Source organism: Oryzias latipes (assembly GCF_053564925.1).
Source record: "Oryzias latipes strain Hd-rR chromosome 1 unlocalized genomic scaffold, Olatipes_Hd-rR_3.1 chr1_Y".
In the NCBI taxonomy this organism is placed as follows: Eukaryota; Metazoa; Chordata; class Actinopteri; order Beloniformes; family Adrianichthyidae; genus Oryzias; species Oryzias latipes.
This window is the reverse complement of record NW_027616335.1, coordinates 3,875,408-3,931,175: the sequence shown is the minus strand read 5'-3', so window position 1 is coordinate 3,931,175 and position 55,768 is coordinate 3,875,408. Positions and strand designations below refer to the sequence as shown.

General features: G+C 38.4%; 2 protein-coding genes and 1 long non-coding RNA gene across 4 annotated transcripts; all 3 read left to right on the top strand.

Annotated features, from left to right (window-relative positions):
* Positions 1 to 460: 460 nt before the first annotated feature.
* LOC144990294 (uncharacterized) lies at positions 461 to 19,733 on the top strand. Of its 2 annotated transcripts, XM_078943457.1 has the most exons (18): positions 461 to 732; positions 1,240 to 1,323; positions 1,405 to 1,483; positions 2,175 to 5,332; positions 5,431 to 5,512; positions 5,700 to 7,690; positions 7,883 to 8,045; positions 8,376 to 8,460; positions 12,080 to 12,139; positions 12,218 to 12,277; positions 12,482 to 12,575; positions 12,709 to 12,889; positions 13,597 to 13,646; positions 13,762 to 13,832; positions 14,020 to 14,121; positions 14,190 to 14,376; positions 15,023 to 15,128; positions 17,857 to 19,733. In XM_078943457.1, the coding sequence occupies exons 8-18, from the start codon at positions 8,410 to 8,412 to the stop codon at positions 17,966 to 17,968; spliced, it is 1,074 nt and encodes a 357-aa protein (XP_078799583.1). In that variant the 5' UTR covers positions 461 to 732; positions 1,240 to 1,323; positions 1,405 to 1,483; positions 2,175 to 5,332; positions 5,431 to 5,512; positions 5,700 to 7,690; positions 7,883 to 8,045; positions 8,376 to 8,409; the 3' UTR covers positions 17,969 to 19,733. The 2 variants fall into 2 exon arrangements, 1 of the variants encoding a protein (XP_078799583.1); XR_013654293.1 differs by lacking the exons at positions 12,080 to 12,139; positions 12,218 to 12,277; positions 12,482 to 12,575; ... (5 more) ...; positions 15,023 to 15,128; positions 17,857 to 19,733 and adding an exon at positions 10,479 to 10,681 and having other exon boundaries at positions 471 to 732.
* A 1,786-nt stretch (positions 19,734 to 21,519) lies between these two features.
* Positions 21,520 to 31,741, top strand: LOC144990224 (general vesicular transport factor p115-like). The gene is made up of 9 exons (XM_078943260.1): positions 21,520 to 21,639; positions 22,404 to 22,514; positions 22,702 to 22,820; positions 22,903 to 23,084; positions 23,157 to 23,278; positions 23,372 to 23,510; positions 24,774 to 24,928; positions 25,203 to 25,265; positions 31,718 to 31,741. The coding sequence occupies exons 1-9, from the start codon at positions 21,520 to 21,522 to the stop codon at positions 31,739 to 31,741; spliced, it is 1,035 nt and encodes a 344-aa protein (XP_078799386.1).
* Positions 31,742 to 45,496: 13,755 nt separating this feature from the next.
* LOC144990297 (uncharacterized) lies at positions 45,497 to 48,811 on the top strand. Its single transcript, XR_013654297.1, has 2 exons — positions 45,497 to 47,930; positions 48,363 to 48,811. It is a non-coding gene; the product is annotated as an uncharacterized LOC144990297 (long non-coding RNA).
* The last annotated feature ends 6,957 nt before the right edge of the window (positions 48,812 to 55,768 follow it).

The following is a 55,768-nucleotide window of genomic DNA, read 5'->3' as shown; positions in this document are numbered from 1 at the left end:
GTAAATCATGTTCCTATTATTATTACAAAAACCTTCATCATAGTTTCTAAAAAGTAAGCTTGTTTTAATAACTGTTTTGCTGTGCTTTCTCATGTGCACGATTGTTAACACTAAATGATTATTTTATCAGTCTCCCACAAAGGAATACCAGGATATCTATCTATCTATGATATGGCTGTCAGGCTCTTTCTTACACAGCCTACGGGCATTAAAGACAGGAAAATCCACAAAGAAAAAGTAAAAGAAAGAATTTGAGTAATGTGGCTTAAATTCATTGAGAGGCATCACACTTTTAAATGTTGCTAATTTTCATGGGAGCTGTGTGGAAGTTAATGACAATATGAACAACACATATTTTCAGAACCTGAAAGGATTCGTTTTACTCAAATAGTTTTGAGAAATAAATGAGTAATTTTCCTACATTACCCATAATGCCTATCGCCCGGAAGAGTCCTCTTCTTCTACGTTTTTTTCCGTCCTCTTGTTTAGAAACATGGCGGCGTCCGAGCAGTCGACGTTTCCAGACACAAACATCCCTGAATATGAATACATTGGCGTTAACACCAATCCGTTTCTCATCGGTTCTGTGCGAGACGAATGGATGACAAGACTGAGGCCCAAGGATTATTCATACCAACAAGAAGACAAAGACACATTTGAAGCTAACTTTGCAGAAGCGATGGGGATCAGTCAGTGAGTCACTGAGGAGGCTGAGCTCAGATCTGTCTGCAGGTAGACACAGCTACCTAGGAACGTTTTTTAAGTGTGTTTTTTTGTAAATAAATATTTTTTTTCATATAAATAAGTATTAAACTTGTAACTCTTAAAATAAACCAAGTTGCAGCAGTTAAAGAAAGCGAGTTGCGTTGATGCGCTTAAGCTAACAAACAGGAAGTGAATTACAAAAATGTCCTTTCAACTTAAAATTCATATTTTTAACATAATTTGACTCCATATCAAGCAACTAAATATTTAAGTTATTCATTTAAAAACACTTGTGCATTCACTTTTGGATGAATACAGACAATTATTTGTAACACATTGTGAGTAATATAAAAAAATACAATTACAAATCGTTTTAAATAATTTTATAATCTTTGCCTTCCGTTGGAATTTTCTCAACAATCCAACAGGAAGTAGCTTGACTTCTATCAAAAAGCTAATAATAAGCTTGAGTTCATTCTCTTACTTTTGACGACTTTATCCCAATCAGATGTCACACTTATCTTTTTTTTCCAGCCTGGATTCCCTTCGTTGCCATGCTGAAGATGAGCTGCCTGATACAGAAGTTGTTCCTCCAGACTCAACACTGAAAGCTCTGATGTAAAAACATCTCACTAATAGTTCTACTGTTTTAAGCTCCAATGCTGCTTGATGAAGTATCTGTTCTCTTTCCTCTAACAGACAAAGAAAAACAAGGCAAGATCACAAAGCTTCACTAAAGGTCAACAAGAACCGACATGATCTCTATGCTGATGAGCTGGTGAGTTACTTTAAAGTCATTCAAGCTAACTCGATGTTAGGGGATGAGAAAATTCACTTTTGTCCTTCTCTGTACTCCGATTCCCTTAAATATGGGTACGGTTGTTGATTGACTTGCATGTGAAATCAATCTTAACCCCCATTTTTATCTGCCTCTACACAAGCCTGAGATCCTGCCAGTGTCTGCTGTGAAGGAAGGCAGACTGCTGGACCGTCCTCCAGTGTAGCAAATGTCAGACTTTCTATCAGTGATATGGTCAATTTGGTAGTTTTTTTTTGAGGGGGGAGAATAGGTAAAGAATGCCAGATGGCAACCTATGCAAGGGTAAGTCATACGTCGCTAGCAACAAAAACATTTGGAACGAAAACACCTATTTAGCATTAGAAAAACCACCATAAAGCTGAGAACGCAGCATTTGCAGCCAGTGATCAGACTACGACTACAGCAGGAAGAAGCAGAGGTACAGTCAGCGTCTCTTGATCTTATGGCAGTGATGTGAGCAAAGCTACAATGAGGAGACTTGGAGTGTTTGTGGAATACAAGTCCTTTTTAAAAACCTGCAGAAATTGGAATCAGCAGATCAGCCTTGTTCTAGGGTGAAGACATGTTTAAATAAAATGTTAGTCCCATTTGTGCAAAGTGTGTTATTTGAGAAGAGTAACCTAAGACTCTTTTGTCTGTGTGAAACCAGGAGCGTCTAATTGTTGGCCGGACACCAAAAACAGAGAGTGACCGGATTCCTGAAGGGGAAATCATTCTGACCATCAACGTCTACTACCCTGCTGTTTTTGAGAAGGTACATTTTAGTCGTCTCTGACTTACAGTCTGACAAGAAAAAACACATTTTGTTTGGATTCCTGAATTGCTACCCCTAGGAAACCTAATCAGGAAACACAGCATTAATTTTCATTGTTATGCCGACGATACGCAGTTGTATTTATCCATGAAGCCTGACCAGAATGACCAGATAGAGAAACTGAACGCCTGCATCAGTGACATCAAGACCTGGATGACAATTAATTACCTCCTCTTGAACCCAGAAAAAACTGAGGTCATTATACTTGGTCCTAAAAACCTCAGAGATGCTCTGTCTGCTCAGATAGTCTCCCTGGATGGCATAAGTATAGCCCCCAATTCCACAGTTAGAAACCTTGGGGTTTTACTTGACCAGGATTTATCATTTAAGGCTCACATATCTCAGACGTGTAGAACTGCCTTTTTTCACCTGCGTAATATTGCTAAGATCAGAAATATACTTTCTAAGAGTGATGCTGAAAAACTCATCCATGCATTTGTTACGTCGAGGCTGGATTACTGTAACTCCTTGTTAGCAGCGTGTCCTAAGAGTTCCTTAAGAAGTCTCCAGCTTGTTCAGAACGCAGCAGCTAGATTGTTAGCAGGAACTAGCAGAAGAGATCACATCACTCCTGTGTTAGTTTCGCTCCATTGGCTCCAAGTTGATTCCAGAATCAAGTTCAAGATCCTCCTGTTAACCTATAAGGCAGGGGTCGGGAACCTTTTTGGCCAAGAGAGCCATAAAACGCCACATATTTTTAAATGTAATTTAAAAAGAGCCATACAATAATGTAGCGTCCCTTTCCCACACTGAGGCACGGAGACTTAACCTCTTTTAAGGTTCTTTATTCTGGTTACTGTAGACCACAACAAACGCCGTACAATTAATTCAGCAACTCCTGAATCTCTCCTGTCGACACCAGACGAGAGCGCTTCTCCCAACTTTATATTCCCCTGCTCCCGCTCCAGCCCTCCCATTTCCTTATTCGGCCCATAGCTGAACCCCATTGGTCCAAACTACCTAACAACAGGCTGAGCGACAGAACTGAGAGCCAATCAGATCTCTGCTTGATGCGTTTCATGAACTCCAGAACTTATAACGCGGCCCAACAGCAACCCAGTCCAACTCGGACCGCAACGATATGTTTGAAACTAAATATACAAGTGAATGTCTGCATTTGATGTAATTTCAACACTTTTAAAGTACAATAAGTCTGTGGATTATTTTTAATAACATTGTTATGCTATTGCTAATAAATGATGAGTATTTCTCGTGGTAGTTTTGCTGATGGTCTAGTCTGGTTGATACGTGGTGAGTTTCTGCTTCATGCAGGCATTGAGACTTTAAACGTGATCTTATGTCTGACTGTTCTTTAGATGTGAGGCAGACGCTCACATGCAGACGTGGAGACAAACACACACTCACACACTGCAGTGAGTGACGGGCAGCGGGTTTTACGTTTTTACAATCCCTGCGCGATTCACCTGCTGCCTGTCCCCACAACACCTCAGCCCCACCCTCTGCTTTCTCCCTCACACATCCCGTCCCCGCAACTGCGCGCTCTTTCTCAGAGACGGGAGCGCGCACTTTTAGGCACGGCAATTCACAGGTTTCCAGCTGGTATAAACTCTGTGAAATTATAGATAATAGTAAACTGATGGTGCTGGCGCAGATTTTTCTCTCCAAGCACCGCTACTACTGCGCGCCTCTGGCATCGCATCGCGCCCGAGAAGGACTGGACTAATGATAAAAAAAAGCATAATTAAAGATTTGTCTGCGAGCCACATGTGACCATCAAAAGAGCCATATATGGCTCGCGAGCCATAGGTTCCCGACCCCTGCTATAAGGCCTTACATGGAATGGCCCCGTCCTATATTAAGGACCTCATAGTCCCTTACCATCCAATGAGAACACTTCGCTCGCAAAATGCAGGACTGCTTGTGGTTCCTAGAATTAGTAAAAGTACGGTTGGAGGTAGAGCGTTTAGCCACCACGCCCCTGTCTTATGGAATAAACTCCCAGCTCATGTAAGAGAGGCCGACTCAGTTTCTACATTCAAAGTTAGACTGAAAACATTCCTATTTGGACAGGCTTATTGTTAGACTAGTTAGTATTCAGAGATTATTTAACTTAATGTTAGTTTGTTTAAATTAAACTTAATAATAACTATTTCTTTTAAAAGGCTGCTAGAAGTTGAAGCTATGGTGCACTGGGGTTCTGTCCTCTTTCCTTTTTTACTTCTACCCTTCCTCTCCTCTATTCTTGATCATAATTTATCATTTAGTTCTCCATGCCTCTGTTTGGTGCAGTGCAATTCATGTATTGTCCCTCTTTTCCTCTCCCCTCCTGGGGAGTGGGAGTGCTTCCAGACTCCAGTTGGCTCATCCGTGCTCCAGGTCCTGACCGTTTACCTCGCCTTTGCTCCTGCTCCTACACCTGGCTGTGGTTCCTGTCTCCGGCTCGACTCGCGCCTTTGACTGTCCCCACAACCACGGCTGGATGAAGCTCGTCTGCTGGACTTTTATATACGTAGTTGTAGATTTAGATAAGTTAATTCTTCTCTAAGAGTTCTGGTAAATCGCCTGTCCGTCCTGGGGGAGGATCCCTCCTTAATGTGGGCACCCCTGAGGTTTCTTCGTTTTTTCCGGAATCCGTTTTTTTGGGAGTTTTTCCTTACCGCGAAGGGGGGTCTAAGGGCAGGGATGCCAGCATAGCTTAGTCAGTTTGTTAGTTCATTTTAGTATTTTTCTATTGAACTCTTTGTATTCGTGATCCTTTTGATTTCATGTTTTACTTCGAAGCCCATCGAGACGACTGTTGTTGTGATTTTGGGCTATACAAATAAAATTGAATTGAATTGAATTGAACTGAAAAGCAGTTCAACCATTAGTCCATCTTCCACAGTTTAATTACATCAGATGACTCTGCTGATGAACCACATTGAACCCAAAACCTCACCGAGCTCAGAGACGCTATCTGCTGCATCAGCGACTTGCAAGTGTGCGGCGACTTCAGCAGGACACCAGACATGGCTCCAGATTTCCTCTGCAAGGTGACTCGGATCTGACTTTACACCAAACTGCTGCGGTGATTGTGATACTTGAAAAGAAGCTTAACCTGAAGGTAATACTTTGACATATTCTGTTTCAGGATCATTTCAAGTCCGCCTTTTTTTCTTTGAGGGAGTTTTCTACAATGACATGAGATTCCCAGAGTGCCAAGACATCAGCGTGTATGTGTTGTCGTCACACATAAAGAAAAAAATCAAACTTTTTTTTACTTTATTTTAAAATGAATTAAAATCAATAAAGTCTGTTAGTAGAAACGCTCCCAAAAATGTTTAAACAAACTTCATAATGCAGAAGTACATCATATTTAAAGCAGTTCTGTTGGTGAACTTTCTATTTATTGTGGTGCAGAACTACTATAAATTGGGCCAAATCCCATAACTTCCCACCATTCACACAAGCCAAGATGGAGGACACGCTGCTCCAGGATCTGAAGCTGAAGGTGGGTTTCCCGATGTACTGCCATCAGGGGATCTGTGAACATCTGGTCATCATCACAGACGTCCGGTCGGTGCTTCCAGTGCTGCTCAGCAGCCGCTTTCACTTCAAGAAGGCTCCACCTCTTTTCATTAGTAGAAGTGGCATTTCACTGCAGCTCCAGCTGATGCCAATAAAGTTGGATATGAAGATATTTCAGAATAAGAGCTTTTCTGTTGAATTTTGAAAGTAAGAATTTATGATTTATTAATCAAAGTTTTGTTCTAGTTACTTGAAAACAGTAAAAAATTAAAAAAATCCCAATTTTATATAAATATTTTTCATACAATTTATCTAAAATGTAATAATTTTCTATTTTAAATTTGTAAATCAAATAGCTTTAGTTCTTTGACAGTGACACTGAGACTCAGCACCAAACCAAAGGTAGAAACACATGAACCACAGTGTGTGAAGGACTGAGGTACTCAATGATTAACAAAAATACAAACGAATTTGTCAAATGATGTGTAAACACGTTCTATCTGCAATTAATTTGTGGAAACTTTTCACTTGAAACCCGGCACAATACTTCTGGGTTACACCAAATTGATCACGCACATGAACCAGTTGGGTAAATCTATTGTTTTTTTTTATTTTTTATCTTCTTATTCCTTTTATTTTGGGCAAATCTGTTGTTGACTTTCTGACTTACTGTTGACTTATTATTGATATATTATTATTATTTATTACTATTGACTTACATTTGATTTTATTATTATTATTTACTATTAATTCATTATTATTATTATTATTGACTTATTATATATGTATGTTGTCATTATGTATTGTTATTTACTTACTATTGAATTATTGTAGGGCTTTTCTAAATCATTTAAATTACATGTCAAAGAGGTCTAAAACTTCTACATGATGAAAAATTATTTTTAAAAATTCTCTGTAATAATTATTTTCTTTGTTAGAAGTCCTGCAACTATGTATTTTTCATTAAAGTTTGAGTTTATAAGGCTGACTGCTTTCTTATCTCTTAATTACCCACAACAAATGAGGTGTGTGTGTGTGTATATATATATATATATATATATATATATATATATATATATATATATATGTATGTGTGTGTGTGTGTGTGTGTGTGTGTATGTATGTATGTATGTGCAGTGTTTTTCGAACTATTTTGAGACAAGGCACACTTTATCAAAATACAAAAATCCTGCGGGACACCAGTTTTCAAAAATTGAAAAAGGAGAAACTCTATATTCTGTAATCTCACATGCATTTTGTGATAATTGTGGCAGCTGTTTCTTTTTAAAAGATTTAACAAAAGTTGAGTTAGTTTTCCGTAATAATTTTCAACTAAACTATTTGAAATGTTACCCCGGTAGATGTAATCTTTCAGATACAGTTACAAAGCAGTCATATCCGTGCAGATGGGATGTTCCGAATCAACGGCACGCGGGTATTTTGTCAGTTATATATAAAATACCAACGGCTGAAAAAACGATTCAGAGTCAGACTGACATCCCAGATAAACTAACAGTTGGTGAGCTATATTTTTCTGTTTCATTGATTACAATTTTTTGTGTGTGGAAACTATGCTTAGATAGATTGTTAGATGGAAAATAGAAATAGTTAAGATATATGGTTCACAAATAGTAACTTCTATATCAAGCGGATTTGTTAACAGCCGTGGCCCGTACCGACCGAACCGTATGGAACCGAACTCTGAAGTGAATCCAACCAAATTATTGAGATTTTTAGCTTATTGTTACACCCCTAATAAATATAGATAGATATAATTTTGCTGGATGTGACATCCATAGTTACAATTAATAACGACAATGCTAACAACACATTTGTTTTCTTTTCAAACTAACGGACGCAAATCACAGGAGAAAACCATCCAGGTGAGGTACTATTTGTTTTATTATTACAATTTGTTGTGTGTGGAAACAAAGTATAGTTAGATAAATTGTTTGTTAGATAAATATGCTTTCAGTGTTTTTTTCTTTGCCCATTGTACAATAAAATGTAAGCCACCACTCAGCTTGTAGGTACTTCAACGTTAACCGTTTCATGTATTTTTGCCGAATTAACAGAAAGAAAATGGAGAATAAAAATCCCCCCCCACCACCACCACCCCCCCAGGAAGATAACCCCCCACCCCCACCCCCTCAGAGGAACCCCCAACCTGCCCCCCTAATCTGGCATTCAGCGGTAAATCGAGCCAGGCGGGACCGCAGAGTCGCCGGGGAGAATCAGGTGAGTTGAAAGTGTTTGCTCTAAAACATGTCATCTTTCTCACATACGACACTACTCATTTCTCCACCATTTTTTTTCAAAGAAGCACAATTTATAGTTACAAATACTCTTTTAAAATTGATTTCAAATGAAAACAGACACATTTTAGCCTTTTTAGAGTTTTCATCATTAAACTTTTCCCGTCTATTACACTGACCTATGTAGAAATGCTTTGTGTAGGCCCAACGTTTAAAATTTCACGTCATTTTCTTATTTAAACAATTTTATACACGCAGATTGTCTGAAGTTTTTCCTTGTGAAGTCAAATATTGTTTTTTATTCTGTCGTCAGTTTCTCCTAAGGAGGCTCCTCCCGCTGGCGAGAAATGAGGAGGAGAGGCAACGCCTCCGCCAGGTTTACGGGCCTAACTAAAATGGTAAGTTTGATGACTGCAAATCCCCTCTTTGCATTTTCGTTTTAATAATGAAACAGAATAAGCGGTTTTAAGTATAAAATGAAAAAGCATTTTGAAATATTGCTTTTTCTTTTTAATTTTGAGTCAAAAAATGCAGCTACATTTTGAAAATGAAAAAGCATTTCTGTTAATCTATTTTAATTGTCAAATTAGACATTTCTAAATGAATTTTGGTACACATTTACCAGGGACCTTTTTTAAAATGAAATGTCAAATACCATTTTATTTATCATTTTAATTAAGTGACAGAAAAATCTGGGTTGAGGAAGGAAATGATAAAGCATTTTGAAATATTGCTTTTTCACTTTATTTTTGAGTCAAAAAATGCAGCTTCATTTTGAAAATTAAAAAGCATTTCTGTTAATCTATTTTAATTGTCAAATTATACATTTCTAAATGAATTATGCTACACATTTACCAGAGAATGTCTTGAAAATGAAATGTCAAATACCATTTTCATTTTCATTTTAATTAAGTGACAGAATAAGCTGTGTTGAATAAAGAAAAGAAAAAGCATTTTGAAATATTGCTTTTTCATTTTATTTTTGCGTCAAAAAATGCAGCTTCATTTTGAAAATTAAAAAGCATTTCTGGTTTTGACTTTGCTTTTTATTTATGCTACATAATCGCTTCCATGGTTTCTATATGGGAAACCTTTTATCACTCTTCTTCTCTCCTCGTCGCACCCGCCTGCGCGCGCCCGCGGCTGTCACTGTCTCAGAGAAGCACGCGGCACGTGCGCTGTTTCAGAAACACACATGTCCTCATTCTACAAGAGTTTGTGTCTTGCGAGGAAATACGACAAATTTACTGCGTTTTAATTATTCATTTCCATTGTATTCATTTCCATTGCAAGCTGCGTGCATTCTTGAGTGCGCGACACGGCCGCCCGCCGGAGGATTTTGTGTTGGGGGGGGGGGGGGGGGGGGGGATTACTGTTCTCAGTCACTCTGTAACACCAAACATGAACACACGCTGTTAGATTTGCGTGAATATCACTACATTTTCTTGTTGGGAACTATTTTGTTTGCAGCAAAGTTACGTGTTTGAATAAACAACGGCGGAGCCTCCTGCCCCGCGTTCTTCATGGGTGTCAGGCTTCACGACTACCGGAGAGGTGACAAAGTGTCTGCAGTCTGTTTATTACTGGGCAATATCTAATATTCTGGGAAGATGTCTGTACCAGAGAGCACAGGCGAAGCCTCACATGCAGCCAGAGGGCAGAAGAATCAACACGCACCCCCCAACACACGTGTGCGCGCTTCTTCCTCCTAGTCCTACACAAGACGCAGCGCGCAGACACAGTCACAGTTCTACTCCCAATTCCTAAATCTGCAAGGGAAGCAATAAACCAGGCCAATTTTAACTTCATCTGAAAAAACAAAACTCATTATATTAAAAAAGGAACAATAATTCAGGATTACAGTGAAGGTGGACTTAATAGTCTTTGAAAGTTTGGATGGTATGATTAAGATAAACTGACTTAGGTCTTTCTGCAAAATGAAAGAAATATTTGGTTTCTTATTTGTTCCAACATTTTCTCTCATCTAGGGGCCACTGAGTTCCTTCTAAAATGTGATTTTGATTACGGAAAACTTCCTATTAAACTTTCTACTTCTCATCAGCAGGTGTTACTGTACGGCAAACTCATATTCAAACATAACTTTAGTCCACATAACACTCCCATATGGAGCTGTCGGTATAATTTATGTAGGAACAAATCAACATTTTTACAAAAATTAGATCGATAATGGTATTTGGTCATTATTACATATTATGAATGATAATGGAAACATAATCTCATTGGAAACTTTTTTCCTGTAAGTTTGAATTGAATGATAGAAATCAATACAATGGAAATGCTTTGTGTGAAGCCCCAAAAAAATTCTAGTCATTTTCTTATTTAAACAATTTTATACACGCAGATTGTTTCCAGTTTTTCCTTGTGAAGTCATTTGTTGATTTTATTCTGTCATCAGGCTCTCCTTCGAAGGCTCCTGGCCTTAGCGACAACCGACAAGGAGAGGCGCCGCCTGATTTGAATACACGGCCCCCTTTTCTGAAAAAAATTGGACAAAAAAATCTTCGTTGTTGAATAAAAAAAAAATTTTGTTGTTGAAATTAAAATTTTTATTTTTGAAAAAACAAAAAAAAAAAATAAATTGGAAAAAAAACAACCTCAGCAACGCTTCTTGTTCTCTTCTTTTTATTCCTTGTACACATGCAAAAGTATTGAAATTCTTTTATTATATTAGCTCATTTAAAGAAAGAAACATTTTATTTAAGTCATACAAAATGGTGGATGTTCTCGTTCCAACTGGATACTTTAAGCCTGTAAAAGTTCACAACCAGCTTCAGCAGGTGGGGGTTCCACTGGACAAGTATTAAGGAAAATTTGTTTTAATTTTAAAGGATCACCAAATATGTGCACAAATTCATAAAGTAAACCTAACTGACCAGCCAAGGTGACAACATCTTTAAAAACCTAGGTTAGTGGGACTTTCGGTGCTGCTGAATGGAGTAGACGCGTGTGTCCAAACTTTGAGGTGCTTGGTGCTGACATCCTGGACTCAGACCGTGCACAGCTCTCACTAGCTGCTAAGCCGGGGCCCTCCGGTATGTATGCATGCATGCATGCACCGGTATGCACGCATGCACCGGTATGCACGCATGCACCGGTATGCATCCCCCACTTTCAGACCAGCGAGCTGGTGGTGTGGACGGCTTGCAGACTTGGGGGCAATCTCTCTGACAAGGGCTCTCCTATCCATATCTTCGAGGCTTACTGCCCCGGAGGTTTTGTAGCAGCGCACCCAGTAACGAGATGTCATGAGGAAGCTTTACCAGCTTTAGCCTGCCCTGAGGTACCAGCTAAGCTATTTGTTGTGATTGTTCAAGTGGCTGAGTTTTACGTCTTTTTATATCACCAACACTCGAGACACACTTTGTAGCTTCACACAGGTTCCCCTTTTATTAATCTCCCCTTCATGAACATATCGACACACAAAGGTTCCTACCCATTTGTGTCACCTGATATTATACCCCCCTTTCTTAAACGAAGAACGTCAGGGTAACATAACTAAAAGATTTCTCATCAGTAACATTGCACTGCTCCACAGTAAAGTGTTCATTCACATAACTAACATAACAAAGTAAAACCCTTAAACTGCATGCATATCACTGTAAAACCAACAAGTTCTATCTACGAGGAGTCAGATTACTCAGATCCTCAACCTGAGTGCGGGGATTATTCAACGAGCGTGAGCATCACAAACCCAGTTAGTATAAATGAGACATTTGCAAAGTTCTACTGGCCTCTTTATGCATCTGAGTGTCCACACTCCCCAGATCCAACGCCCGATAAAAATAACTTTCCACGTGTCGATGATGAGGATGCTGAAATTCTAGGGAAACCCATCACTATGGCAGAAGTCTCTGAGGCCCTTGCTGGTTAGCTGGATTGAGTCTTCCCAGTTTCTGCTTGACTGAGCTCACCTGATCCAGGTGACCAGTTATAAATGCAGCGGGGTTAGCTGCAAAGCAGACGGTAAGAAGACAATTTAATCATCTCCATTTTCAGGGATCATCTCAGAAAGAATCAACAGATGTTTCAAAAGCCAAGAGAGGAAGAAAGAAAAAGGTTGGTCATGAACATTTCTACATTTTGTCTATGAAAGAGTTGGAAATCTTTCTAAAGAGAACGTTAACTACTTTCCAGAGTGACTCAGAACAAGAAAATGAAAAAGATGAAGCCCCTGCAAGTATGTCAGTCCATCTGGTAAGTGTGATGTGCAATGCTGACATCTTCCCGGTGTTAAAAAGGCCCATTGAAGTGCACAGCAGAATAGTTTAGATCTGCTGCAGGAGAATGGAATAACAAAGACTAAAAACTCAAAGCAGATTTCAATGAAAATGTCTCAGAATTATTGCAATTATCCATAAAGTGGAAGTATTTTCTGAATGTGTTTCTTGGTGTTTTTAGGTGGAGATCCTCTTAAACGACGAGGCAGGAAGCCCAAAAGTGAGAAGTTGCATTTGCTTCAGCAACAAGACCATCACGGATCAGGAAGTGAAATGTCAGTACCTCCCAAAAAAGAAGTGCTGCATTTCCAACATACTTCCATATCTAATGTTCAAATGATGCAGACAAATACAAGTGTACAACTGCTGTCCTTCTATTGGTAAGTAAAGCTTTGCATCTTTTCTTAGGGAAACAGCAGAACCAGAGAAAAAGAGGAAGAGGGCATCGGAGGACAAGACCCACCGTGAAGAAGAAAGGAGGAAGAAGAGGGAAGGTAGTAAAGGCAAGGAGTTGGAATGCAAAGAGCCGGAAGCCAAGAAGAAGAGGCAGACCAAAGACGACGGCTCGTCTGGCTCTGACGATGATGAGGCAACTCAGCATGATCACACACACGATGACTTATGCTCATCACATGAAGACATTCTCAGTTAATATTCTCCTGCCATCCATTTTATTTTTATCTTAGGAAAACAAAGGTAATAATAAAAAACAACAAAACTCCGAAATGGACAAAGACCGGCGTCGGCAGGAAGCTGATGAAGGGAAAGAGTAACTATGTGAAGAATATTCAGTGAAATCTAAAAGCCCCCGTGTTTTTACTTTTACTTTGTAGTTCAAGCAGAAGTAGTTAGTTCACAATGACTGATAATTCATTTCTTTATGACAGTTATTGATAGTTCCACTTGGACTTAGTTACTAAACTGCTTGATGCAAAAGCAACCAGGTCTTTAGTTGAATAGCGTTCTAATTCAATCAAATTTGATTTAATATTGTGATTTGCTCTATTTTTTATAGTTTTTTTCCTTTTAGGTAAGAGTAAAAATCAGTTGTTTGTAAAACTAGAATGTAAATTCTGCATTCTGTATCTGTGCTAGAACTAGGATTACATAAAGGTCACAAATGGCTATTTCATACAATTCAAAGACTTGGATGAGGCTGCAGAGGTGACAGTTATTGAAAAAGCAGAAATGAGAAATGAAACATACATTTTCTCCAATAATGAGACAACTAGTGTCTTATCTTTTGCACTTCCACCTATAAACTCTAGATTATGAGAGATTCTTTTTGATTTTCAGACCAAACAAAGACGGCGCAAAGAAAACTGAGGCAGGGGTCAAGAAAAAAGGTGTGCAGGAGTTTAATCTTTTTGGCATTTCAGTTCAGAACCTAAGCGTCTGTCGTCTGAAGTCAGTAAATTTGTTTTTTCTAAGTAATTTGTCTGGTTTCTTTTGTCTACTCAGAGATGTCTACTGACATGAAGATCCAGAGGCTCCACACGCAGATCAAAATATCCCTGAAAATAGACAACCCGGTAATCTGTTGAATCTATATCACATGCTAAAACTCCTTTGATCTTTTCAAACCAGAGTGTTACCCTGGAATGAAGGACAGCATCTTGTGCTGTTTCCTTACAGCTTAACCACATTTCCTTTTCTTCATGTTGACCTGAAATGCACTTTCATTGGTCTGATGTTGGTTCCTGCCTTTCCCCCTACCAGGATGTAAAGAAATGCTTGGATGCTTTAGATGAGATCAGCTTTCTTCAGGTCACGACTCAGCATCTTCAGAAACACGGTGATCTCATTTCCACACTCAAAAAGGTAAACCTCTAAAGAAAATGTTTTAAATCTCATCCCACTGCTGACAAAAAACAGGATTTGTGTTTTAGATCCGCCGATTCAAAGCTAGCCAAGACATAATGGACAAAGCCACCATGCTGTATAACAAGTTCAAGAGCATGTTCCTGGTTGGAGAAGGGGACTGTGTGCTCAGCCAAGAGCTCAACAAGTCTTTAGCTGAACAGCGGCAATACGAGGAAGCAAAGAAAGCTGAGCAAGTCAAAGAAAACGCCGCAGGTACAAAATATAGATTTACTGTTTTCTTTTTGTTACATTCAAATACTTCTGTGAGTTTAGAAATATCAATCTGAATCTCACTTTCTTCTTTGTTGTTGCTGTCTGATTATAACAGTAGGACAGGAACATTTCTCAATTAGAGAAAAATATAAGTTTTATAATTAACAAAACAATGCAGAAAACCAAAGTAAAAAAATTGTGACATTTCATCAAACAAATGTTTTTTTAGAAGTTTATTTTGGATATTGGATACAAATGTTTTTCTAGAAAAAAGCATGTTCTTTAGTGACAAATCAAGAATGAGCAGTAAGTCACATCTAAACCAGCCAAAGACCAGAAACCTTAAAGCGCCTCATGCAGTTTCCTGTCCTCTTCCAGGGGAGATCAGAAGGTCTCTGTAGTTTGCCGGCAGAGGCGGTTCAAAGATTTCCAGCCACATCCTTGCTGGAATTCAGTTTTTCCAACACAGGTCCATAGTTTAGTCAAAGGTCTTTGTTTTTGGGTTCAAAGTTTAGCTAATTGGTGTAAAATCCTTCAATTGAATGGAAGTCTGGAGTGCTGCATGTGTTATCACATGCTTTTCTTTCTGTGGTAGTTAGAATTGTGAAATGACATTTCATCAAGACTGAAGTGGTGATTGTTTCAGACTCTACTGACAAGATGACCAACGGTGAGATGAGTCCTGCAGAAAAGAAGGAAGAGATGGAGCAGGAGAAGTTCCTGGAAGACTCCTCAGCAGCAGAAAACCACAGGTGTTTGATGGAAAACTTCAGTGTTAAATAAATGGATCCTAAATGTTAAAGGACATTTGTTTTAGGCTTATCCTGTTATATTAGTGCCTACACTTTATTACCAAAAGTATTGGCTCAGCCATCCAAATGATCAGAATCAGTTATTAATCACTTTGTCCAGCCACAGGTGCATAAAATCAAACACTTTGGCATGCAGACTGTTTTTACAAACATCTGTGAAAGAATGGGCCGCTCTCAGGAGCTCTGTGTATTCCAGAGTGGAACTGTCATAGGACTCCACCTGTGCAACAAATCCCAGTGAGAAATTTTGGTGGAGGAGGAATTATGGTGTGGGCCTGTTTTTCAGGACTACTTAGACTACTTTCCTTCCTCTTCATTGTTTTATGTCGGAACGGGACGTTTCATCTGGAGGAGGGGGCGTATGTGACACTCTTTACTTCCGCATTGGTGTTTGGATGACAGGTTCATGACGTAAGGTGACAAGGGTGTGTGAATGAAAAGGAGAATAAAGGCTACACCCAAACACAATGAGTTATATCGCCAGAGGAGACCACGTGGCTCCTCATGGGAGGAGAGCACCGTCATCTTGGAGTTACTGCTGCAGTGCATGCATGGGAACATTGCTCCACCACCTTCAGCCAGGCTTCCCAAGTGGGCGTTTCTCCTCTAGCTCAGTGTTTTTCATCCTTTTTTGAGCCAAGGCACACTTTATCCTTGACAAAAATCCCTTGACACACCAGCATCCAAAAATTAAAAAAGGAGAAACTCTATGGTCTGTATTGATCTAATGTCCCTCCACAATCTCACTTGCATTTTTGTGATAATTGTGGCAGAAAAAACTGGAAGTTGCAGCTGTTTTTTTCTAAAAGATGTAATAAAAGTTAAGTTGGTTTTCAGTAATAATTTTCAACTAAATTATTTGAAATTTTACCCTCTTCCCCGTTCGAACGGCAAAAAACTGAGGGTTCGAACAGGGAAGTGAAACCTGAAGGAAGATCCGCCTTCCACGGTCAGAAAGGTCATTTCAGTTCATGTTCAACTGCTGTTAGGTGACGGAGGTGACAGTGCGTATGTCCACAGAATCAGCATGCCTAAGGCAGACATGAGGTTCCCCCCAGCCCCCCATCTCCTTACGCTCTTTGGATTTGTTGTCATCATCAATGAAGGGAAAAGAGAATTGGATAAGTCGAATGTTGCGTGTCGACATTGTTACACAAAGATAGCGAATGCCACATTAATTTTTTTTCAGGCCAGTGTTAAGTTTTTGATTTCTGGCAGCTAATAGGTTTTCTTATTTTATGAAGCAGATCACCTGAATAAGTCAGTTTTATTCATTTTTATATAAAACCAATAAATGCATTTTGCAAGTAATTTTTTACTGCCTTTTTTGTACTGAAAAAAAAAAACAAAAATAGATAGAAAAAAACTTTATTAATCTCCCAAGGGAGAAATTCAGGTGTCCGACAGCAAAACACAGACAATAAATAACAATAAAATAATAGTTCATAAATAGTAGTTCATATCAGATTTGTTAAACAGCCGTACCGAACTAATTACACCCAAATTTGTATACATACATACATACATACATACATACATACATACATACATACATACATACATACATACATACATACATACATACATACATACATACATACATACATACATACATACATACATACATACATACATACATACATACATACATACATACATACATACATACATACAATCTATATTAACAGGCTATCATTCTAACGGCAGAAAGATGATAAATTTGTTATTCTGGGAAATGTATATAACTCTGCAGCAAAAACAAAATCACGTTTTCAGACTTTACAAGCTCTGTTAAGGAACTTAACCAAAGATATCCTAACAGTAATTTAATCATTGGAGGTGATTTCAATATGGTGGAAGATGAATACCTTGACAGATTTCCTTCAGCATTTCAAAACCATCATTATAATCCTCTTCTTCATTTATGTAGAGATTTCAATGTTTCTGATGTCTGGCGCTGTGATAATCCTGATGTTCAAGCGTTCCCCTGGTTTAAACCAGACGGATCTGCTAAATCTAGGTTGTATATGGTTGACACGAAAATCAACAGAATTTTACATCAATAGCTAAAACTTCAGCTGCACCATTAACAGACCATTCTATGATCAAGCTCATTATTCAATCTCGCAACAATCCTAAAAGCAAAGGTTACTGGAAGTTCAACGCTAGTCTATTAGAGGAGGAATTTTATTCTCAGGCGATTATAAATGAAATCCAAAGGATAACTAACGACTGACAGTTCACCACTCAGAGGGAGAAATGGGAATTTTTCAAATTCAAAGCAAGACAGATTTCAAAAACTCATAGCAAAAGATTGAGCAGAGATGGTAAACAAAAAGAAATGGAAATGATCAGAGATATGAACTCTATTTGTTGTAAATCTCTATTGAGTGAAGGTGAGAAACAGAGAGTTGCATTCCTGCAAACCTCTCTGGATAATATGAACATCTCTAAAGCCAAAGGTGCTTTTATTAGATCCATAGCTAAATGGGTTGAAGAGGGAGAGAAAAGTTCAGCTTACTTTTGTAGACTGGAAAAAAGGGGACAAGAGAGAAATGCTGTTATCAGATTGCTAATTAATGGCAGAGAAAGTACAAATATGGAAAACATGAAGAGAGAAATTTTCCAGTTTTCCAGTGGGTTGTACTCTTCTTCTTATTCATTTCAGGATGCTGATCGCTTCTTCAACCACATCAAGGGTTTGGCTCCTAAAGTGGATGAAAATTTTAAACAAGTGTGTGAAGCAGAAATCACTATGGAAGAAGCAGAAAAAGCCATGAGAAGTTTAGCTGTAGATAAATCTCCAGGATCTGATGGGCTTATCATGAACCTTTACAGACATTTTTGGGAACACTTGAAAGAGCAGTTTTTGTTGGTCATAAGTTGAGTTGAACATCCTTTTACCATGAAGCAGGGTGTCAGTACCCTGATTCCTAAACCTGGGAAAGACGCCAGACTAATTGATCATTTGAGATCAATATCCCTCCTCAACAGTGATTATAAAATTCTAACCAACATTTATGCATCTAGATTAAAAACAGGACTGAATCAGATCATCTCAGACACACAATCAGGGTTTTTAAAAGGACGTTCAATTCACAATAATAGTTCTTGATTTGATTGACTATAATCAATAAATTGAAGATGATGGCTTCATTTTATTTTTAAATTTCTTTAAAGCCTTTGACACGGTTGAAAATGTTATCAATACTTATAAAAAAGCTCTGGTTTCTGTAAACTCAATGTCCCGGGAGAACAGTTAGCCATCACTCAGCTGGCAGACGACACGGCCACATTCAAGAAAGACAGTCATCAAATACCAGAGATCATTCAGACTGTGGATTTCTTCTCTAAAGCATCTGGTTAAAACTAAATCTCAGCAAATATGAATTGTTGCCAGTTCACTATTCTGATCAGTCAGTTCTTCATAACACAGCTGTTAGGACTGTTGTGAAATATCTTGGTGTTCATATTACCAAAGATAGTCAAATAATGGAGGAAATGAACTTATGGAAAACTTTAGAGGAATGTAATGTCAATTTAAACATGTGGTCACATTTCTATTTTGGGCAGAGTGTTTCTCACTAAATTAGAATGTTTATCCAGATTCATTTATCCAGCATATTCACTCCCAATTCCCTAAATCTGCAAAGAAAGCAATAAACCAGGCCAAGTTCAACTTAATCTGGAAAAATAAAAATTATTACAAAAAAAGGAACTATAATTCAGGATTACAGTGAAGGTGGATTTAAAGCCATAGACTTTGAAAGTTTGGATGGTATGATTAAGATAAATTGGCTTAGGTCTTTTCTGCAAAATGGAAGAAATATTTGTTTTCAGATTCCTTCAAACATTTTCTCTCATCTAGGGGCCACTGAGTTCCATCTAAAATGTGAAAAAACTTCCTATTAAACTTTCTACTTCTCATCAGCAAGTGTTACTGTACGGCAAACTCACATACAAACATAACTTTAGTCCACATAAAACTCCCACATGGAAGTGTCGGTTTAATTAATGTAGGAACAAATCAATATTTTACAAAAACTGGATTGATAACGGTATTTGTTCATTACTACATATTATGAATGATAATGGAAACATTATCATTCTCTTTCCAGTAACTTTAAAATAAATGATAGAAAACAATAGAACAACGTGATCAAAGCAATCCTTCAGACTTTGATTAAAATGTCCTCCAGTTTGGTTCAAAATGTTCAAGTTCTGCTTTTATCTCTGCTGTTCGATGGTCGACCGCTTAATTCAAAACTTCGAAGCTCATTTATACGATCTTTGTTTGTTAGATAATTGTTTCCAACATCTTACAAAAATCTTTCTATATCACGGCGTTACACAAGAGAGGAAATAAGCAAGTAAAGATCTCAGTTTATTAAATATCCAATTTTCCCAAAATACAAAGAAATCCATTTTAAAATAATGAATGCAGTCTATCCATGCAAGGAACTGCTACACATACGTTTTGGTTTTCCTGAAAATAACTGTTCTTTCTGTGACATAAATAATAAAACACTTGATAATCTGTTTTTTGAATGTATGCATTTTTACAGTTTTTGGGAGGATTTCTTTTTTTGGTGCTCCTCAAAGTTTCCCTTTGTCAAAGAGATCATGTATTTTTTTGTCTTTCATGTATGTGTATACAGCTGGCAATGACATGAAGAAAACTGCAGTGTCAATATAAACTACATCTCTATCCTTCCACTAATGAAATAAAGAAAGAAAAAAAGACTACATACAAACATTATGTTGTTAACCAGCATAGATGAAGTGGGATTGCCACCAGTTTCTGGTTGATCTATAATCAGGCTTTTCAATTTAAAATATCACCAGGCTGCAAGGTTTGTTGGTTCTCTTTTCTTTCAAGGCTTTGAAATTCTGCGGCGACTGATGAGAAGTCAACACTACATGTTCCTGTTGAACCTTCACACTTGCAGAGCTTTTTTGAGGGAGGCTTAGCACCTTGAAGCTCTCCACTCTTTAGTAAAAGTGAAACCTTTGGGTGAAGTCAAGACATGTTTGTCAAAACATACAACTTCAGCCAATCCCCACCACCAAGTTATACACAGAGATTTCTTATCTAACACAAGTTTATTATCTATGAATTGAGGGTTTTTTAACCCCGAAGGCAGCACACCTTCAGGAAGCCTTTATTTGCAATACCTCTTTGTGCCACGAGAGGTCCCTCTACACCAACTACTCAACCTGTTTACAGAATGACAGGATGTAAGAGCTCCAACATTTTTTCCCCAAAAGTTTTCTTTATTCAGAATCCTTTTTGGGTTTCCCATTTTATTGCAGCAATAATCAAATCCAGCCATGGGGTTCCTTTGAATAAAACTCCTCTTCTAATCTTGAGAAAAGTGTTCAAAAGAACACCCAGACAGACAGAATTCATTCATTCATTTATCTTAACCGTTTTTTCCCTCACAGGGTCACGGGTCTGCCGGAGCCCATCCCGGCCACTTGTATATGATATGGCTGTTGTGGTGTTATGCCATTGGTTAAACATAATTCTGTTAAAGAACTACAGGGTCGCATTGTTATGACGTCACAGCGGTGCGGGGGGCAGCAGGAAGGAGATGCTAAATGTGTTGACAGGGTGCACAAAAGCAGCAGAAAGTTTAAAGCCAAATCACATCCAGACGTCAAACAGAGCAAATCGTGGAGGCCTCAACACAGTAAACCAAATGCACAGTGTCATAGGTGCGGCAGCTCATCACCCCATCCAAAACGTGAGTGTCCAGCTAATGAAACAGTATGTCATGCATGTGGAAAAAAGGGACATTACATGAGAGTGTGTAAAAATAGGAAGACTTTGAGTGAAGTGGACTTTGGCAGTGTTACCAGCAATGGAGAGTCGTGGATGGTAAACATAATCATAAACAACAAAAGCGTGTCATTCAAAACAGACACAGGAGCTGATGTCACAGTATTGCCACTTCAGGTGTTCAAAGAAATCTTCAGAGACAGTTGCCCACCCACTCTTCAAAAACCAACCAAGCCTCTGTTTGGACCTGGAAGAAAGCCTTTGGAAGTCCTGGGGTTCACAGAGATGAGACTAAGGAAATGAGCTAAAGAAGCAAGAGAGGATGTGTACATCCTGAAACACCTGCACACAGCATTGCTGGGGAGACCTGCTATTCACAAGTTGGAGTTAGTTACTCAAATAGACACTCTCAGCATCGAAACACTAAAAGTCAGCTACCCAAAGCTGTGCAGCGGTCTTGGTGAAGTGAAGCAGCCATACAACATCAAGTTAAGACCAGATGCTCAGCCCTTCTCATTAAAGACACCTCGAAGAGTTCCATTGCCGCTCATGGACAAAGTGAAGCAGGAACTGTCCCGCATGGAAGACTTAGATGTGATAACCAAAATAGAGGAGCCAACAGACTGGTGTTGTGGCATGGTGGTGGTACCCAAAAAGAAAACAGACAAGGTGCCTATTTGTGTTGATCTCACACACCTCAACCTTTCTGTGTGTCGAGAAAAATACATCCTGCCATCAGTGGAAGAGACACTAGGCAAATTGGCTGGAGCCAGGATTTTCAGCAAATTGGATGCTAATATGGGATTTTGGCAAATTCCCCTTACAGAAGAGTCAGCCAAATACACCACCTTTATTACACCATTTGGCCGTTACTATTTTAGGCAGCTACCTTTTGGTATTGCTTCTGCTCCTGAACATTTCCAGAACAGAATATGAAATGTTTTTTTTTTTTTGCTTGTTTGGTTTTGTTTTATTCTTTAAAACATCCAAACTGTTTGGTGTTGGCTGTAATGGATACTAACACTTGGCATCATTTGACTGCCATAACGATGATTTCAAAACATTTGTTTACATTTATTATTTATAGGTGTGTTTATTATTTTTTGTTTGTTTGTTTGGCCTTCAGATGCTTATTAAGGCTAATTTCTTTCAAATATTTCCTTTTTCTGCTTGTTTTAGGGTTAGTTGTTAGTTGTTTTGTGCTTGAGCGCTTTAAAAAACCGTGGAGTTCATTTTGGGGTGTTCTGTGGTTGTGATTCGGTTGAGGTTTAGATGAACTCTGAACCCGATCGATTTTAACCCTTCTAACTTCCACTCCTGTGTTTAGTTCTTTGGGTCTGAAGTCTCTTTGTGTGAGCTGTTTAACATGCTTTTGATGCCTCTGCTCGCGTGTCAGAAGCTCCTCGTCAGACTCACTGTTTGGTTTTCTGCAGGGCAGCAAAGTCCAGACCAGGGTGGGCCTCCTCATGCTGCTGTGCACATGGATCAGCAACTGTCCCATTGCTGTCACGCACTTCCTGCACAACCAGGATAACGTTCCCTTTGTATCCTTCATCACAACCTTTTTACCTTCTCCCCCCTTTGACCTCTGAGTCTACATTTCTGCTTAAATGCATCTTCACATCAAATCCGACCTCTGAGCGTAAAGAGGACCCATGTGTTTATTGCTGGGGAGGGAGCCCCTGTCCTCCACTGGCTTCTCTGCATGAGCCTTGACTCTGAGTCCTGCAGCTGACGGCTCAGATCTCTGAGAACCTGGGAGAAGACGAGAGGCTGGTGCAGGGCCTTTGTGCGCTGCTGCTCGGCATCTGTATCTATCATAACGATAACTCACTGGAAAACTACACCAAGTACGTGTCTTTGAGTCACTTTAACATTCTGTTAGACTCAATGTTTGAATGAAAACACAGATTTTCTTCCCGTCGTCTTCAGGGAGAAGCTAAAGCAGCTGATTGAGAAGCGCATCGGAAAGGAGAACTTTGTGGAGAAGCTGGGCTTCATCACCAAACATGAACTGTATTCGCGGGCGGCCCTAAAGCCGCAGCCCGTCTTCCCGTCGCCGGAGCAGATGCTGTTCGACCACGAGTTCACCAAGCTGGTCAAAGACCTGGAAGGTCAGGGAGACCGCCGTCCTCATGTGCAAGTGATGGTTTGAGTCCCAGTTGACGTAACGCTGCTCATCACAGGGGTGATCACCAAAGCGGTTCACAAGTCCACCGAGGAGGACAAAAAGGAGGAAGAGGTGAAGAAGACGTTGGAGCAGCACGACAACATCGTAACTCGATACAAGGAGCTGATCAGAGAACAGGTTTGTCGAATTTGGCTTCTAAAAATGTTGCCCATTAGTCGTGGATTTGCTGTAGTCTCCAGATAACATCAGAGTTTGGACTGTGTGACTCAGGATGCTCAGATCCAGGAGCTGAAGGAGCAGGTAGCAGCTCTGTCCTCCCAGCACGAGCAGATGCAGGCCACTGTCGCACAGCAGCTATCCCAGATCCAGCAGCACAAAGACCAGTACAACATCCTGAAGCTGAAACTAGGTCAGTCCTCGTCCAACACGCAAAAGCTCACTCTGACACTTTTACAGTTTCTATAACCTTTTTGTTGGTTTAGAAATGATGGAGACATTCATGTCTGATCCTTTTTGCGCTAAAGAGCAGCTTATGTTATTAAAGGAAATTCATTTTCTTGTCTCTTATCTGCCTTTGAGGGAAAAGCTTCCACTGTAGCTGAAGACTGGATTTGTAGGGTTTTTATTTACACTTTGAAAGGTTTGAGTCACACGTCCCACAGAAAAAGTCACTTTTCCCTGAGCTTTTTCAGATTTTTAGTTTTTGATGATGGCTTTTGGTATGAAACGTTGCTGATTATTGTAGTCCTTTTTTTCCTGTTTTCCAGAAATGTAAAAGAAAGTCACTTCTTGGTTTTCAAAGCTTAACTTTGTTCCGTCTGTTGTGTTGCAGCAGAAGCTTTTTATTGCAGTTAAGACACAAACATGAATAACAACAATTTGCCATCAACTCCTGTGACCAATCACCTGCTTCCTGGCCCTTCTAGGCATTCTGGGTAGTGTAGTCATATCACATTACATGATATTTGTTACTGTGCCTGATTGGAAAAACAAAAAAAAACAGCCAGTAATCTTAACATATTTTCTTGCTTTCCTTTGACGGTAAATAATATTTTCCGTCTGTAAATTCTCCAAATCGGCTTAATGGTGGTGTAGTGGTTAGCACTCTCGCCTCACAGGAGAAGGTTTGAATCCTGGCCGGGTTCTTTCTGTGTGGAGTTGGCATGTTCTCCCATGCATGTGAGGGTTTTGTGGCTTCCTCCCACAGTCCAAAAAGCGTCTTCATAGGTTCACTGATGACTCTAAAATGTCCCCAGGTGTGCTTGTGTGAGTTTGTGTACCTGCAACAGACCGGCGACATGTTCAGGGTTTTAACCGCGCCTTTGGCTTGTGACCCAAAAAAAGGTTTAGCAGCTTCTGATGATGGAAGAAAATTCTCCAAATTAAAGTCTTGTTTAGCCTTTTAGAGTTCAATGAGACAATTTTGAGCAGACATTTTGATTTGAGAGATAAATCTTCATGTCTGCGAACCACAGCAGGTCTATAGTGCTGAATCAGCAGCTTCTATCTGACTCTCCTGTTTGTTTAAACAGAAACGGTGTTCCCGTCAGCCCTCTATAGAAATGAGACTCGTTTTACCTCAGAATGTAATCGATGCTTTAAGAACAGGTGTGTGGTATGTCTGAAGGATTGGAGTGTTTTGGTATGTAATCATGTGTATTGTCATCTTCAGGTAAGGAGAGTCCGAGTCAGGGGGACGGCTCCCAGCAGAACGGACTGCAGACCGAGGAGCTCTCTCAGCTCAGAGAGGAGCTGGACGAGCTCCGCAAGCAGCACGCAGTCCTGCAGACGCAACTCGCCGAGCGAGACGCACTAATCACCACCCTGGTTAGTAGATCAAGAAGATTGAGTGAGTGTGTGAGTGAGTGAGTGTGTGTGTGTGTGTGTGCTGGGATGAGGAGGATTCTAAAAACGTCATGAAATAAACCAGTAAATAAAATAATTTCTGCTGATTTGAAAAGTGACATTTTTGTTCAGATCTGAAGAAAAACCATTGCATCCGTTTTTGTCACCAGCTGTAATCTACTTCAATTTGAAGGTTTAAATGTCTTGAAATGTGATTCCTGGTATTTAATGTTTATTTATTTCATTGTAACTGTAGCAGTCGAGCTCCCAGACGACAGAGAGCCCGGCAGGAGGATCAGACAACACAGAGCTGCTGCAGGTGAACTGGGACTTTTTTATGTGCTGATACGAGTTTGCTCCAGTTAGTACATGAGAACAACGCCAAACTGTAAAAAGATCCGGTTCATGTCATGTCTGTCATGGAGACTTTAAAAAAGCACGAATACAGATACGCCACAGGGCAGTGTGCTGAGCCCTCATCTTCTTCACTTTGCTCCCTGTTTTTACTTTGAAAGTCCTAATGGATGTGGACCATCAGAGCAAGTGGTGCTCGGACACAAACCTCATGGAAAAAGCTTTCAAAAGCAGACCTGAAGGATCTCCTGGTTCAGATCATTGCAGATCCAGTCTTGATGGTAGAAAGAAGAGTTTGCTGACTATCACCAGCTGGTTAAGACTTTTCTGCAATCAAGGTGTAAAAAAACACAAACAAACCCCAAACTGCCTCCCTCCATCCTGTGAACATCTGCAGGAGCTCAGTTCCTCTTGACTGTTTGTCTGTCCGCTGCTGAAAGACCAGATCTTTCCCTAGAATTGTTGGAGTTGAGCATTTCAAACAATCTAAAAAGAGACGATCAGAACAGATGAACAGTTTGAACCGTTTCCATCTGGCAAACCGTTCAGAGCGCTAAAGTCTGGGACTAATGCTTTCTAAAGTCGTGCATTTTAACATAACTAAAATACTGCTATATTTTTCTCAAGTGATCGTTTTTTGTTAAGTCGCAAAGTCGGTTTGGTGAGATTTTTTTATCATTCTCACTGATCAGCTATCAGCTCAGTTTCAGTTTAGCTGTGTGGGACTTTGATCTCAGAGCTATTTAATACCCCGCCTGTGGTTTTTACACAAACCACCTGGGGCCTGTTTCAGAAAAGAGGTTAAGTGTAAACTCTGAGTGCATTAACCCTGAAATCAGGGAAACCCTGGGTTTTCTGTTTCAGAATGGGAGGTTTGTTAAACCAGAGAAAGCAGATTAAGTCAAACCCGTTTCTGAAAGAGAGGTAACTTATACTCGGAGTCAGTGTCCATGGTTACTTATGCTGTGAACCTAACCTGGTCGGGAGCAGGTTTTACTCTGTAAACTCAAGGTTTCTGCCGGTCCCCTCCCCTTTTTAAAGACGAAGCGGTATGTTTCGCTTTAACCTTCATTGCCCAAATGTCCGTCACACAGAGACGGTCTAAGTGACAAGAATGGCTTGTTCTTTCTTGGAGGACCCAATAGACGAGGAGGCTGCATTAATTCGTAGAGAATTATATTTACCTCGTACGAGGATTTTGAGAAGACTCGATTTTTTGTCATTTCCCCATACGTTTTTGTTTGAGCGTTACCGTTTTTTGTTGCAGTCAATTACATATATACAATGAAAACAACATTAGATATGTATTGCTATGTAGATGTTTCATATGTCAAATATAGTCAACAAAGCCTACATCCATGACATGCTCAAATTTGACCTGATTGAATTATGTTTTTATACTTCATTTTTAGCTGCTGCCATGTTCTTTTAATTCCTGCAGGATTGCATCTACATGAAAATGAAATCAGGGACATTGAATTAGATTAATGTAACAATTACTTTTTGGAAACACAATTTGCTAGTACTACTTACTTTCTTATTCCCATATAAACCTATACCACTTGATCAATACAAGGGTAGTGTTGCAGCGTGTGTGTGCTGAGCGGGGTGCGATCCACGAGAGAGAAGGGGAGGGGCGATTGCAGGTGCAGATGGGGGGGGGGGGGGCGTGAGCACGGAGCGGAGGTGTGTGCGTGGTATATATTGTGTGTTCGGAGGACGGAGCACTTAGTTAAATAAAGAGAAGGTGTCATTCCTAGAATATCTGTTTTGGAGTCATTCTTAATCCGCTCTGGAGGTTGAGGGTTTCGAACGGGAAGTGAACCCCGAAGGAGAATTCCCTTCGGCCCTGAAGGAAATCTCCCCTGCGCTTCTGACCACGGTCGGTCGGAAAGACGAGAGAAAAGAAAGGAGAAGTTTTCGCGCAGCGAAAGGTTCAACAGTAGACAACAGTTCACTTTTAAAAACACAATTGCATGTATTAATATTAAACTGACCAACGTTTGCAAGAGGGGAAGGTTAACAAAAAAGTCCTCTAAACATTACCGACGTTAAATGCATTTTCCCCCCAGATTGATTCTGTACACTATGCAGCATTTCATGCATTTACACCAGGAATGACACTTCAAAAGTACACCTAAATATCACCCTTTTTTATTTCACTCCTTACGCTATTTAAAAAGTTATTACAGCCAATATTTTTTAACAATGATTTAAATGCAAACTTAGGCATTAACTTGAGCAGCTATGTTTTCCCACGCTAACTGTCTCTGTTTTGCAGATGCAGCGGTGTTGCTTTTCTTCTGGAATATATGCTCATATTCACTGTAACTCTGCAGCAGCACGTCAAGTTCAGCTGGAGAAAAATACGCAGACCTCTTTTTTTCACGGTTGCCATGGTGACTCGTGATATCTGCGCTCCATTGATAATGGCTTCTTATAGTCGCGGTGCGCACGCTCAACTCCGAATCAGTCCACTCAGAGTTGATTGACCTAACGTGGATCAGCTTCTCTGAAACAGAAAACTCAGAGTTGTTAATCTCCCGATTGACCAACTCAGAGTTTAAGTTCAACCTCAGAGTTGGTTGAACCTCCTTTCTGAAACAGGCCCCTGGTCTGAGAAAGTCTGTAGTTGTTCCAGCAGGAGGAGTAAACTCACCGCCTGTGAGGCATGACTTACAGAGGTACCTTTGGTGCTGAACCTTTATTTAACTCTCAGGAGTCTAAGGTGGAATTCAAAGTTTTTGTCTCCTTTGGAGTTTGATGTTTTCACCTTAAAAACTGTTGGTCATTTTTTTTCAGTACGACTTTACCAGGGTGTTTTAGTTGTCATTTTGCTGTATGGTATTAACGCATTTGACCTGAAATCATACTAAAAGAAACCCAAACTCATGCAGATTTATTTTTTTAGCTTGAAAATACAAATGTTTTGTATAATTTATGATTAACTATGTAGACATTGGGCAAAGCGTTCAATGCAAACAAACTGTCAGACCTTTCAGTACAGATATGGGTTCAACCAACTCTGAGGTTGAACTTGAACTCTGAGTTGGTCAATCGGGAGATTAACAACTCTGAGTTTTCTGTTTCAGAGAAGCTGATCCACGTTAGGTCAATCAACTCAGAGTGGACTGATTCGGAGGTGAGCGTGCGCACCGCGACTATAAGAAGCCATTATCAATGGAGCGTAGATATCACGAGTCACCATGGCAACCGTGAAAAAAAGAGGTCTGCGTATTTTTCTCCAGCTGAACTTGACGTGCTGCTGCAGAGTTACAGTGAATATGAGCACATATTCCAGAAGAAAAGCAACACCGCTGCATCTGCAAAACAGAGACAGTTAGCGTGGGAAAACATAGCTGCTCAAGTTAATGCGAAAGTTTGCATTTAAATCATTGTTATGAAATATTGACTGTAATAACTTTTTAAACAGCGTAAGGAGTGAAATAAAAAATGGCGGTATTTAGGTGTACTTTTGAAGTGTCATTCCTGGTGTAAATGCATGAAATGCTGCATAGTGTACAGAATCAATATGGGGGGAAAATGCATTTAACGTCGGTAATGTTTAGAGGACTTTTTTGTTAACCTTCCCCTCTTGCAAACGTTGGTCAGTTTAATATTAATACATGCAATTGTGTTTTTAAAAGTGAACTTTTGTCTACTGTTGAACCTTTCGCTGCGCGAAGACTTCTCCTTTCTTTTCTCTCGTCTTTCCGACCGTGGTCAGAAGCGCAGGGGAGATTTCCTTCAGGGACGAAGGGAATTCTCCTTCGGGGTTCACTTCCGTTCGAAACCCTCAACCTCCAGAGCGGATTAAGAATGACTCCAAAACAGATATTCTGGGAATGACACCTTCTCTTTATTTAACTAAGTGCTCCGTCCTCCGAACACACAATATATACCACGCACACACCTCCGCTCCGTGCTCACCCCCCCCCCCCCCACCCATCTGCACCTGCAATCGCCCCTCCCCTTCTCTCTCGTGGATCGCACCCCGCTCAGCACACACACGCTGCAACACTACCCTTGTATTGATCAAGTGGTATAGGTTTATATGGGATTAAGAAAGTAAGCAGTACTAGCAAATTGTGTTTCCAAAAAGTAATTGTTACATTAATCTAATTCAATGTCCCTGATTTCATTTTTATGTAGATGCAATCCTGCAGGAATTAAAAGAACATGGCAGCAGCTAAAAATGAAGTATAAAAACATAATTCAATCAGGTCAAATTTGAGCATGTCATGGATGTAGGCTTTGTTGACTATATTTGACATATGAAACATCTACATAGCAATACCCAATGTTGTTTTCATTGTATATATGTAATTGACTGCAACGAAAAACGGTAACGCTCAAACAAAAACGTAAGGGGAAATGACAAAAAATCGAGTCTTCTCAAAATCCTCGTACGAGGTAAATATAATTCTCTACGAATTAATGCAGCCTCCTCGTCTATTGGGTCCTCCAAAAAAGAACAAGCCATTCTTGTCACTTAGACCGTCTTTGTGTGACGGAAATGTGGGCAATGAAGGTTAAAGCGAAACATACCGCTTCGTTTTTAAAAAGGGGAGGGGACCGGCAGAAACTTTGAGTTTGGAGAATAAAACCTGCTCCCGACCAGGTTAGGTTCACAGCATAAGTAACCATGGACACTGACTCCGAGTATAAGTTACCTCTCTTTCAGAAATGGGTTTTACTTAATCTGCTTTCTCCGGTTTAACAAACCTCCCATTCTGAAACAGAAAACCCAGGGTTTCCCTGATTTCAGGGTTAACGCTTAGCCTAGCTAGCAGTGCTAATACGGAGATCGGTGCAGAGTCTCTGGTGCAGCAAATACATTCATTTCTCACATCTAAAGGAATTTCCCTGGATCTCAATACCATCGAGACCTGCCACCTGCTCCCCAGGATAAAGGAGACGGATAAACCAGCGATCCTCATCAGGTTTGTGAATCACAAACACAAGCTAGCTTTGATGAATCAACGCAAAAATCTCAGAGGATCTGCTGTTTATCTGAACGACTATCTGACTAGAAGGAATGCTGCAATCTCAAAACATGCACGGCTTCTCAGGAAGCGTAAGCAGATTGAGAACACTTGGGTTAAAGGCTGCAGGATTCATGTCAAACCACTCGGTCCACTGGACCGGGCCAAGGTTGTGGTTGTGAACATCATGAAGGACTTTGAAAAGTGCTTGATTACGGTTGTATGAAACAACGTGGAGTAATAAATCAAAGAGCCAAATAATTTCAAGAAATATGACGCCTGGATTCCTCACTTTCTCCATACGTCTGACGTCACCTGAATAACAGCAGAGTTCTGACCTGCAGACAACTTGACCTCAACTTTCACCGCAGCTGATATCAGCTGAAGGATATGGACCTGAATCTAATGTCTGCAGACATAGCATCGAAGAGAAATGTAAACTGTTTAAACCCAGAAGATCGGCTGTTATCAGTAAAAGAAGAAATGCCAACCTTGGACAATTCGACAGTTTATGGACCCTTTTTATTTTTTCCCCTACAGCATTACTTTATTATAAAAAAAAATAAAAAAAAACAAAAAAATATATAAAAAGAGTAAAACAAATGATTAATCACTTTTGAAAATTGTTAAATTGATTGACTTTTGATATTACTTCACTAGCTCCTAAAATTGATAAATTGATTCAAAAATCTTTCCTAATGTATCATAACTTTGCACGTTTTTAACTTTTGATACTTGATGAAATTTTGCTATGAAAATTCCTGAAACAGTGTTGTGTCTATTTTACTGATATAGTATTATGTTTTAAAGCATATGAATGACTTTTAAAAGTAACATAATTTGCATATATTTCAGATGACTGATCTGCATTTGTCATGTTGATTTCTAAAATAGTTATTTTTGACGTAGTACTTAAGTAATTCATCTTTGGCATGTGCTTTATTGATACCTTATGATTGTTAATTCTGTCTGATAAAACCTAGGAACCGGATATTGATAAATCATGTAATGAAATGGTTATAGTATAACGGGGTGGGATTATATAAGTTCGCTTCCTTCCACTCCCTTTCAAGCAATATTTATTAATTATGTTTAATTATCCTAAGTTTGATTAGTTACTGTATGAATGTATAACTGATGATTAAATTGCTTTTGTGTATTACTTCTATTTGATTGCTTGAAATAAACCATTTCAAATCAAAAATCAAATCAAAATATTTGGCGAACATTAAAGCCATTTTTAAGCAGCCAGAAATGCCTTCTCAAATTCTCTGAAATTCACAGACTTTTACCCATAATCCTTTCATCAATCCCTTTCCAAGAAAAGACTGGTTAATGCTAGACGTGTCAGGTTTTAGACACAAATAGTTGTATTTCTTTACAGTCACCAAGGCGCTAATGGGAGTTCCTTGTTTGTCTTCTGTTGCTACAGGAGCTGGAGGCTATTTTTGTTTAAAAGGAGAAATTGTTTTTTTTGTCGATAAAGTTTAAGTTTTTTCAAGAGCCCTCCCCAACCTGTGCGGCGCGTAGCGGAGAGATAGGCCTGTTTAGGGCAGAGACAGCAAGCACGCGCAGCAAAGTAGCCATTAGCTGAAAAACTACGGTGAAAAACTAAAATAACGGTGCAAACCTGTTGTCGAGCCAGACCGGAAGAGGGGTGTGAGCCAAATAAGATTTTATGCCATTACGAGACGAGTTTTGGTGAGTTTTGTTTTGTATTTTGCCTACTTTTGTGGCGTGGGTTTTGCCGTGATGAGGCGAGCCCAGTTGAGACCATTTTAAGTTGTGAAAAGACGACAAAACAGTACTTTTGAGTTATTTATAATTTTTTTTTGACACTTCGAAACATGAATGTATTTTATTTGATGTATTTTGGGTATATTTTGTGTGAAAATAAGCTAATTTTGCAAGTAGAGTTGGATGTATGAAAAAGAAAAAAGATCAGCCGCCATTTTAAGTTCTAAAGAGTCACGTAGCCTTCTAGTGCGGCTCCGCTTTCATTTTGGAGTGGTTTTATTTTGCATATGGACTAAAATTATTTTTATGGCCTGTCCTGCAGGCCAGGTTTTTGATTCCCCCCCGAGAGTAATTGGGAGATGGTTCCGGACCGGATCGTTCTGGACTTCTCCTGATCCATGGATGGCGAGCCTACCCAAGGAGCACAATAATCCGGACTGGCTGTAGAGCATCACGTGGTCCTTTACTTTTCCTCACTACTACAAAATCTCTGCCAAGGTCGCGGTAGGAGATTGAACACTAACTGTGGATCCAACACACTTTAAAGGAGCACTACCAAAAACTGGATACATCTGCTAACAAACTTTAAAGGGTTTTGCTAAGCAATTGGACATTTAGAAAAACAGTTCTTTGTTTGCTTTGCATATTGAATTGTCTTTTGTTTGATATCTGATATTTTGTAACTTTAAAGGATACTTTTGGTGTAAATTTAAAGTGACAAAACTGATTTTAAAAAAAGTGAAAAGGGTAAATACAGTGAACTCAAAAGAAAGCTTAAAACTAAATTTAAGTTAAATAAATTTAGTTCTGTAACTAAAATCCCTTTAAACTAAATGACCGGTCATCTTTAATTAAAATAGATTGAAACTGAAATTAACTTGAACAAAACCTTTTATTTGAACTTTAACTGAAAAAGTAAAGGAACAAAACAACATAAAGGGTGTTTAAGAGGTGTCTTAACATTACTTAAGAACCATATTTGTATGTTTATTGTTGTTTGTCAATTGTTCAGTAAACTGCCGGCTTTTTCTTTTCCATTCTACCTTTTATATTGATTCTTGGCTCTTTTATTCAATACACACCACTCCGTGCGAACCTATATCTGGTCCAGTAGCTTGACTACCTCTGCCTAATAGCATAGGTGCTACAAGTACTTGGCGAGCCAGCCAGGAGTGGTTCGTATATAATTTTCAGAGCTCAAATTTGACTAAGAACTGAACAAAAAAATGGAAGCCGTGCAACGAAGTAATGTTAAGATGCCAAACTCACTTCTTATTACTGGTTTAACTGACACTGAATCTGATGAAGAGCTTTTTGACTTCCTCAAACAATATGGGTCCATTCAGACAATGGTACCTGTAGATCCCCCGTGTCCAGAAAAGGGCAAGCAGTCCTTTCTTGAGTACGCGTCCAGTGCACCAGTGCAGGCATTATCTAGCTTACTGCCATACAGATTCTCACCCAAGAACAAACCTGACATACTTTACCTTGTCGAGGCATTAAGCTCAGTTTACAGCCCCGTAGTTAGCAAGGCAGCTACTCAGACTTACCTGACTGAACTGAGAGACATTGCAAGACTGACAGGTAAAGACTTTGCAGACTTACTGAGAGACGAACTTTCCTCTATAAGCCAAGTAGTTAACCCTGACGAAAATGACTCAGGTGACCGCCAGGACTCACCCCAAGTCCCTGACACGAATGCTCCTCTCAGTCCTCTGCAAGAGAACCCACCAACTCTTGAACCAGTCCACCCACTGATCCAAGCTCCAGTTGAGAATCTCCCACAAGTGCAGGTCAATGTTAAGACACCCACTCTCAAACCTTCTGAAGTAAACCCACCAGAGCTTCAGAAAGTAATAGTGGAACATGTGCTGAGAACTGAAGACTTCAATGCTCAGATGAACACTCCTTTCAGATTGAGACCCTTTTCAGGGCGCTGTCCCCACCCAAACAACGAAGTCGACTATGAGAGCTGGCGCTCGAGTGTGGAACTCCTTTTAAAAGACCCCAGACAGCCTGATTCATGCAAGTCCAGGAGGCTCTACGAAAGTCTCTCTTCACCTGCTGTCGATCTGGTAAAGCACATACCTACCGAGTCACCTCCTTCCACCTACTTGAAAATACTCGACTCTGCCTTCGGTACGGTTGAAGATGGAGACGACCTCTTTGCCAAATACTTGAACACTGTGCAGAATAATGGTGAGGCACCATCGTCTTACCTCCAGCGTCTTCAAGTCATGCTGAACACCACGTTCATAAGAGGTGGTGTTCCTGCTGGTGAACTGGACAAGCAGAAAAGGCAAATTCCACCTAACTTTTCCGAACTTCTTCTCATGCTCCGGACTGCTGAGAAACAGCACTTGAATACAACAAAACCAAAAGTGTTTTCCAACTACCAAGGCGCTCAGTCCCAAAGTCCAGAGCGAGATACATCAAAAACTGTTGACCCCCTTTCTGAAATACAAGACCTCAAGAAGCAGATCGCCAATCTGCAGTCCCATCTTGCATCTCTAAAGAACAAAAAAGACTCAAACAGTAAAGTAAAGTCAAAATCCACAAACTCGACCAAGACAAAAGTCCCCCCTGAAAGCCTTAAAACTCCAAAGCCACAGCCTTCAGAACAAAAATCAGAACCTCATCCAAGAAATCGTCCAAAGCCCTGGTACTGCTTCAGATGTGGGGAGGACGGGCACATCAAGCCCCAGTGTGAAAATGAGCCAAACTCTCCCCTAGTTGCTGAAAAAAAGAAACTCTTAAGAGATAAGCAGATAGCATGGGACAAAGTGAATGGACAAGAACCTACTTTTTTAAACTAAAGAGGGCTCCAGTTGTGGGACAAATTGGAGCTGAACCAAAGACAAAGAAAAAGAGAACTTCCACACACAAGCTGAAATGTCACTTTCTCTTCCAAAAGGTCTTGTTGGAGCACTGCCCAACAAGACTGCCCAAGTAGCCATTGACGATCAAATGTGCAGCTGTCAATTTTTTTTTTCAAATTCAACGACAAACGAACAACAAAGATTTTTTTCTTTACATTTTTTTCCGGTTTCAACAACAAAGTTTTTTTTTTTTTGTTTTTTCAAAAATAAAAATTTTAATTTCAACAACAAAAGTTTGTTTTTTCAAAACATTTTTTTTTTTCAAATTCAACAACAAAGATTTTTTTTTCCAATTTTTTTTTTTTTCAACTTTAACGACAAACAAAGATTTGTTTTTCAAATGTTTTTTTTCAAATTCAACAACAAACAAACAACAAAGATTTTTTTCTTAACATTTTTTTCCGGTTTCAATAACAAAGATTTGTTTTGTTTTTTCAAAACAATTTTTTTTTCAAATTCAACAACAAACGAACAACAAAGATTTTTTTCTTTACATTTTTTTCCGGTTTCAACAACAATTTTTTTTTTTCGTTTTTTCAAAAATAAAAATTTTAATTTCAACAAAAAAAGTTTGTTTTTTCAAAACATTTTTTTTTCAAATTCAACAACAAAGATTTTTTTTGTCCAATTTTTTTCTTAAAGCGGGCTGTGTATTCAAATCGGCGGCGCCTCTCCTTGTTGCTTGTGGCTAAGGCCAGGAGCCTTCGAAGGAGAGCCTGACGACAGAATAAAAAACAAATGACTTCACAAGGAAAAACTGGAAACAATCTGCGTGTATAAAATTGTTTAAATAAGAAAATGACTAGAATTTTTTTGGGGCTTCACACAAAGCATTTCCATTGTATTGATTTCTATCATTCAATTCAAACTTACAGGAAAAAAGTTTCCAATGAGATTATGTTTCCATTATCATTCATAATATGTAATAATGACCAAATACCATTATCGATCTAATTTTTGTAAAAATGTTGATTTATTCCTACATAAATTATACCGGCAGCTCCATATGGGAGTGTTATGTGGACTAAAGTTATGTTTGAATATGAGTTTGCTGTACAGTAACACCTGCTGATGAGAAGTAGAAAGTTTAATAGGAAGTTTTCTGTAATCAAAATCACATTTTAGAAGGAACTCAGTGGCCCCTAGATGAGAGAAAATGTTGGAACAAATAAGAAACCAAATATTTCTTTCATTTTGCAGAAAGACCTAAGTCAGTTTATCTTAATCATACCATCCAAACTTTCAAAGACTATTAAGTCCACCTTCACTGTAATCCTGAATTATTGTTCCTTTTTTAATATAATGAGTTTTGTTTTTCCAGATGAAGTTAAAATTGGCCTGGTTTATCGCTTCCCTTGCAGATTTAGGAATTGGGAGTAGAACTGTGACTGTGTCTGCGCGTTGCGTCTTGTGTAGGACTAGGAGAAAGAAGCGCGCACACGTGTGTTGGGGGGTGCGTGTTGATTCTTCTGCCCTCTGGCTGCATGTGAGGCTTCGCCTGTGCTCTCTGGTACAGACATCTTCCCAGAATATTAGATATTGCCCAGTAATAAACAGACTGCAGACACTTTGTCACCTCTCCGGTAGTCGTGAAGCCTGACACCCATGAAGAACGCGGGGCAGGAGGCTCCGCCGTTGTTTATTCAAACACGTAACTTTGCTGCAAACAAAATAGTTCCCAACAAGAAAATGAAGTGATATTCACGCAAATCTAACAGCGCGCGTTCATGTTTGGTGTTACAGAGTGACTGAGAACAGTAATCCCCCCCCCCCCAACACAAAATCCTCCGTTGGGCGGCCGTGTCGCGCACTCAAGAATGCACGCAGCTTGTAATGGAAATGAATACAATGGAAATGAATAATTAGAACGCAGCAAATATGTCGTATTTCCTCGCAAGACACAAACTTATGTAGGATGAGGACATGTGTGTTTCTGAAACAGCGCACGTGCCGCGTGCTTCTCTGAGACAGTGACAGCCGCGGGCGCGCGCAGGCGGGTGCGACGAGGAGAGAAGAAGAGTGATAAAAGGTTTCCCATATAGAAACTATGGAAGCGATTATGTAGCATATATAAAAAGCAAAGTCAAAACCAGAAATGCTTTTTAATTTTCAAAATGAAGCTGCATTTTTTGACTCAAAAATAAAATGAAAAAGCAATATTTCAAAATGCTTTTTCATTTCTTTCCTCAACACAGCTTATTCTGTCACTTAATTAAAATTAAAATGAAAATGGTATTTGACATTTCATTTTCAAGACGTTCTCTGGTAAATGTGTAGCATAATTCATTGGACCTCATTTTGATGACCTCATCACCGCGTTGATGCGGTTATCGTCACAGCCCTAGATCTAACATAACTTTTTTTAAGCAAAAAATGAAAAATGTTTCTATTTGTACATAAACTCAATTAAAAAGGTGTTCAAATCAGAAATATACATTTCTAATTATTACTGAAACGTCCACATGCAAATTTGTTTTTTAAAAATGAGACAAAAATGTGTTTTTGAGTAAATAATAGGAATTCGTTGATTTGAAAAACCTAGTTTTTCTATTTTTTTCAAATGTGTAATAATTACTGGTGATGGTTTTCTCATGCGTTTATTAATAAATTGTATGAGTATTTGGCAAAAACCTTAAGTTGGTTTCAGGCTTGAAGTATCCAGTAGAAACAAGAAAATCTATCGTTTTTTGACTTAAATAAAATGTTGATTTCTTTAAATGAGCTAATAATATCATAAAAGAGAACAAAAACTGTAGGTCAATCTTTTCTTTGAATTATTATTTAATTATTTTCTATTTTGTTTTTGTTTTGTTTTTAGATTTCTTTTTTTTAATGCACATTTGATTGAAAAATAACATCACCGACTCATCTGTTCACACACAACAAGCAGGAGTCAAACTTACAATTTTAGTTGGAACCGTAAATTCTCAGGAGACGGCGCCTCTCCTCCTCGTTCCGCGCCAATGGGAGCAGCCTCCTCAGAAGAACCTGACGACAGAATAAAAAACAATATTTGACTTCACAAGGAAAAACTTCAGACAATCTGCGTGTATAAAATTGTTTAAATAAGAAAATGACGTGAAATTTTAAACGTTGGGCTTACACAAAGCATTTCTACATAGGTCAGTGTAATAGACGGGAAAAGTTTAATGATGAAAACTCTAAAAAGGCTAAAATGTGTCTGTTATCATTTGAAATCAATTTTAAAAGAGTATTTGTAACTATAAATTGTACTTCTTTGAAAAAAAATCGTGGAGAAATGAGGTGTGTCGTATGTGAGAAAGATGACATGTTTTTGAGCAAACACTTTGAACTCACCCGATTTTCCCACGCGATTCTTTGGTCGCGCCTCGCCCGAAGTATGGCGGAGTGCCAGAATAGGGGCCTGGGGACAGGGTTGGGGGAAGGTTGGGGGTTATCTTCCTGGGGGGGTGGGGGTGGTGGTGGGGGATTTTGATTTTCCATTTCTTCGTTTATTCTGCAAAAATGCATGAAACGGTTAACGTTGAAGTATCTACAAGCTGAGTGGTTAGCTTACATTTTATTGTACAATGGGCAAAGAAAAAAAACACTGAAAGCATATTTATCTAACAAACAATGTATCTAACTATAGTTTGTTTCCACACACAACAAATTGTAATATCAAGACAAATGTATCACCTTGACGGGGTTCTCTTCTGTGATTTGCGTCCGTTAGTTTGAAAAGAAAACAAATATATTGTTAGCATTGTCGTTATTAATTGTAACTATGGATGTCACATCCAGCAAAATTATATCTATTGTAATGATCCGGCCGGACCGTCACTTTAGTGGGGTAGCGAAAGCCAACTGCTCATTTGGATGGCTTCGTTGGAGAGCTGTCCGTTCCCCATACACCGCACGACCCCGGACAGTCTCAAGCAGAATAAACAGGAGGAGAGACAATGTTAGCTTTTAAGCAACAAGCCGTAAGCAGTAATACCCCCCCAACACAAAATCCTCCGGCGGGCGGCCGTGTCGCGCACTCAAGAATGCACGCAGCTTGTAATGGAAATGAATACAATGGAAATGAATAATTAGAACGCAGCAAATTTGTCGTATTTCCTTGCAAGACACAAACTTATGTAGAATGAGGACATGTGTGTTTCTGAAACAGCGCACGTGCCGCATGCTTCTGAGACAGTGACAGCCGCGGGCGCGCGCAGGCGGGTGCGACGAGGAGAGAAGAAGAGTGATAAAAGGTTTCCCATATAGAAACTATGGAAGCGATTATGTATCATATATAAAACGCAAAGTCAAAACCAGAAATGCTTTTTAATTTTCAAAATGAAGCTGCATTTTTTGACTCAAAAATTAAGTGAAAAAGCAATCCACCAAAATGCTTTTTCATTTCTTTCCTCAACACAGCTTCTGTCACTTAATTAAATTGAAAATGGTATTTGACATTTCATTTTAAAAAAGGTCCATGGTAAATGTGTACCAAAATTCATTTAGAAATGTCTCATTTGACAGTTAAAATGGACCTCATTTTGATGACCTCATCACAGCGGTGATGCGGTTATCGTCACAGCCCTAGATCTAACATAACTTTTTCAAGCAAAAAATGACAAATGTTTCTATTCAAAAAAATGAAAAATGTTTCTATTTGTACATAAACTCAATTAAAAAGGTGTTCAAATCAGAAATATACATTTCTAATTATTACTGAAACGTCCACATGCAAATTTGTTTTTTAAAAATGAGACAAAAATGTGTTTTTGAGTAAATAATAGGAATTCGTTGATTTGAAAAACCTAGTTTTTCTATTTTTTTCAAATGTGTAATAATTACTGGTGATGGTTTTCTCATGCGTTTATTAATAAATTGTATGAGTATTTGGCAAAAACCTTAAGTTGGTTTCAGGCTTGAAGTATCCAGTAGAAACAAGAAAATCTATCGTTTTTTGACTTAAATAAAATGTTGATTTCTTTAAATGAGCTAATAATATCATAAAAGAGAACAAAAACTGTAGGTCAATCTTTTCTTTGAATTATTATTTAATTATTTTCTATTTTGTTTTTGTTTTGTTTTTAGATTTCTTTTTTTTAATGCACATTTGATTGAAAAATAACATCACCGACTCATCTGTTCACACACAACAAGCAGGAGTCAAACTTACAATTTTAGTTGGAACCGTAAATTCTCAGGAGACGGCGCCTCTCCTCCTCGTTCCGCGCCAATGGGAGCAGCCTCCTCAGAAGAACCTGACGACAGAATAAAAAACAATATTTGACTTCACAAGGAAAAACTTCAGACAATCTGCGTGTATAAAATTGTTTAAATAAGAAAATGACGTGAAATTTTAAACGTTGGGCTTACACAAAGCATTTCTACATAGGTCAGTGTAATAGACGGGAAAAGTTTAATGATGAAAACTCTAAAAAGGCTAAAATGTGTCTGTTTTCATTTGAAATCAATTTTAAAAGAGTATTTGTAACTATAAATTGTACTTCTTTGAAAAAAAATCGTGGAGAAATGAGGTGTGTCGTATGTGAGAAAGATGACATGTTTTTGAGCAAACACTTTGAACTCACCCGATTTTCCCACGCGATTCTTTGGTCGCGCCTCGCCCGAAGTATGGCGGAGTGCCAGAATAGGGGCCTGGGGACAGGGTTGGGGGAAGGTTGGGGGTTATCTTCCTGGGGGGGTGGGGGTGGTGGTGGGGGATTTTGATTTTCCATTTCTTTGTTTATTCTGCAAAAATGCATGAAACGGTTAACGTTGAAGTATCTACAAGCTGAGTGGTTAGCTTACATTTTATTGTACAATGGGCAAAGAAAAAAAACACTGAAAGCATATTTATCTAACAAACAATGTATCTAACTATAGTTTGTTTCCACACACAACAAATTGTAATATCAAGACAAATGTATCACCTTGACGGGGTTCTCTTCTGTGATTTGCGTCCGTTAGTTTGAAAAGAAAACAAATATATTGTTAGCATTGTCGTTATTAATTGTAACTATGGATGTCACATCCAGCAAAATTATATCTATTGTAATGATCCGGCCGGACCGTCACTTTAGTGGGGTAGCGAAAGCCAACTGCTCATTTGGATGGCTTCGTTGGAGAGCTGTCCGTTCCCCATACACCGCACGACCCCGGACAGTCTCAAGCAGAATAAACAGGAGGAGAGACAATGTTAGCTTTTAAGCAACAAGCCGTAAGCAGTAATACCCCCCCAACACAAAATCCTCCGGCGGGCGGCCGTGTCGCGCACTCAAGAATGCACGCAGCTTGTAATGGAAATGAATACAATGGAAATGAATAATTAGAACGCAGCAAATTTGTCGTATTTCCTTGCAAGACACAAACTTATGTAGAATGAGGACATGTGTGTTTCTGAAACAGCGCACGTGCCGCATGCTTCTGAGACAGTGACAGCCGCGGGCGCGCGCAGGCGGGTGCGACGAGGAGAGAAGAAGAGTGATAAAAGGTTTCCCATATAGAAACTATGGAAGCGATTATGTATCATATATAAAACGCAAAGTCAAAACCAGAAATGCTTTTTAATTTTCAAAATGAAGCTGCATTTTTTGACTCAAAAATTAAGTGAAAAAGCAATCCACCAAAATGCTTTTTCATTTCTTTCCTCAACACAGCTTCTGTCACTTAATTAAATTGAAAATGGTATTTGACATTTCATTTTAAAAAAGGTCCATGGTAAATGTGTACCAAAATTCATTTAGAAATGTCTAATTTGACAGTTAAAATGGACCTCATTTTGATGACCTCATCACCGCGGTGATGTGGTTATCGTCACAGCCCTAGATCTAACATAACTTTTTCAAGCAAAAAATGACAAATGTTTCTATTCAAAAAAATGAAAAATGTTTCTATTTGTACATAAACTCAATTAAAAAGGTGTTCAAATCAGAAATATACATTTCTAATTATTACTGAAACGTCCACATGCAAATTTGTTTTTTAAAAATGAGACAAAAATGTGTTTTTGAGTAAATAATAGGAATTCGTTGATTTGAAAAACCTAGTTTTTCTATTTTTTTCAAATGTGTAATAATTACTGGTGATGGTTTTCTCATGCGTTTATTAATAAATTGTATGAGTATTTGGCAAAAACCTTAAGTTGGTTTCAGGCTTGAAGTATCCAGTAGAAACAAGAAAATCTATCGTTTTTTGACTTAAATAAAATGTTGATTTCTTTAAATGAGCTAATAATATCATAAAAGAGAACAAAAACTGTAGGTCAATCTTTTCTTTGAATTATTATTTAATTATTTTCTATTTTGTTTTTGTTTTGTTTTTAGATTTCTTTTTTTTAATGCACATTTGATTGAAAAATAACATCACCGACTCATCTGTTCACACACAACAAGCAGGAGTCAAACTTACAATTTTAGTTGGAACCGTAAATTCTCAGGAGACGGCGCCTCTCCTCCTCGTTCCGCGCCAATGGGAGCAGCCTCCTCAGAAGAACCTGACGACAGAATAAAAAACAATATTTGACTTCACAAGGAAAAACTTCAGACAATCTGCGTGTATAAAATTGTTTAAATAAGAAAATGACGTGAAATTTTAAACGTTGGGCTTACACAAAGCATTTCTACATAGGTCAGTGTAATAGACGGGAAAAGTTTAATGATGAAAACTCTAAAAAGGCTAAAATGTGTCTGTTTTCATTTGAAATCAATTTTAAAAGAGTATTTGTAACTATAAATTGTACTTCTTTGAAAAAAAATCGTGGAGAAATGAGGTGTGTCGTATGTGAGAAAGATGACATGTTTTTGAGCAAACACTTTGAACTCACCCGATTTTCCCACGCGATTCTTTGGTCGCGCCTCGCCCGAAGTATGGCGGAGTGCCAGAATAGGGGCCTGGGGACAGGGTTGGGGGAAGGTTGGGGGTTATCTTCCTGGGGGGGTGGGGGTGGTGGTGGGGGATTTTGATTTTCCATTTCTTTGTTTATTCTGCAAAAATGCATGAAACGGTTAACGTTGAAGTATCTACAAGCTGAGTGGTTAGCTTACATTTTATTGTACAATGGGCAAAGAAAAAAAACACTGAAAGCATATTTATCTAACAAACAATGTATCTAACTATAGTTTGTTTCCACACACAACAAATTGTAATATCAAGACAAATGTATCACCTTGACGGGGTTCTCTTCTGTGATTTGCGTCCGTTAGTTTGAAAAGAAAACAAATATATTGTTAGCATTGTCGTTATTAATTGTAACTATGGATGTCACATCCAGCAAAATTATATCTATTGTAATGATCCGGCCGGACCGTCACTTTAGTGGGGTAGCGAAAGCCAACTGCTCATTTGGATGGCTTCGTTGGAGAGCTGTCCGTTCCCCATACACCGCACGACCCCGGACAGTCTCAAGCAGAATAAACAGGAGGAGAGACAATGTTAGCTTTTAAGCAACAAGCCGTAAGCAGTAATACCCCCCCAACACAAAATCCTCCGGCGGGCGGCCGTGTCGCGCACTCAAGAATGCACGCAGCTTGTAATGGAAATGAATACAATGGAAATGAATAATTAGAACGCAGCAAATTTGTCGTATTTCCTTGCAAGACACAAACTTATGTAGAATGAGGACATGTGTGTTTCTGAAACAGCGCACGTGCCGCATGCTTCTGAGACAGTGACAGCCGCGGGCGCGCGCAGGCGGGTGCGACGAGGAGAGAAGAAGAGTGATAAAAGGTTTCCCATATAGAAACTATGGAAGCGATTATGTATCATATATAAAACGCAAAGTCAAAACCAGAAATGCTTTTTAATTTTCAAAATGAAGCTGCATTTTTTGACTCAAAAATTAAGTGAAAAAGCAATCCACCAAAATGCTTTTTCATTTCTTTCCTCAACACAGCTTCTGTCACTTAATTAAATTGAAAATGGTATTTGACATTTCATTTTAAAAAAGGTCCATGGTAAATGTGTACCAAAATTCATTTAGAAATGTCTAATTTGACAGTTAAAATGGACCTCATTTTGATGACCTCATCACCGCGGTGATGCGGTTATCGTCACAGCCCTAGATCTAACATAACTTTTTTAAGCAAAAAATGACAAATGTTTCTATTCAAAAAAATGAAAAATGTTTCTATTTGTACATAAACTCAATTAAAAAGGTGTTCAAATCAGAAGCATACATTTCTAATTATTACTGAAACGTCCACATGCATATTTGTTTTTTAAAAATGAGACAAAAATGTGTTTTTGAGTAAATAATAGGAATTCGTTGATTTGAAAAGCCTAGTTTTTCTATTTTTTTCAAATGTGTAATAATTACTGGTGATGGTTTTCTCATGCGTTTATTAATAAACTTACCATTTTAGTTAGGACCGTAAATTCTCAGGAGGCGGCGCCTCTCCTCATTTCTCGCCAAAGGTAACAGCCTCCTTAACAGAAACTGACGACAGAATAAAAAACAATATTTGACTTCACAAGGAAAAACTTCAGACAATCTGCGTGTATAAAATTGTTTAAATAAGAAAATGACGTGAAATTTTAAACGTTGGGCCTACACAAAGCATTTCTACATAGGTCAGTGTAATAGACGGGAAAAGTTTAATGATGAAAACTCTAAAAAGGCTAAAATGTGTCTGTTTTCATTTGAAATCAATTTTAAAAGAGTATTTGTAACTATAAATTGTACTTCTTTGAAAAAAAATCGTGGAGAAATGAGGTGTGTCGTATGTGAGAATCGTACCTGATTCTCCCAATTGACTCTACGGGCCTCCTTTGCTCTGGCATTTGCTGTGTGCCAGACCAATTGTCCGGGCCCACGATTTGCAGCAGGTTGGGGGTTCCTCTGCCGTGGTTGGGGGTTGTTTTGCTGGGGAGGGGGGGAGGGGGGGTTGTTTTCCTGGGGGGGGGTTGCTGGGGGGGATTTTCATTGTCCATTTTTTTCTGTTAATTCGGCAAAAATACATGAAACGGTCAACGTTGAAGTACCTACAAGCTGAGTGGTTAGATTACATTTTATTGTACAATGGGCAAAGAAAAAAAACACTGAAAGCATATTTATCTAACAAACAATTTATCTAACTATAGTTTGTTTCCACACACAACAAATTGTAATAATAAAACAAATAGTACCTCACCTGGATGGTTTTCTTCTGTGATTTGCGTCCGTTAGTTTGAAAAGAAAACAAATCTATTGTTAGCATAGCATTGTGGTTATTAATTGTAACTATGGATGTCACATCCAGCAAAATTATATCTATCTATATTTATTAGGGGTGTAACAATAAGCTAAAAATCTCAATAATTTGGTTGGATTCACTTCAGAGTTCGGTTCCATACGGTTCGGTCGGTACGGGCCACGGCTGTTAACAAATCCGCTTGATATAGAAGTTACTATTTGTGAACCATAAATCTTAACTATTTCTATTTTCCATCTAACAATGGTGGAGAAATGAGGTGTGTCGTATGTGAGAAAGATGTGTTTTAGAGCAAACACTTTCAACTGACCTGATTGTCGCTGGCGATTCTGCGGTCCCGCGATTCACATCGGCGTGCCAGACCAGGGGCCTGGGCCCACGGCTGGGTGCAGGTTGGGGGTTCCTTGGGTGGGGTGGGGGTGGGGGATTTTGATTTTCCATTTCTTTGTTAATTCTGCAAAAATACATGAAACGGTTAACGTTGAAGTACCTACAAGCTGAGTGGTTAGCTTACATTTTATTGTACAATGGGCAAAGAAAAAAAACACTGAAAGCATATTTATCTAACAAACAATGTATCTAACTACAGTTTGTTTCCACACACAACAAATTGTAACATCAAGACAAATGTCTCACCTTGACGGGGTTCTCTTCTGTGATTTGCGTCCGTTAGTTTGAAAAGAAAACAAATATATTGTTAGCTTTGTCGTTATTAATTGTAACTATGGATGTCACATCCAGCAAAATTATATCTGTTGTAGTGATCCGGCCGGACCGTCACTTTAGTGGGGTAGCGACAGCCAACTGCTCATTTGGATGGCTTCGTTGGAGAGCTGTCCGTGCCCCATACACCGCACGACCCCGGACAGTCATAAGCAGAAGCAACAGGAGGAGCGACAATGTTAGCGTTTAAGCAACAAGCCTGTTTATTCCAGCACACATACGTCCCAAACAGCATGGAGGGTCACTTCAGCTTCCAGCCCTCTGACTCAAGGTTTCACCCTTAAGCTCCCCACTTCCCATTAGCCTTTGGGGCTGAAGGCAGCGCTAACCCCCGGGTCGCTACACTATCTATATTTATTAGGGGTGTAACAATCAGCTAAAAATCTCAATAATTTGGTTGGATTCAGAGTTCGGTTCCATACGGTTCGGTACAGGCCACGGCTGTTAACAAATCCGCTTGATAGAAGTTACTATTTGGGAACCATAAATCTTAACTATTTCTATTTTCCATCTAACAATCTAAGCATAGTTTCCACACACAAAAAATTGTAATCAATGAAACAGAAAAATATAGCTCACCAACTGTATGCCTGGGATGTCAATCTGACTGAATCGTTTTTTCAGCCGTTGGTATTTTATATATAACTGACAAAATACCCGCGTGCCGTTGATTCGGAACATCCCATCTGCACGGACATGACTGCTTTGTAACTGTATCTGAAGGATTACAAATCCCGGGTAACATTTCAAATAGTTTAGTTGAAAATTATTACGGAAAACTAATTTGGAATTTGTTGCCCTCTAGTGATAAAAGTAATTAGTAACAGGAAGATTTGTTTTAACCCTTGTGCTATCTTAGATGACCTCACCCTTACATTGACCTGTTCTCCTTACCATGACAAAGGTGGATAAAGGTGGAAAGATTTCATGTAATTCATGGACACCAGTGAAGATCACAAATCATTGAAGAAAAAAGATTCAGCGCACTGTCCAGTGGGTCTAGAGGCCCAAATCCGATGGTAAAGTGATAGCACAAGGGTACCAAAAACAACTATTTTATTTTTAATTAAATCCAGCTTTCTAGTTTAGCATTACCTTGCCTTTTTTAAGTTCTTGCTGTTGGTTATGCAACAATTGTGATCAAATTAAAGATGTTTTACTTTTCTTGATAGTCAGAGCGCTTCTAGACACACCTGTCCACACTGGAGGTTATGAAAGAAGTCCGACGACCCTGGACTTCTTTTTTTAAACACTGCAGAAGAGAAGAAAATTAAAACGTTTTTGCTATGGAACCGTCCTACATAAATGAATCTTCATAGATAAGCTGCAGTAGAGGTTTGCCCTGGAGGAAGACATTTATTTGAACTTCTTTTAAAAATAAAATACTGTTTATCAGGCCTGACCTTAGTAGATTAATATATTCTTGAATATACCGGTAGTCAGATTCAAGAAAGGCTCTTCAGAAGCATCATAGCTAGAACAAATGTCTTTTAATGGCGTTCTTCAAAACCTATTACTGGGCCCCCTTTGTATTCATCTACAAACTCATGTAGGTGCTTCAAGTAAGAACTGAAACATTAAACCAATAAAATATTATTTGTTTTATACATAACCCATTAAAAGAAGACTGGGGCTGGGGGTTAATTTAGACAAAAATGTTTTTACTAAATTAATCAAATCAGATGGAAAAATACCATTATAAAACATGAATGATGTATTAGACATTTTTTAAGTAATCCTTTGAAATACAAATAAAAAATGGAGAGAAAAAACAAACATAAGATGTTCTATTAGATGTATGAACTGCTTTGATAATCTTAAATCAAGATACAGTCAATATAAGTCTCACTTTGGATTTATTAAAATTTAATAAACAAATAATCCTCCATACGGCCCACATTTAGATTATTTTATTCATTTCAAGGTGGCTCGTAGATTGATAAGTTACACAATATCATACAGAAGCTGGATACCAGTACTGAACAAGAACGCTGCAAAAAGAATCCATTTCTCTGACTGGTGGATGTTTGCAGCATGTTGCAGAGCGGCTGGCCTGAGCTGTGAAGGGGGAACGCAACTCTATGCTTGGAATGCTGACGTCACTCCGACAACGAGGGCGGAGCAATCCAGGATGCAGAGGCGTGGCATGTCGCAGGTAATCCTCACCGGCGCATCCGTCACTTTTCTAATCTGGGCTCATAAATTGGGCATCATGACGACCCCTCTGTGTTAAAATGAACACTTCTGCTCATTTACTTGATTTTATAATGAACAAAAAACATAATGAATAAAGTCGATGAGATGAAGGCACTGAAATTGCTAAACGGCACAGAAAGTGGAACTGTTGGCAAACTTTAACAGAAAAAACAAGTGCATGTAATGCGCCAAGACAAAGGAAAATGAAGACAGCGCGGCAGCTGGGAAAGAAACTGCTTCCATGTCTAGTGTTGAGTTTCTTCTGATGCGTTTCTGCAAAGTCTTTTCTCCCTCCATTCTTTGTTATTAATCATCTTCATCCTCCTCCTCGTCATCATCATCTGACGTCTGGTCCTTGGTGTCGAGGTCGTCTTCATCTTCCACCTGGAAGGAGAGAGCCAGAGTCTAACTACAGCAGAGACGACACAAAGCTGAGTGACATCTTTCACCAGCTGAAACAGCTCACTGAAAGTCAGAAGAAAACCGTCAATGGCGCTGCTGAACACTGACGCCGACCTAAAACCACCATGTGCCTTGCCCAAGGGCACTTCGACAGATGGGATGGCAGACCGGGAACTGAACCTGAGGCTCTCCAATCAACCTACAAAACGTTTTCAGAAGAAATGATCCGAAGCGACGTTTAAGTTTGGTTTACTGCTTGAGTTAACCAGGAAGTCGACAGAAAAACCGCTGAGTGTGACTTTGTTTCAAGTGACAGATATCGTTATTGTATTTTAAAATCTTTGTGTTTTGCTGATTCTGATCTCCTGTTTTACATTAAGCTATAAATGTTGGTGATTAAATGCTTATTTGCATGAATAATAAAATTCATTTATTTTATTATTTGCATTTATTTTTATTATTATTACATTCTTTTTACTTTATTATTTTAACCAATATAATATATATATATATATATATATATATATATATATATATATATATATATATATATATATATATATATATATATATATATATATATATATATATAATATTATCTTATTAGTTTTATTCTTTCTTTGGGAAGCACTTTGAGATGCTATGAAGCATGAAAAGCGCTATATAAATAAAGTTGAAATAAAGTTGAATTAAATGTTAAAGGACATTTGTTTTAGGCTTATCCTCTTTTTCCATTAGTGCCTACACTATATTACCAAAGTATTGGCTCAGCCATCCAAATGATCAGAATCAGTTTTCTAATCACTTTGTCCAGCCACAGGTGCATAAAATCAAACACTTTGGCATGCAGACTGTTTTTACAAACATCTGTGAAAGAATGGGCCGCTCTCAGGAGCTCTGTGTATTCCAGAGTGGAACTGTCATAGGACTCCACCTGTGCAACAAATCCCAGTGAGAAATTTTGGTGGAGGAGGAAGTATGGTGTGGGCCTGTTTTTGCAGGACTACTTAGACTACTTTCCTTCCTCTTTATTGTTTTATGTCGGAACGGGACGTTTCATCTGGAGGAGGGGGCGTATGTGACAGTCTTTACTTCCGCATTGGTGTTTGGATGACAGGTTCATGACGTAAGGTGACAAGGGTGTGTGAATGAAAAGGAGAATAAAGGCTACACCCAAACACAATGAGTTATATTGCCAGAGGAGACCACGTGGCTCCTCATGGGAGGAGAGCACCGTCATCTTGGAGTTACTGCTGCAGTGCATGCATGGGAACATTGCTCCACCACCTTCAGCCAGGCTTCCCAAGTGGGCGTTTCTCCTCTAGCTCAGTGTTTTTCATCCTTTTTTGAGCCAAGGCACACTTTATCCTTGACAAAAATCCCTTGACACACCAGCATCCAAAAATTAAAAAAGGAGAAACTCTATGGTCTGTATTGATCTAATGTCCCTCCACAATCTCACTTGCATTTTTGTGATAATTGTGGCAGAAAAAACTGGAAGTTGCAGCTGTTTTTTTCTAAAAGATGTAATAAAAGTTAAGTTGGTTTTCAGTAATAATTTTCAACTAAATTATTTGAAATTTTACCCTCTTCCCCGTTCGAACGGTAAAAAACTGAGGGTTCGAACAGGGAAGTGAAACCTGAAGGAAGATCCGCCTTCCACGGTCAGAAAGGTCATTTCAGTTCATGTTCAACTGCTGTTAGGTGACGGAGGTGACGGAGGTGACAGTGCGTATGTCCACAGAATCAGCATGCCTAGGGCAGACATGAGGTTCCCCCCAGCCCCCCATCTCCTTACGCTCTTTGGATTTGTTGTCATCATCAATGAAGGGAAAAGAGAATTGGATAAGTCGAATGCTGCGTGTCGACATTGTTACACAAAGATAGCAAATGCCACATTAATTTTTTTTCAGGCCAGTGTTAAGTTTTTGGTTTCTGGCAGCTAATAGGTTTTCTTATTTTATGAAGCAGATCACCTGAATAAGTCAGTTTTATTTATTTTTATATAAAACCAATAAATGCATTTTGCAAGTAATTTTTTACTGCCTTTTTTGTACTGAAAAAAAAAAAAAAATAGATAGAAAAAAACTTTATTAATCTCCCAAGGGAGAAATTCAGGCGTCTGACAGCAAAACACAGACAATAAATAACAATAAAATAATAGTTCATAAATAGTAGTTCATATCAGATTTGTTAAACAGCCGTACTGAACTAATTACACCCAAATTTGTATACATACATACATACATACATAAATATACACACACACACACACACAATCTATATTAACAGGCTATCATTCTAACGGCAGAAAGATGATAAATTTGTTATTCTGGGAAGTGTATATAACTGCAGCAAAAACAAAATCACGTTTTCAGACTTTACAAGCTCTGTTAAGGAACTTAACCAAAGATATCCTAACAGTAATCTCATCATTGGAGGTGATTTCAATATGGTGGAAGATGAATACCTTGACAGATTTCCTTCAGCATTTCAAAACCATCATTATAATCCTCCTCTTCTTCATTTATGTAGAGATTTCAATGTTTCTGATGTCTGGCGCCGTGATAATCCTGATGTTCAAGCGTTCCCCTGGTTTAAACCAGACGGATCTGCTAAATCTAGGTTGGATTTTTGGTTGACATGAAAATCAACAGAATTTTACATCAATAGCTAAAACTTCAGCTGCACCATTAACAGACCATTCTATGATCAAGCTCATTATTCAATCTCGCAATAATCCTAAAAGCAAAGGTTACTGGAAGTTCAACGCTAGTCTATTAGAGGAGGAATTTTATTCTCAGGCGATTATAAATGAAATCCAAAGGATAACTAACGACTGACAGTTCACCACTCAGAGGGAGAAATGGGAATTTTTCAAATTCAAAGCAAGACAGATTTCAAAAACTCATAGAAAAAGATTGAGCAGAGATGGTAAACAAAAAGAAATGGAAATGATCAGAGATATGAACTCTATTTGTTGTAAATCTCTATTGAGTGAATGTGAGAAACAGAGAGTTGCATTCCTGCAAACCTCTCTGGATAATATGAACATCTCTAAAGCCAAAGGTGCTTTTATTAGATCCAGAGCTAAATGGGTTGAAGAGGGAGAGAAAAGTTCAGCTTACTTTTGTAGACTGGAAAAAAGGCGACAAGGGAAAAATGCTGTTATCAGATTGCTAATTAATGGCAGAGAAAGTACAAATATGGAAAACATGAAGAGAGATATTTTCCAGTTTTACAGTGGGTTGTACTCTTCTTCTTATTCATTTCAGGATGCTGATCGCTTCTTCAACCACATCAAGGGTTTGGCTCCTAAAGTGGATGAAAATTTTAAACAAGTGTGTGAAGCAGAAATCACTATGGAAGAAGCAGAAAAAGCCATGAGAAGTTTAGCTGTAGATAAATCTCCAGGATCTGATGGGCTTATCATGAACCTTTACAGACATTTTTGGGAACACTTGAAAGAGCAGTTTTTGTTGGTCATAAGTTGAGTTGAACATCCTTTTACCATGAAGCAGGGTGTCAGTACCCTGATTCCTAAACCTGGGAAAGACGCCAGACTAATTGATCATTTGAGATCAATATCCCTCCTCAACAGTGATTATAAAATTCTAACCAACATTTATGCATCTAGATTAAAAACAGGACTGAATCAGATCATCTCAGACACACAATCAGGGTTTTTAAAAGGACGTTCAATTCACAATAATAGTTCTTGATTTGATTGACTATATCAATAAATTGAAGATGATGGCTTCATTTTATTTTTAAATTTCTTTAAAGCCTTTGACACGGTTGAAAATGTTATCAATACTTATAAAAAAGCTCTGGTTTCTGTAAACTCAATGTCCCGGGAGAACAGTTAGCCATCACTCAGCTGGCAGACGACACGGCCACATTCATGAAGGACAGTCATCAAATACTGGAGATCATTCAGACTGTGGATTTCTTCTCTAAAGCATCTGGTTTAAAACTAAATCTCAGCAAATATGAATTGTTGCCAGTTCACTATTCTGATCAGTCAGTTCTTCATAACACAGCTGTTAGGACTGTTGTGAAATATCTTGGTGTTCATATTACCAAAGATAGTCAAATAATGGAGGAAATGAACTTATGGAAAACTTTAGAGGAATGTAATGTCAATTTAAACATGTGGTCACATTTCTTTTTTGGGCAGAGTGTTTCTCACTAAATTAGAATGTTTATCCAGATTCATTTATCCAGCATATTCACTCCCAATTCCTAAATCTGCAAAGAAAGCAATAAACCAGGCCAAGTTCAACTTAATCTGGAAAAAATAAAAATTATTACAAAAAAAGGAACTATAATTCAGGATTACAGTGAAGGTGGACTTAAAGCCATAGACTTTGAAAGTTTGGATGGTATGATTAACATAAATTGGCTTAGGTCTTTTCTGCAAAATGGAAGAAATATTTGTTTTCATATTCCTTCAAACATTTTCTCTCATCTAGGGGCCACTGAGTTCCATCTAAAATGTGAAAAAACTTCCTATTAAACTTTCTACTTCTCATCAGCAGGTGTTACTGTACGGCAAACTCACATACAAACATAACTTTAGTCCACATAACACTCCCACATGGAAGTGTCGGTATAATTAATGTAGGAACAAATCAAAATTTTACAAAAACTGGATTGATAACGGTATTTGGTCAATACTACATATTATGAATGATAATGGAAACATTATCTCATTGGAAACTCTTTCCAGTAACTTTAAAATAAATGATAGAAAACAATAGAACAACGTGATCAAAGCAATCCTTCAGACTTTGATCAAAATGTCCTCCAGTTTGGTTCAAAATGTTCAAGTTCTGCTTTTATCTCTGCTGTTCGATGGTCGACCGCTTAATTCAAAACTTCGAAGCTCATTTATACGATCTTTGTTTGTTAGATAATTGTTTCCAACATCTTACAAAAATCTTTCTATATCACGGCGTTACACAAGAGAGGAAATAAGCAAGTAAAGATCTCAGTTTATTAAATATCCAATTTTCCCAAAATACAAAGAAATCCATTTTAAAATAATGAATGCAGTCTATCCATGCAAGGAACTGCTACACATAAGTTTTGGTTTTCCTGAAAATAACTGTTCTTTCTGTGACATAAATAATAAAACACTTGATAATATGTTTTTTGAATGTATGTATTTTTACAGTTTTTGGGAGGATTTCTTTTTTTGGTGCTCCTCAAAGTTTCCCTTTGTCAAAGAGATCATGTATTTTTTTGTCTTTCAAGTATGTGTATACAGCTGGCAATGACATGAAGAAGACTGCAGTGTCAATATAAACTACATCTCTATCCTTACACTGATGAAATAAAGAAAGAAAAAAAGACTACATACAAACATTATGTTGTTAACCAGCATAGATGAAGTGGGATTGCCACCAGTTTCTGGTTGATCTATAATCAGGCTTTTCAATTTAAAATATCACCAGGCTGCAAGGTTTGTTGGTTCTCTTTTCCTTCAAGGCTTTGAAATTCTGCGGCGACTGATGAGAAGTCAACACTACATGTTCCTGTTGAACCTTCACACTTGCAGAGCTTTTTTGAGGGAGGCTTAGCACCTTGAAGCTCTCCACTCTTTAGTAAAAGTGAAACCTTTGGGTGAAGTCAAGACATGTTTGTCAAAACATACAACTTCAGCCAATCCCCACCACCAAGTTATACACAGAGATTTCTTATCTAACAGAAGTTTATTATCTATGAATTGAGGGTTTTTTAACCCCAAAGGCAGCACACCTTCAGGAAGCCTTTATTTGCAATACCTCTTTGTGCCACGAGAGGTCCCTCTACACCAACTACTCAACCTGTTTACAGAATGAAAGGATGTAAGAGCTCCAACATTTTTTCCCCAAAAGTTTTCTTTATTCAGAATCCTTTTTGGGTTTCCCATTTTATTGCAGCAATAATCAAATCCAGCCATGGGGTTCCTTTGAATAAAACTCCTCTTCTAATCTTGAGAAAAGTGTTCAAAAGAACACCCAGACAGGGCCCCAGAGAAAAAGAGGAAGAAAACCATCATGTCATCTGCAAAACAACACTCAACATGCTGCATTTCTGCATACAGGAATCCAACTAAATGTAAAATGGATGGTGTCTGTTTTGCAGTACAGGGCCATCGGATTCTTCCAGATAAGATTCTGAATGTTTGAGTGCTTGAGGTAGGCTCTAGCATTTCATGCTAATCCACATTGAGAAGTTCCATGATAGAAAAGAACTGAAAGAGCCACCGTTTTCACAGAGTCAAAGCTTCACAATTAATCTGCCAATAGAAGAGAGTTGCACACACAACATACAATCATTAACAATATTAGTATTTTATCTAGCTGCAGCCTCATAAATAGACCTGCTTTCACAGTCTTCCTCATTTCCAAAAACGATTTTTGATTAGGATTTCTCTATTACAGCAGACTATAAGGTTATGAAACTCTGCAAAGTAAATACATCTACGGGAAAATAAAATAAAATAAATTGTTGGGAGACTTCAAGAGAAAAACGATAGAGATTTTTTTTCTTTCCAAACCAAGACAAGATCAATGTCTGGAATGTATTCAAAGCCATTGTAAAAAATGAAATTGTTAATAAAAATAAAAACCTGAAATATTAAATGAGAAAATTAAATAAATAAAAAATACCAACTCCAAGAAAATTTGGTTTACAGTGGTTAGCTGAAAATGATCATTGCAATGATGCTCCAACATGTAATTATTAAAAAATGTATTTTTGTTATAGGAGATGATTGATCAAAATAAAAACGGTTTAAAAGCTATGTGGAAATGTTTGCTTTTAAAGTACACAGGAAGTCTTTTTTGCCATTCTCATTTCTTAAAGAACAGAGGTGTTTGATAACTAAAATAAAAATAGCTTACAGCCCCTCACAACCACAACTTAATATTACCGGTGCAACAAGTATATTACGGGCAATATAGGAGCTATCCAGCCGTACCGTTTTAGCCTGATGCCAGCTCAGATGAGGAAATCAAAGATGTACATTATTTGTCCTCCATAAGGAGAAAAACACTACAAGAACATGTTGACAACAGTAAAACCACGATTTTCATTTAAATGGGTCTTCACATTGACATTAAAAATGTTCAATAACACTCAATGTTATTGAATATAGCTAAAACATTTGGTACATTACTTTAAATATAGCTAGTAGGTGGAACAATAATTGTAATCAAAACTCAATCCAATTTGGGTTGGATTACAATTTTCAGTTAATTAGTGTCAACCTAATACACATTTTTGAGTTTTTTTTTTTTTTTGTGGATAAATTCAATTAAGAAAGAGTAAAGAAAGTATTACTTTCCAAAAAATAATAAATTCTTAAGGTTCAAGAATTGGGCCCACTGTTAACTGAAATTTCCA

Coding starts and splice junctions, on each gene's coding strand:
- LOC144990294 (XM_078943457.1), top strand. CDS start 8,410: ATGAGGAGGAGAGGCAACGCCTCCGCCAGGTTTACGGGCCTAACTAAA. Junction 12,890..13,596: donor CTGGCTCTGACGATGATGAG/GCAACTCAGCAT, acceptor TTTGATTTTCAG/ACCAAACAAAGACGGCGCAA. Junction 14,122..14,189: donor TCATTTCCACACTCAAAAAG/GTAAACCTCTAA, acceptor TTTGTGTTTTAG/ATCCGCCGATTCAAAGCTAG.
- LOC144990224 (XM_078943260.1), top strand. CDS start 21,520: ATGGACAAAGTGAAGCAGGAACTGTCCCGCATGGAAGACTTAGATGTG. Junction 22,821..22,902: donor TCACTGGAAAACTACACCAA/GTACGTGTCTTT, acceptor CGTCGTCTTCAG/GGAGAAGCTAAAGCAGCTGA. Junction 23,085..23,156: donor GCTGGTCAAAGACCTGGAAG/GTCAGGGAGACC, acceptor TGCTCATCACAG/GGGTGATCACCAAAGCGGTT.